This window comes from Papaver somniferum, unplaced genomic scaffold (assembly GCF_003573695.1).
Source record: "Papaver somniferum cultivar HN1 unplaced genomic scaffold, ASM357369v1 unplaced-scaffold_137, whole genome shotgun sequence".
In the NCBI taxonomy this organism is placed as follows: Eukaryota; Viridiplantae; Streptophyta; class Magnoliopsida; order Ranunculales; family Papaveraceae; genus Papaver; species Papaver somniferum.
The window spans coordinates 5,017,708-5,089,796 of record NW_020622934.1 but is presented as its reverse complement, the minus strand read 5'-3'; the positions used below and the strand labels follow the sequence as shown (position 1 = coordinate 5,089,796).

Here is a 72,089-nt window from a genome sequence, read left to right as displayed (position 1 = left end):
TGAACCCAGCACCGACACTAGGGTCAAAGAAAGGTTCATCTCTATCTTGTTGGCTTGAACTCCCTACATGCCTAGTTCTTCTTCTACTCATGATTGCAAAAATACAAAAACGAAATTGAAAACTTACTTGGTTTGCGAACTGGTGCTAATGGTGAATTACAAACACGGACTTAGAATAACAAACCGTTTTTGACCCAAGAAGCAGTGTCTTCTTCCGATTCCAATGGTACAATCTATTTAGCAAGAGGATTGGGAGAAGAAATCGACAGAGGAGGGAGAAGTATGCGAACTGTTGGTTCTTCTCTTTGAGTTCTCGAACTGAAGAAGAAGGTGAAGAGAACGAGAAGAAGAAAAACTTCTTTTAGATGTCAAACAAAAAATTTGACACGTTCGAGTACTAGACTTATTCATGAGACGGTTCCTGAATCCGTGTGTGAACCTCTCGTGTGTCAACTAAGGACATGTTTGGTACAAGGAGGACCATGAGTCTAACAATTTTTGCACATCATAACACCATGAGAGGGCTTCTTTCCAACAGCTCTTACATCTTGAAAAACTGAGATCATCCCAGAACATAATTGACATAAAACTATCAAAGAGCATTATCAGAATTAAGGAATTTTTGAAGATCTGATTTCTCTTTTTCTATCTTATCAGAAATTGTTCTTAAAAATAGTTTTATCTGAAACCATCTTGAAAATACATATCAGGAATTGCGCAAAGACAAAATTTATGTGTAACAAGGTATTCATGTGACTGAGATTTAGACTCCTCTTGAACCAAGACTTTCAAGTTAGAACATCCCAGATGAGAAGTACAACTCTCATTGATAATTGAATCAATGTCAGCATCTACAAAAATATTATTTGTCATAGCTTGGTTTATCCTCGCAAGAGATTCTTGCTCATTCTGGAAAAACATATCAACATCAGAAGATAGGCTTTCAAGTTTCTTTTCAATTTCAGAAAAGACTTCAAGGGATTTTAAACCTGGTGAAGGTCTGGACGGGATTTCTTATACGGATTTAATTATAGAAAAATACCTAGATATGGTGGTGCATTTATTGAGATAACACATATGTTCATAAAGTCAGATTGCTACAAACACAGACTTGTAAGGTCTTGAACGTGTTTGCCCGCTCTGATACCAATTGAAAAAGCGGGGGTCTAACAACACCACCCAATATTTCGCTTAGCAATCTGTATGGACAAACTCGAATATACTTTTAAGAGAATCAACAAGACTCAATCAATTAAAAGTATATCAACGAGTTTATATCTATGTTCTTGATTTGATTTACTAAAGCAAGAACTGCAAGTTCTAATCAAATACAAGGAATAAATTGGATGGTACCAAAGACCAATATCAAAGGATCAATCAATATCAATCAACAACCAAGGGTCGGATTTCCAATTGATTGATTCAAATGCACAACCTGTATTATTTCAATTATATAAACAAATAAAATGCGGAAATATAAATAACACAGACACCAGAAATTTTGTTAACGAGGAAACCGCAAATGCAGAAAAACCCCGAGACCTAGTCCAGATTGAACACACACTGTATTAAGCCGGCACAGACACTAGCCTACTCCAAGCTAACTTCGTACTGGACTGTAGTTGAACCCAAATCAGTCTCCCATTGATCCAAGGTACAATTGCACTCCCTACGCATCTGATCCTAGCAGGATACTGCGCACTTGATTCCCTTAGCTGATCTCACCCATAACTAAGAGTTGCTACGACCCAAAGTCGAAGACTTGATAATAACAAATCTGTCTCACACAGACAAATCTATCAAAGGATCAATCTGTCTCCCACAGATAAACCCTAAAAGGTTTTGTTCCGTCTTTTGATAATAATCAAGGTGAACAGGAACCAATTGATACTCCGGTCTTATATTCCTGAAGAACGGCCTAGAGTTATCAATCACCTCACAACAATCTTAATCGTATGGTAGCAAAACAAGATGTTGCGGAATCACAAACAATGAGAGGAAGATGTTTGTAATTACTTTTTATATCTTTCCTATCGGAGATATCAAGCTCAAGCTAATCAATATGATTGTACTCGTACGATAGAAGATGCAAGATCAGATCACACAACTATGGTAAAAGTAGTATCGGTCTGGATTCACAATCCCAATGGAGTCTTTAAGTCGTTAACCTGGTTTTAGAAGAAGAAAACCAAAGGTTAAAGGAGAACCGACTCTAGTATGAAAAATAGTATCACATGTGAGGTGTGGGGATTAGTTTTGCATAGATACTAGAGTTCCCCTTATATAGTCTTTCAAATCAGGGTATGCAATTAAGTTACCTTGGTAACAAAGCAATCAATATCCACCGTTAGATGAAAACCTGATTTAGATTCAAGCTGATATTTCTCAACCGTTAGATCAAAAACTTAGCTTGTTACACACACTTGAAAATGCACGCTTCTAAATTTGTTAACCGTACCCAAATGTATGCACTTGTTGGTTCAACAATAGTTAACCAAAAGGTTAGCCATATGAGCATTCCATATCATCCACGTTCTTCTTCACCATAACTAGTTCAAATGATTTTCAAATGAACTAGTTAGAGAGTTGTTCAATTGCAAGGAAATCTCATGTACTATACAAGACACAATTGAAGCAAAGATGATTTGATTCACTAGAATCGGTTCATGAACTTTTATAGCCACGGTTTGCAAACTGCATTCCTTAGTATTTTTAAGTTTAAGTTCAGAAATCGTCTTCAGATATATAACCTTCTCAATTTCGCAGACTAGGTTCGCGGACTTAAGTTACCGGGCAGAGTTTACAAACTCCAGCAGAAATTCTCGGGTATGAGAACTTCGCCGGTTCGCGGACTGGGTTCGCGGACTTAGTTTCAGGCAAGTAGTTTGTCAACTACAGCAGAAATTCTCGGGTTTGAGAACTTCGGCAGTTCGCGGACTTGGCTCACGCCATTCTTCCGGTTCTCTTGATCAACAAAGTTCGTAAACTTTGGTTCAAGGAATAGGACTTATACATAAATGTGTTTCCAAAACAATGCTTATGTCCACCATTGGTTATGTAATCTAAACTCTCATTTCAATCATTGAAACATTCTTAGAGGACGCTATATAGTTATTACACCATTTCTCGCCAAACAATTTTCAAGATGATTGAAACATATCATGACTTTCGTCACATGGTAAAGATAAACTTGATTAAAGCGAAACGATTACCAACTCATATTTCGAGATATAGATAGGCGAGGTATACTCGGCTCGAAATACCAAATATGTATAATCAAAGTCTATATATATATAGCATACAACTTCTTGTCTCAAAGAGTAGGAGATAGAGTAGATAGACTTTTGAGTGATAGATAAGTTCAATTCTTCACATACCGTTTTGTCGAGAAGTTCCACCGGTTCCTTGAGTAATTCTTCTACTTGTATCATGAATCTCCATGAAGTCCTTGAGCTCAACTACACTTTCTATCTTAGTCCGAGACTTAGCTATAGTAGACTAGAAATCAATACTTATAGTTTTGATCACTAACATTGACAAACATGCTTGAGATAGCAACGCATGCGAGTTCGACCGAGCTATGCTCTAACATATAATATACCACTTTTTGTTGGAAAAATAGCTTCCTCTATCGCCTCAGCAATGGGGTTTAGCTCCTCATATTAATCATGATCTCAAAATATGTGTTTATGGCTCAAAAATGATTAAAAGAATGAAAAGTAATAACACATCTGATTTGCAACAGTGTGAGTGTGTTACAGAATCTCTGTTACAAAGAAGAAACACAGTGGTTAAAGACCTAATGAAACCACAGTTGATAAACGGTATGTAGCTTCTGTTGTTGAATAACGATAGTATTCTGCGACAGGTACTTGTGCGTCTATGTTCTTCGTGTTCTTGGTATTGCACCATCAGAAATAAAACTTCAACTCGTGATTTCAGCTTTTTGTTCTCTTCTAAACTTCCCCAAAGTGTACGTAACTTTTCTCTAACTCGTAACCAACCTATATATAGCCAACAGGTCCTCCAATAACTCGAGAAAATCTTGGTTATTCCTTCCCAGAAAGTTACGATAATATCTCTCTTTCCTTTCCTCCGTATGCATCATTTGTATTGATCCAAACCCTCTACAATCCGCAACAACCAATCTTAATCGTCAATATACTCTCCCAAGACTCTCGGCTTCTCCCAAATCATTCAACTGAATCCCGAGTATCACTACTTCCCTATTTATCCAAAGCCGGTGATATCCTCCAATATTTTCGAATATGGGAGATGCAGTTATCCTATTTTGTCGAAACAGACACATCCCAAACCAAACCCTACAGAAAGTCTGTTCAAACCTCCTCCTAATACTGAATAAAGATGCTTGTGAAACTCCACACCTTTGTTTCCTTCTCCCGGCTTATCTAGCCCAACTCGTACGATACAATCAATGGTACCAACCCTGTTACGCTCTAGGAAGTCCAGCCCAACAAAATTCTGAGATTGAATCTCCTTAAATCCTTCCCAAAACTCGAACTCAAATTTACCTCTTGTCTGCAAAAGTTTTCCCGCAAAAATATCGTTTAAATGAGGAAGAAAGGAAGGCGCCACCTATCCAGAGTAGAGGTGCCGATAGCAGGTGCCTGTGGTGTGCCATGGTGGTGGCCCTTATCCAAACTGTGGTTGACAATATCATTTCCTCTGGGGCTTTAGACAACTTTTCGAGCCGATTTTTCCAAAAATGTTTATTGGCAAAAATACCTACACACAAATAAAACACCATAATAAGTACAAAAATGAGCCCTAACAATATATAGAATCGAGACAAATCGGACACAAAAATGTTTCCATCAAACTCCCGAAGAGCAGGTAGAAATATTAGTCACCTCACAATAACTTAACTGATTAACAGAAGAAGTTATTGCAAGATCACAAGAGTCTGACACGAAGAATTGTTGTGATTACTTTTTATATCTTACCTATCGGAGATGATTCTCGAGTAAATCTCAGAGAAGATAAAAATCAATACCATTGAACAAGTAAGATCAGAATATGCAACTACAGAGAAAATAATTGGATCTGGCTTCACGAATCCAAAATGAAGTCTTCAAGTCATTAACTTAATAATGGTTTTGGAAAACCTAGGTTAAAGGAGAATCGACTCTAGTTTGGAACTAGGACACGCGGAAGTGTCAGGATTAGGTTTCCCAGATGCTAAAGTTTTCCCTTATATAGTCTTTCAAATCAGGGTTGCTTACAATCAAAGCTAAGACAGCTTAGTAACAGAGCAATTGATATTCACCATTGTATGAACTTCTGATTTAAGATTCAAGCTAAGTCTGCTTAGAAACTAAGCAATCAATCTCCACCGTTAGATGGTATTAGCTTGATACACACAAATGAAATATACATATATTTATATATGGATGACCGTTCCCAAACGTGTATACCTTGTGTTTGTGGGTAAAAACTGTTTCTGCTGGTTTTGGTCAATTCGGGTGTGTGGATGAGAAACGAGCCTAAACCTTAAACAAATACACCGCACGGGAGTACTTTAGATTCGAGAGATCAATCTGTACAATCCTGGCCTAAACCAAGAAACGCCCATTCCAGGATTGCTTCGGTCACAAAGTGAAAGAGAAGGGTTGGTCTTAGGGAGGGAAGCGAAGAAGGTGTTGAGACCAGAATGGTTAATTCTGAAGGTGTGGCTATTTTATGACTTGTATCAGAATGTGGAACTGGCTTGCAGAATGTAAGTTATCGGTTCTTTGGTGTTTTCTGGATACTGTGTTGTTGTTAACCAAAAAATTGTCGCTTGGTCGAAAATAGGTGAAACCTATTTATACAAGTCATAACTGAACGCACCCTGGTCTCGTAAGAAGTGGGAGTCGTTGAGTGATGGAGAAGTGGGGTAATGTGTAAATGCCACAAGCCACGTTCCCGCTATGAAGCAAACGGGTTTGTTTACACCCACTACTTCTTGTCGCCACTAACTGCCATGTTTTCCTGACACTTTCTTATGATGGACGTGTTGTACGCCGCACGCTGTAAACTGCCAGACCAATACCCTGATGAGCATCCCCCAGTTTGTGACATGTTTGATGTCTCGAGTATGGAAAAATGTAGCATATTGCTGAGTGGGTCTTGTGTACAAGACTTGGCTACTCGGATTAATTGTACGCCAACTAAGTAGCAGATAGCCATGTGTGGCGAGTCAAAGTAAGGATACTTACCGCAAGAGAATAGCGTGTGATGCTATTAGGCTTGCTGGTCGCCTAAAACTTGCCATAGGCCTGTCAATTCTGTGGCGAATTTGGACGGCTGAGATTGTAATTCATGTGAGAGGGTGGCCATTGATTATGGCCGCATTACGTTGGCATCTTTTAATAGCATAGTAGAACCATTGGCACATGCCAAGGGCTTGGCGGCATGGCCAAAGCTAGGATTTGGCGCCATGGCAAAAATTAGGGCTTGGCGGCATGGCCAAGCTAGGATTTGGCGAAGTGGCCAAAATTAGGGCTCGGCGGCATGGCCAAGGATAGAATTTGGTATATTGGTGTTAGACCCAAATATGGCTTCGGCAACATTGGCTCCAGTTGCCATATCAAACGTAATGCCTTAGGGAGCATTACTTGGCTTGGTTGGCATGACAACCTTGGCTAAATTAAGGTTCGGCATACCGAAACCCTAATTAGCACATGTGGTATGTGGCCGTGGCACAGTGTTGTTTTTTGTGCAAACGGAGCCATGGAAACGCCAAAGGAATCATGGCAGAGCCATAACACGGGGATGGCCACAGGAGCAAGGGCGGCTATGATTGTCCATAGCATAGAGCCACTTTTAGGGTTTCCTGGGTTCCACATGGCTCGTGGCATGTTGTGGGGCCCAAAGCGACGTAATTTGGGCCACAACTGGAAATTAGGGTTTTGGTTAATGCGCCTAAAGCAAAGTCGTGCTTCTGACTAGAAAACCTTAATTTAAGCACGTCATGGCGTTGGCCACGAACATGAGGTAGGTTAGCACGTAAGCGCGCTATTTACGGCATGTTGGCCTGTTTGGCATGCTACCATAAAATGGCACGTCTGGCGTGGCGGAGTGGCATGTTGGCATGACGTTCAGCTCATTGGCGCAACATGGCACGTTTGGCATGTTGGCGCGGTTTTGGAAAGCCAATTGGCTTTGTGACCATCTGGCGCATTTTTCCTCTTTTAACACTCTGGAAAGTTTAGAGCAACCTGATTGGTTAATATAAAAGAGGCCGGCAAAGCATGGGTGTGGCCACACTTCTAGTGTGCGTATGTTGGATTTAAAGCGACCTGATTGGTCGATGGGAAATAAAAGGGTCGGTCAAGCAGCCAGGGGCGTGGCCATTGGCAAGTGGCGTCGGCTGGCTTATGGCGCGGCCACACCTCCCTTTGCTGCTGCTCTTTTTTTCCGCGGTTCCTCTTTTTTATTCCATGTTTTTTTATTTTGGGTAGGATTTTGAACCTACTAATCCATGGCGGATCAATTGCCTAGCTTGCCTAGGTTTAGTCTCGACCAGCAAGGCCTGATATACTGAGCGGGGCGCAAAACCCTAATTTTGCAAATTAATTGGGTTAGGTTATTTTCGTGAGTTATCACAAAATTGATTGAAATCTTCATAGAGTTCTTAAATTTATTGTCGGTGAGCAGTATGCTTTCCTATTGAGTTCTTTTATGCAAAGACCTTAACCTTGATACTTCGGGAAATTCATGCTACTCTGCTGCGAGTGAACATTAATTGTCATGTCATATCAGTATTAAGGATTCAGCGTGGGAACGTAGCACAGAAAAGTATTCAGTGAGTCTTATATTAATGAATAATATAAGTAGGGCGCCGAAATTTACAGAACATCTGGATTATTGCTACATGCACCATTCTGGGTAAATTTCATGTGAATATATTGAATTGCTCAATAAATGCGCCAGTGAAGAGGTTGAACACTCATCACTATTACATGACTCTGTCTCTTTGCAGAGTGACAACATATTAAATGCGGGAAATTTACAAATTTAGCCCTGAACTAAAAACCACCATCAACGTTAAGTCCCTTGCTTAGCACGTAACAGTGGTATTGTTGCGGGGTAAGCATGAGATGGTGACATACAAGGATAAAAAATCAAAAGGGCAAGATATGAGAAGATTACCAGGAAAATTCGATTGACCTTTGGCAAGAGGCATGAGCAGTCTGCAATCTTTGTGCTGGCGCGCTTCTGTCCAGGACACGGAGTACTGGTGTCATGTATTGTTGGTGCAGCGAGCCTTGAATACAAAGACGAGTATTGAGGTGGTGGAGTCGTCAGCACAATAATGTATTGAGGCAGTATGCATGACAACACAGTAGTAAGTGTTGAGGAATTTGTACGTCTCAACACTAAAAGGAGGATGTGTTGAGGTAGTATGCTTGAAAACAGAGTAGTGAGTGTTGAGGAATTTGCACGTCTCAACACTAAGAGGAAGGATGTGTTAAGGCAGTATGCCTTGCAACACAGTGGTGAGTGTTAAGGAATTTGAACGTCTCAACACCAAGAGGAAAAATATGTTGAGGAAGTTTGCCTGGAAACACAGTGGTGAGTGTTGAGGAATTTTCACGTCTCAACACTAAGAGGAAAAATGTGTTGAGGGAGTTTGCCTAGCAACACAGTGGTGAGTGTTGAGGAATTTGAACGTCTAAACACTAAGAGGAAAAATGTGTTGAGGCAGTTTGCCTGGCAACACAGTGGTGAGTGTTGAGGAATTTTCACTTCTCAACACTAAAAGGAAGTATGTGTTGAGGCAGATTGCCTGGAAACACAGTGGTGAGTGTTCAGGAATTTTCACGTCTCAACACTGAGAGGAAAAATGTGTTGAGGAAGTTTGCCTGGAAACACAGTGGTGAGTATTGAGGAATTTTCACGTCTCAACACTAAGAGGAAGTATGTGTTGAGGCAGTTTGCCTGGCAACACAGTGGTGAGTGTTGAGGAATTTTCACGTCTGAACACTAAGAGGAAAAATATGTTGAGGCAGTTTGCCTGGCAACACAGTAGTGAGTGTTGAGGAATTTGCACGTCTCAACACTAAGAGGAAAAATGTGTTGAGGCAGTTTGCCTGGCAAAACAGTGGTGAGTGTTGAGGAATTTCCACGTCTCAACACTAAGAGGAAGTATGTGTTGAGGCAGTTTTCCTGGCAACACAGTGGTGAGTGTTATGGAATTTTCACGTCTCAACACTAAGAGGAAAAATGTGTTGAGCCAGTTTGCCTTGCAACACAGTAGTGAGTGTTGAGGAATTTGCACGTCTCAACACTAAGAGGAAAAATGTGTTGAGGCAGTTTGCCTGACAACACAGTGGTGAGTGTTGAGGAATTTTCACGTCTCAACACTAATAGATTTAAAATTTATTTGATATGCCTAATAGATATAAAACATTTAGTTTAGGGATAGTTACTTAGCTATGTCTCTGCTAGGCATGTCCTTTGCACATGATTGGTCTTTGGGTGTATCAGGCTCTCCCATGAGTAAGCAGCGTGACAAAAGTCCCCATGTGTAATTATGCTGAGCTTATTTTCCCGTGGAAGATGTGCTTCCATTGCGTTCGCTGGTAAGGTGGTGAATGCGTTTAAACTTCTAAACCTGATGGAGGCTTCAGTCCCCAGGTGTAGCTTACTTTGGTTGTACCACTTTGAACATGCCTCTGTGATTGATACAAGCTTATTGTACTCTCTTGGATGGGATGCTTGGAACGTCACATGGACGAAATATTCTTTGTAGTGGTTGTTGTTATGGTGAAGCTCTGGCTGGTATCAACGAACGAGCAGCAACGGTTCTTGGCAGCAGCTGCAATCAGAAGAGACTTGGTTGGATGCGATCACAATCCTTGACAGGGAGGAGTGGCGGCTGTGGGAATGAACCTTAGCAGGAAGGAGTGGCGGCTTCTGGAGAGAACGTTGAAGCGGCTTCTGGAGAGAACGTTGAAGCGGCTTCTGGAGAGAAACGTTTAAGAGGAGAGGCTTCTGGAGGCGAAACGTTGAAGCGGCTCCTGGAGCGAAACGTTGAAGCAGAGCGGTTTCTGGAGAGAACGTTGAAGCGTCTCCTTGAGAGAAATGTTGAAGCGGAGCGGCTTCTAGAGCGAAACGTTGAAGCGGAGCGGCTTCTGGAGGAGAAACGTTGAAGCGGAGCGGCTTCTAGAGAGAAAAATTGAAGCGGAGAGGCTTCTGGAGAGAACGTTGAAGCAGCGGCTTCTGGAGAGAACGTTGAAGCGGCTCCTGGAGAAAAGGTCGAAGCACCAACGCAACACAGTTGAGGACTGAAAATATATATCGGCGCTGCACCTTGGAGAAATAGAAAATCTCACACATGCTCCATCATAGATTACATGGTTTTGTGAACAGAGTCCCCAGAAAGCATTAATGCACAACTCCACCAATTGATGTTCAATCACATTTGGTTTATGACAATCTAACACCCGAATTCTGAATCCCTTGACTAATCATTCGGATGTTCATTGTTTCGCTCCTTTTGATTTGTGGCCATGTCCGTCTGAGACTTAGCAAGAACTTTTTGTCTTTCCATCAAATCAGCAATGGTAATAGGAGGTTGGCTTCCTCTGGCCCCTCCGATCTCTCGTCCTGATAGTGGAGTGACAGCAGCTCTAGTGACAACTGGGAGCGTCACACTTGAAGAAACAATAGGGGTGGCGGCAGCGGCTCTGGCTCTGGTGATCGGAGGTGTAACGCCAGATAGAATGTTTCCTACGCCGCTGGTGTTGGTAGTAGAGTATGCAGCGCTGCGAGTGTTGATCATGCTGACAGGTGGTACATTGATGTCACTGGAAGGAATGTTGATATCAAGGGCGTTTTCAGTGCCGGTGGCATCAGCGTTTGTTGTTGACCCGTACCCGAGATCTACCCTCTTGAAATTTGGATTGAAAAATGAAAATGGAAATTGGTATTACAACCGAGAGATTAATCTCCCACTGTGGTCGCCAATTGTTTGTGGGTAAAAACTGTTTCTGCTGGTTTTGGTCAATTTGGGTGTGTGGATGAGAAACGAGCCTAAACCTTAAACAAATGCATTGCACGGGAGTACTTTAGATTCGAGAGATCAATCTGTACAATCCTGGCCTAAACCAATAAATGGCCGTTCCAGGCTTGCTTCAGTCACAAAGGGAAGGAGAAGGATTGGTCTTAGGGAGGGAAGCGAAGAAAGTGTTGAGACCAGAATGGTTAATTCTGAAGGTGTGGTTATTGTATGACTTGTATCAGAATGTGGAACTGGCTTGCGGAATGTAAGCTATCAGTTCTTTGGTGTTTTCTGGATACTATGTTGTTGTTAACCAAAAAATTGTCGCTTGGTCGAAAATAGATGAAACCTATTTATACAAGTCATAACTGAACGCACCCTGGTCTCGTAAGAAGTGAGAGTCGTTGAGTGATGGAGAAGTGGGGTAATGTGTAGATGCTAGAAGACACATTACCAGTATGAAGGAAACGGGTTTGCTTACACCCACTACTTCTTGCCGCCACTAACTGTCATGTTTTCCTGACACTTTCTTATGATGGACGTGTTGCACGCCGCACACTGTAAACCACCAGACCAATACCCTGATGAGCATCCCCCAGTTTGTGACATGTTTGATGTCTTGAGCATGGAAAAGTGTAGCAGATTGCTGAGTGGGTCTTGTGTACAAGACCTGGCTACTCTGATTAATTGTACGCCAACTAAGTAGCAGATAGCCATGTGTGGCGAGTCAAAGTCAGGGGACTTGCCGCAAGAGAATAGCGTGTGATGCTATTAGGCTTGCTGGTCGCCTAAAACTTTCCATAGGCCTGTCAATTCTGACAATATTTGGACGGCTGAGATTGTAATTCATGTGAGAGGGTGGCCATTGATCATGGCCGCATTCCGTTGGCATCTTTTAATAGCATAATAGAGCCATTGGCACATGCCAGTGACATGGTGGTATGGCCAAAGCTAGGATTTGACGCCGTTGCCAAAATTAGGGCTTGGTGGCATGGCCAAGGCTAGAATTTTGCATATTGGTGTTAGACCCAAATATGGCTTCGGCAACATTGCTCCAGTTGCCATATCAAACTTAATGCCTTAGGGAGCATTACTTGGCTTGGTTAGCTTGACAACCTTGGCTAAATTAGGGTTCGGCATATCGAAACCCTAATTAGTGTGTGTGGCCGTGGCACAATGTCGTTTTTTGTGCAAACGGAGCCATGGCCACGCCAAAGGAATCATGGTAGATCCATAACACGGGGATGGAAACAGGAGCAAGGGAGGCTATGAGTGACTATAGCATGGAGCCACTTTTAGGGTTTCCTGGGTTCCACATGGCTCGTGGCAAGTTGTGGGGCCCAAAGCGGCATAATTTGGGCTACAACTGGAAATTAGGATTTTGGTTAATGCGCCTAAAGAAAAGTCGTGCTTCTGACTAGAAAACCCTAATTTAAGCACGTCATGGCGTTGGCCATGAACAGGAGGTAGGTTAGCACGTAGGCGCGCTATTTACGGCACGTTGGCCTGTTTGGCATGCTGCCACAAAGTGGCACGTTTGGCGTGGCAGAGTGGCATGTTGGCATGCCGTTCAGCTCATTGGCGCAACATGTCACGTTTGGCATGTTAACGCGGTTTTGGAAATCCAATTGGCTTTGTGACCATCTGGCGTAATTTGCCTCTTTTAACACTGTGGTAAGTTTAGAGCAACCTGATTGGTTATTATAAAAGAGGTCGGAAAAGCATGGGCGTGGACGCACTTCTAATGTGCGTGTGGCGAATTTAAAGCGACCTGATTGGTCGATGGGAAAGAAGAGGGCTGGTCAAGCAGCATGGGGAGTGGCCATTGGCAAGTGGAGCCGACTGGCTTATGGAACGGCCACACCTCCCTTTGCTGCTGCTCCTTTTTTCCGCGGCTCCTCTTTTTTATTCCTTGTTTTCTGATTTTGGGTAGGATTTTGATCCTACTAATCCATGGCGGATCAATTGCCTAGCTTTCCCAGGTTTAGTCTCGACCAGCAAGGTCTGATATACTGTGCGGGGCGCAAAACCCTAATTTTGCAAATTAATTGGGTTAGGATATTTTCGTGAGTTATAAAATAATTGATTGAACTCTGCATAGAGTTCTTTAAATTTATTGTCGGAGAGCAGTATGCTTTCCTGTTGAGTTCTTTTATGCAAATACCTTAACCTTGATACTTCGTGAAATTAATGCTACTCTGCTGCGAGTGAACATTAATTGTCATGTCATATCAATATTAAGGGTTCAGCCGGGGAACATAGCACAGAAAAGTATTCAGTGAGTCTTATATTAAAGAATAATATAGGCAGGTCGCCGAAATTTACAGAACATCTGGGATTGTTGCTACATGCACCATTCTGGGTAAATTTCATGTGAATATATTGAATTGCTCAATAAATGCGCCAGTGAAGAGGTTAAACACTCATCACTATTATATGGCTCTGTCTCTTTGTAGAGTGACAACATATTAAATACGGGAAATTTACAACTTTAGCCCTGAACTAAAAACCACCATCAGCACCTTGTTGGCTCAATAATAGTTAATCGAAGTTAGCCATATTAACACTTATAACTTAGCCATATTCATCTAACACTTCTAGATCAAATATGATGATCAATCAATCATGATATATAGTCAAATGAATCTAAATGTGTTTCAAGAGAGTTGTTTAAATGTTCATCATCTCATAGAAATATATATATGAACCATTTGAAACAAAATTGGTTTGGTTTGTAATTGTACAAAGTACTTATACAAGAACCAATTCATGAACGTAATGCCATGGTTTGTAAAACTAGTTCACATACCTTATTACATTAAAATTCCAGGGACTTTAGTTCGCAAACGAACCTGAGTTCATGAATATTAAAATCCATTCTTGACGATTTTAGAACTTGACCAATGTGTTTGCAAACTGAGTACGCGAACAACGGTTCCGGACTTTGGCTTTGTCCAGCCGTTCGCAAACAGGATACGTGAACAACAGTTCTGAACTTGGCCTTGTATAGCCGTTCGCAAGCAGGGTACGCGAACATCAGCTCCAGACCTTTTCACGGGTAAACCGGTTTGTAAACAATAGTTCCGGACCTGAACTAGACTTACATATTTAGGATACACAGTATAAAACATGTATTATATCCATATATGGTAGTCATTCTAAAGCTCTCATTTAATCATTGAAACATTCTTAGAAAGTAACAATGGTAATCTTACACATACCACTAGCTTGAAGTAATTTTCAAGTGATTAATCGATCAATACGAAACTTCCCAAGTTGACATCAAATGATTGTCTCATACAAATCACATAAGATGTTCAAGGTAATTTTCACATGATCATCTTTGACTTAGTATTTAGTTTCCAACAAATAAATTGTCTCCAACTAAACTCGTCAAGTATACGATGAACTTAGCTAAAGCTAAAAGCTTCCAACACATATTTCGAGAAATAGATAAGCGAGATAAACTCGGCTCGAAATACTAAACGTGTATAATGTAAAAGTCTATATAGTTATACGACTTAGTCTCATCAGAAGATAGAATATAATAGGCTTCTGAGTGATAGATAAGTTTCAGTCTCCACATACCTTTTGTTGATGAAGTTTCTCCAAGCTCTTTAGTAGATCTTCTTCTACAATTGGTGAATGTTGTGAAGTGTAAAGCCCAACAACACACTTTTATCCTATTCCGAGATATAGCTACAAGTAGACTAGAAATCAAGTATATAGTTTTGATCAACTGAACTTGACAAACAAGCTTGAGATAGCAACGCTTGCGAGTTCGACCGAGCAGTGCTCTAACAATCTCCCCCTTTGTAAATTTTAGTGACAAAATTATCAATACATATGGATTACAAAATAAATAAATTTTGTAGCTTCTGATCCATCATGCTTGATTTCCTTGGCTCTTCAACTTCCTTGAATTATTCGTTACTTCAAGTTCTCCATCGATTCTGAATATGTTCAACTCAGTATCATTGTTGTTGAAGATCCGTAGCCATAACAATATGAAAATGAAAGTTTTCAAACATTGTTATTCAGTGTCATAGTATTATTATATAGAATCAAAGTCCAATTGCATCACAACTTGAAATAATACTATGGTGATATGTGTCACTCCCCCTTAATCAATACTTCCATCTTGTAGTGAAAACCACTCCCCCTTACATAATGATCCGTAAACCATATGTATATATTGCGAACTACCAAATAACTCTCTCCCTTTTTGTCAATATAAATTGGCAAAGGTACAAAAATCATGCGATCATAATGAATTCTCAAAAGATAATTCATGACTAAAAGAGAACATATCAACTTTGTTTAGATGATTTCACATAGTCGAGACTTAGTGTATTCACCAAGGGGTTTATTAAGATACAAGTTAACCCCTTCAAATTCGACAACCACTCTCCCCCACAAAGATATGGCAATTCAGCACAAGTTCATTTAAGAACTCTTCCCCATTTGATGTCATTCCCAAGAGAACAACATGAGCGACCTTACTTTTACGAGAAAATAAGGATTTCTTTGGAAATTGACAAATCATACAGATTTGTATCCAGTAAACTCGAATAAATTAATCACAAGAATATCTTATTGATTAATTTAACCAAGAATCACCCAACATAAGAAAACTTACGGAGTAAATACAGTACTTTCACATAATAGTGGATCCGGGAAAGATCAATATTGCGGAATTTTCTCAACAAGCTCATTCTATCTTTTATCAATATTTTCATAAAGACATAATAGACTTAACTTTTGAGCATATATGAGATAAGCACAGTTCACGAATGTAAACATATATATGTCCCATAAGACATTTGCGATATATAAATCCAATAAGATTAAATAATGCAAGATCATCTTCCAAATAACTTGGAATTTCAATAAATAAATCTAAAAACATTGCAAGATGAAAATTGTTGGAAATAGCTATGTGTAATCACAATAATTGCAATACCAAACCATAGTTATCCTTCTTAAACATAAGAATAAATTCTCATAAGAAGTTTTCTAGACAACGACATTGTTTCTTCAAACCTTATCATTTAAGAATCTTTTAGAAGAATCCAATCGTGAATCCTACGGCTCTACAATATGTGAGCCCCAATTCTTGTGCTTCCCCCACTATATACATAACATGGCATTTCTTGGTGAAGATGCACTTCCAACACAATCAAGTTGTGTTGAGGTGAAAAATGTCTTGCTCACCACAAGTGACTGAAACAGACTTTTCCGTAACTATGGATTTTTCACTATCTGTAGTTTTTGGCATATTCTGTTTCTTCTTCTACCAATTCTTGTGTTTCACTTTTGGATTATCATGAAAGAGATCGCTTTTAGAACCTTTCATATTTAAATCCATCTTTACAAAGAACATTTTAACTTCCAACATCATGGATACTGCCTTCTCCATAGTCATGAAATTTTATGGGAGATCATTCATTTTCACACTCAAGGCATCATTGAATTTATTTGGTACCCACTTATAAGTGCGTTTACGAACAACCGGAACCTTCTTCCAATTACTCTCTTCCAAATTTCTCGGAAGAGAATTGGATTGATTATTCTTTTGCAAGTTAGTCTTTCTCCGATTGGGAGTATCGGATCTTTTCTCTGTCTTTACAAAGTTATCCTTTTGATAATCATTACAATTGTGAAAAGACTTTGTATGACGTTTATAGGCAAATCTAGGTTTGTCACAACACTGATTCCTTTGCCTAAAGGTTGGACGTTCACAGCCCGTAATGTCAAGGGTGTTAGCCTTAACATATGATCTTGGTTAAATCACTTCTTTTGACACCTAAACAGGAATACCATAAATTTTTTCATTCCTTATACGAAACATCTCCTTTCCAAGTGACCTTTGTTTCCGTAATAATGACAAATATAAGGAATGTTCTTACCCGGATTCATGTGTGCTGGTTTTGGAGGTTGATATACTTTTCTCTTTTGAATATTAACTTCCGGTGAAGGTATTTCACTTTTTCCATCAGTAGAAACCTTTTGTTCAGAAGAATCACTATCCTTGACAAATTTTGCCTCTTTGCTAATACTTGGAGCATATATTCCCTTATATCCCAATCCTTGTGTATCACGATGATTTTTACTTGCTCCTAGCATTGTGGTTAATTTTCTTGAACTAGTATTGATATTTTTCAAGTCATCTTCCAACATCATGATTTTCTCAAGAGCGGCATTTAAATCAGCCTCAAGGCGTTTTTCTCGAACGAGATAAACGCTTTCTCTGTCATCAAAACTCTTTTGTTGGGAGTTAATCCTTGCTTCAGTTGCTGCAAGTTTTTCTTCCAACTTAAATAAATATCTACGAAGATTATCACATTCAAATGATCTTATATTTAGGTCATTCTCACGATCTTTGAGGATCAAATCGTTACTGGAATTCCATATAAAAAGACCTTGACAAATTCTTCTCAATTTCTTGTTTTTACGATAGAGATTAATCAGAAAAGGTGTGACATGAGAAGTTGTCATATTTTTATTTTCCAACAAATACAATACATTAACATACTCTGAAACTTCCTCATCAACATCTCTATCGATATCTGAGTCACCTTTGTCAGAAAGTTCATCCAACTGTTCTTCTAGGCGTGTTTCCCAGTTATCAATAGTTTCTACATCAAGAGAATGTTTAGATATTGACTTAGATGTGACAGTTCTCTAAGGTGAATCCAAGCTTTGAAAATCATCTGGTAATTTCTTAACTGGTATATTATTAGAGATAAACTCGTCCATAATAATTAGATTGCTACAAACACATACTTATGAGGTCTTAGCGTGTTTGCCTTCTCTAATACCAATTGAAAACGCAGGGGTATAACAACCACACCCAATATTTCTTTCGGCAATCTTTATGGACGAGACTCCAATATAATTCCGAGAGCACCAACTTAAAAGTGAGACTCAGTCAAGAAATATATCAAAGAGATTTATCTTTTTCTCAATACAATCAGCAAATCGAACAGATAGAAATCCGTGAGCCTGATTGATGTGAGAATAACTTGGACGGTAACGAAGACCAATGCCCAAGTGACAATCAAGTTCTATCCAACAAACAATTTTGGATTTATCAATTGTGATTGAACTACGCGTAACCTGTGATATTTCAATTATATAAACAAATATAATGCGGAAAAGAAATAACACAGACACCGAAAATTTTGTTAACGAGGAAACCGCAAATGCAGAAAAACCCCGGGACCTAGTCCAGATTTGAACACCACACTATATTAAGCCGATATAGACTCCAGCCTACTACAAGTTAACTTCAGACTGGAACGTAGTTGAGCCCTAACCAAGTCTCACACCGATTAAGGTACAGTCGTGTTCCTTACGCCTCTTAAACCGCAACAGGACTCTGTGCACGTGATTCCCTTAGCTGATATCACCCACAACTAAGAGTTTCTACGACTCAAAGTCGAAGACTTATAAACAAATCTGTCTCCCATAGATATGTCTGTTCTGGTTTTGTTTCCGTCTTTAGATAAATTAAGGTGAATAGGATATTTAACTAATAATCCGGTCTTATATTCCCGAAAAGCAGCGTAAAAATATTAGTCACCTCACAATAACCTAATTGATTAACAGAAGAAGTTATTGCGGAATCACAAGAGTCTGAGACGAAGAACTGTTGTGATTACATTTTATATCTTACCTATCGGAGATGATTCTCGAGTAAATCTTAGAGAAGATTGAAAAAGCGGGGGTCTAACAACCTCACCCAATAATTCGCTTAGCAATCTGTATGGACTAACTCCAATATACTTTTAAGAGAATCAACTAGACAGTCAGGCTCAATCTTAATAAAAAGTATAACAAAGAGTTATATCTCAGTTTCTCGATTCAATACTTACTCAAGCAAATAGAAATCCGAGTCTAATTGAATACATGAGAAATTAACTTCAACGGTACCTAAGACCAATGTTCAAGGATCAATCAATTTCAATCAATAACCAAAGGTCGGATTTCCCAATTGATTGATTCAAGGCACAACCTGTGATATTTCTATCTCCCTTATAAAGCATAGTTTTGACAACTTAGGCAAGATAAAGACCGGCCAGGATTCATTCCTGGCAAAGCTAAATCCATGGCTCTGGTTGTTCACATCATTATTGAATCATTAATTTCTTATAATAAATACTTTATTAATCTATTATCATAAATGTCTTATAATTATCTTTATAAAAATACTTTCATTTGATAAATAATAAATTTGTTAATAAAGAATCATAATAACTTTTAAAATTATTTTCAACTCGTTACATTTTTCTAAATATATTTTTATTAAATAATCTTATAATTATCTTAATAAATATATTTTCATTAGATAAATAATAAACTTATTAATAAAGAATCATAGTAACCTTTAAAATTCTTTTCAACCCATTACATTTTTCTAAATATATTTTTATTAAAATAAATGATAAATTTATTAATAATCATATACACAGAAATTAGGGATGACTCAGGTGGTGTTTGAGATTGGAGATGCGTGGAGCCGGTGACGATAGTGATGGTGGTGGAAAGGGTAGTGATGATTAGTGGTTTTGGTAGTGGGTTGCCATATGAAATGGCTCATATTTAGAAAATCGATGTTGTAGACTATCTGGGAGTCTTCAAGAATTGGAGATATATCTTTTCCGAGTCGAATGGGTTTCCATCTGAAATGTCTCAACGTTTTATGATATAGTGGCTTAGATATATGAATTAGTATTTATTTGTGTTATTCAAATATAAGAACATACGATGTAATATGTATTGTAGAGTCCATTCGGAGTTTTTTTTAATCTTTTTGGACCACTTTAGAATGGGACAAAATAAGCAAGGATTTCGAGCTTATGGGACACAATTATTTATAGGAAGAATGAGTTGAGTGATGTAATTCTGTTTTATTCTACATATTTCGATGTTTTGGTTTTGCGCGGTCACTTAAATAAGGGAGATGTATAAGGGAAATACCATTTTAAATGATAGATAATATGTTTTTGTCTTTGCAAACTATAAAACATATCAAATATCGTTGGTTTTGTTGTGAAAGAGGGAAAGAATAAACATTATTTGGGAGAATGTCAAAATATCAAACATTATAAAAGATTTGTGGACTAAAGAGTAAAAATATATATTGGTTTTGTCTTCATTTTTATAATGATAAGGAGAGTAAACTCGATAATTAACAAATATTAAATTTAATATCCAGATAAAAATTATGCCCATGCCTTTTAAGCACGGGTTAAGGGCCATGTAAGTAAAAATATATATTGGTTTTGTCTCATTTTTATAATGATAAGGAGAGTAAACTCGATAATTAAAAAATATTAAATTTAATATCCAGATAAAAATAATGCCCATGCCCTTTCAGCACGGGTTAAAGGAGAGTAAACTCGATAATTAACAAATATTAAATTTAATATCCAGATAAAAATTACGCTGAACTAAAGGCTATGTAAGTAGTGGACAAAATTTGTCTAGGAAGAAGATAAATCCACGGTCTTGGTTTGTTCAAACAAATTATTATAAATGTTTTATTAATTAGTATCCCGTTAGTTTCTCATAATAAATTATTAATTAATTTTCATCATAAATATCCCCTTAATTGATCTAATAAATACATATTTTATTAGAAAATAATAATTTTATTAAAAATTATATTAATAAATATTAATGGTGGTATTGGATGAAGTAGTGGGTGGTAGAGATATTAAAGACACAAAAATATTATGGTGGGTGTTGGTCTTTCTCTGGTGGTGGAAGAAATAGTGCTGATGGATGTTTTTAATGGTGGTGGGTGTTAGTGAATAATAGTGAACAATAATATTTTTTTTGTCTTTACAAACGCACAACATTATATTGTGAAAGATACAATTAGCTATTTTTCGCATGATTGGTATGAAAAAAAACCAAATATTCCGTGGCTGATACCAGATCTCATAATGCAATATCATCATATACCGCTGGATCACCCAAATAATACCCGATCAGACAAATCATGACTTTTAGTGTTGAATAAAATTGATTACAATATAAAAGAGAATTTAATAAAAACAACCCAATGAAATAAAAAATAGTGGAATAAATTAATTGACGACTTAAGTTTGTTCAATATTAACTTTTCTCATGACATATGTGATTAAAAATTAAAAACCACGTCCACTGGTTGGGGATGGAAGCAATGGTGATGCGGGGGAAGAAGTGGTATCAAGTGATATTTTGGATATGGTGGGTGTTGGTGAAAGTAATATATTTTGTTAATAATATTTCGCCACAAATTGGTTAACCGTATAATGAATATAAAATGTGGTTGATCGTCTTAATGATAACATAAACTCGGTAAAAATACATGACAATTAAAATAATAACTGCAAAATAACGATATGAATCAAAATCAGTACACAAAATATTAACTTATTACTAAGTTGCACGGTTATGACATGAGTTATATCATAGCTAGGTGATTTTTTTTTTCATGTTTCTTTGTTATGTATTATCAAACAGAGTTTAACTAAGTTAGTTAACATAAAAAGAGATCTTGATTTGCCCTCCTGATTGATAAATCCACGTCTGTGGTCGATCCCATGAATACACACTTTAATTGGAAAATAATGCAGTACATATTCTCTTTTTCTCATCCCAAAAATCAAAAGCAATATAGAGAAATTTGATAGACTAAAAATAACAAACCTACATTCCGATAAAACTAAAAAATTGATTCTCTCACTCACATACAGAAGGAGGAGTGGACTTAAAAACTTTAGTTCCCCACTTTTGAGCAAACCTAAATCAGAAATAAATTTGGGAATTAGAGATAGACTAAAGAGACAAAAGAAATTAAATCCAAGAACATGCTTTCGCTCAGCCTTATTTCCTTGATGATTTGGTATCATCCTCGAAATCTTTAGTGCCTTAATTTATCAATTGTTTTTAGCATCATCCTCAAGATTTGTTTAGGGAAAAGATAAATCAATGATTGTTTAAGTAAGTGTTTATAAGACACGTCTATGATTGAAAATTAGAAATTCATATCTAACGGTCTTAATCTGTGCACATCATTATTATCTCATTAATTTCTCATAATAAATATTTTATTAATCTCTCATGATAAATGTCTTATTAATTATCTAAATGAATATATGCTCTCATTCAATACATAACAATTATGTTAATAATTACATCAATAGATATTACGGGTAATCAGGGTGATGTTTGTGAGTGGCGGTGCATGGAGCCCGTGGCGGCAATGCTGCTGGTAAAAAAGGTAGTTGTAATGGGTGGTTCTGGTGGTGGTATCACAATTAGTCAATATAGTAGTGCACAATGTTTATTCGATGTCGTTATGACACAAATAACATTATATTTTACAAGTTGTGCTTGATTTTTTAGGTGTTAAAATGAGCTCGGTCAAATACAAAAGAAAAAATAATAATCAAAATGTATGAAGAACAATTGTCACTTTAAATAGTAACAACAAATGAATATCACCGGTCAAAATAATTTTTTTCACTTATTTTCGTGGCCGTGTCGTTACGGCACGGACCAAGTTCTAGTTATATAACAAAATATAATGCGGAAAAGAAAAACACAGACACCAGAAGTTTTGTTAACGAGGACACCGCAAATGTAGAAAAACCCCGGGACCTAGTCCAGATTGAAGATACATTATATTAAGCCGCTACAGTCACTAGCCTACTACAAACTAACTTCGGTCTGGACTGTAGTTGAACCCCAATCAATATCACACTGATCCAAGGTACAGTTGCGCTCCTTACGTCTCTGATCCCAGCAGGATACCACACACTTGATTCCCTTAGTTGATCTCACTCATAACTAAGAGTTGCTACGACCCAAAGTCGAAGACTTTAATAAACAAATTTGTATCACACGGAAAAGTCTACGATAATAGATAAATCTGTCTCCCACAGAAAAACCTACGAGTTTTGTTCTGTCTCTTGATAAATCAAGGTGAACAGGAACCAAACGATAACCCGGACTTATATTCCCGAAGAACATCCTAGAATTATCAATCACCTTACAATAATTTTAATCGACTAGCGAAACAAGATATTGTGGAATCACAAACGCTGAGACAAAGATGTTTGTGACATATTTTCTATCTTGCATATCGGAGATATCAATCTCAAGCCAATCTTACGATTGTACTCGTACGATAGATACAACAAGATCAGATCACACAACTACAAGAAAAGTAGTCCGATCTGGCTTCACAATCCCAATGAAGTCTTTTAGTCGTTAACCTACAGGGTCTCGAGAAGAAACCTAAGGTTAAAGGAGAATCAACTCTAGCTAACATAACTAGTATCATACAGGAGGTGTGGGGATTAGGTTTCCCAGTTGCTAGAGTTCTCCTTTATATAGTTTTCAAATCAGGGTTTGCAATCAATATTAGCTTAGTAACAAAGTATTCAATATCCACCGTTAGATGAAAACCTGATTATATCCAAGATAATATCTTTCAACCGTTAGATCGAATCTTAGCTTGTTATAAACGTGTACACTTAGTTGGTTCACAACATTTAACCACATGGTTACCCATATAAGCACTTTCATATCAACCATATTCTTTTTTACCACAACTAGTTCAAATTACTTAAATGAACTAGTTAAAGAGTTGTTCAATTGCTTAGATCTTTTGGAAGACACAACTGAAACAAAATCGGTTTGATTCACCTGAATCGACTCATGAACATTATAGCCACGGTTTGCAAAGATTGCATTCCTTATAATTTAAATGTTTAAGTTCATGAACTGACCGATTTAATAAAGTAACCAACTTAAGTATGCGTACGGGTATGCGTACCTAATCAACCGTATTTGAGCTGGTTTTGGTTTCCAAACTCAGCAGAAATTCTCGAATAGACTTTCGTCAGTATGCATACGGGTACGCACACTTAAGGTGACTGGTTAAGAGTTTGTTAATTCCCAAACTCAGCAGATATTCCAGACGTGAACTTCCGCCAGTATGCGTACGGGTACGCATACTTAACCTGTCTCCTTCACCAATTTCGTACACACACATATGCATACACTTGGTTCCCGGTTAATGGATTTATACACTAATGTGCGAACACACTATATATGTTTATATCCAAAGATGGTTACATAATCTCAACTCTACACTTCAATCATTGAAACATTCTTACAGGATGTTATATAGTTGTTATTCACAAACTATTTTTCATCAAAGCGATTTTCAAGATATTAAAATGTCAACATGACTTTCCTCACGAGTAAAGATGAACTTGGCTAAAGCAAAAGCTTACCAACACATATTTCGAGAAATAGATAGCCGAGTTAAACTCGGCTCGAAATAGCAAATGTGTATAACTGAAATCTATATACTTATACGACTTTTGTCTCAAGAGTAGGATATGGAGTAGATAGACTTTTGAGTGATAGATAAGTTCAAGTATCCACATACCTTTTAGTCGATGAAGTTCCACTGGTTCCTTGAGTAGTTCTTCGTCTTCGTATGATGATCGCGGTGGAGTCTAGAGCTCAATTACACTTAACTATCCTAGTTCGAGACTTTATCTATAAGTAGAATAGAAATCAAGACATATAGTTTTGACAACTAAATTTGACAAACAAGCTTGAGATAACAACGCTTGCGAGTTTGACCGATCAATGCTCTAAAAATCTCCCCCTTTGTCAATTTTAGTGACAAAACTATCAGTACATATGGATTAATAAATAAGTAAAACTTTGTAGCTTCTCGTCCACATGCATGATCTCCTTGGTTCTTCAACATTACTCGAAATCTTCGTCACTTCCAAGTACTCCAATGATTCCAAAGTTTGTAAGTTCAACATCATCTTTGTTGAAAATCCGTAGCCATAACAATGAGAAAACACAAGCTTTCAATCATTGTTACACAGTGTCATAGTATTATTACACAACATCAAAGTTCAATTGTATCACAACTTCGAAAACAATATTATGGTGATATGTATCATTACCCCTTAGTCAATATTTTCATCTCAACATGAAAACAACCCCCCCTTACATAATGATCCGAAAACCATATGTATTTGTAGCATGAACTACACATTAATTCTCCCCCTTTTTGTCAATAAAATTGGCAAAGGTACGAAAACTAGTGGGATCCTAATGAAATTTCCATGGAGATGCTTCAAGACCAAAGAAAAACACATATCAACTTGTTTAGATGCAATCATAAAGCCGAAGCTAAATGCACTCATCAAGGAGTTTATAAAGATACAAGATAACCCCTACAATATTCCACAATCGCACTCCCCACAAAGATATGGAAATTAAGCACAAGTTCAAAAAGAACTCTCCCCATAAAATGTCATTCCCGAAAGAACAACAAGAGCGACCTTACTTTTTACAAGAAAAGAAGGATTTCTTTGGACACCAAAAATCACAAAGGAAATGATTTTGTATCCAAAAATCTCAACTAAACTAACCACAAGAAAGCCCATGATTAATTTAATCAGAATACTCAACTAAATTAACCACAAAATAATTCATGATTAATCTAGTTGGAAATGCTCACATAAGAGAACTTACGGAGCCACACAATATTTACATAAATTATGGATCAGGGAAGATCAATACTGCGGAATAAACAAAGATTCGTTCTATTTTATCACTATTTGCATAACGACATATAATAGACATAATCTTTGTAAACAAAAATTCATCCTATCTTCCATCAATTATTTGCATATTGACACAATAGGTTCAATTTTTGTTTGTCAAAAGTTCATCGATCTTTTATCAATACATGCATATCGACATATGAAAGAGATAACTTTTGATAAAGTATGGGACAATCAAACTTCACGGATGCAAACACATATCCCATAGCAAATTGCAATATATAAAATCATAAAGATTAATACTGCAAAAATCATCTTTCAAACAAACTTTATAATTTAAACATATAAATCTAAAAACATTGAAGATGAAAAACGTTCGACATAGCTATGTGTAATCACAATAATGTCTATTCCAAACTCTAGTTATTCTTCCTAAAAAAACAAGATAAAATTCTCATAAGAAGATTTCCTAGACAAATATGAAGAACTATTAGCCAAGTTGTGCGATTAGAGGTTGAACACAGACAAGTTCCTCATTTGCTTCCTTCAATTTGATCTTCAGAAACTCAAGATTCTTTACAGCGATTGCAAATTGATCACACATAATCCTAAAATCTTGAAGAATATTTCCAACCAGCTATTGTGACATCTGAACTGGTTGATTGTTTTCATGATCAATTGCATGATAGCAATCTATGAGAACAGGGTTCTCATAAGACTCAGCAATGTTGATTTCTTCATTATTTACTTCCTCTTTGCATCCATCCATAGTATGCACCATTATCTCTCAAAGACTATTGACGTTACCGAACGAGTATATATCAACAAAAAGTTCATGATATATATATATGTATGAGATACACATAAGGAAACCCTAGGGTTACTCGTTTACGATTGGTCATGGGCCAGGTGTACAAGCGCTTAGGGTTATGAACCAAGTTCAAAAAACCAACAAAGCAATGGAGCCTTAAAAATAAGGAAGCTTTAATGGAATCAGTCTTGACAAAAAGAATCACAATTCAAAAGAACATAAGATTATTGTTGAAGGACAAAAATTTAATTGTCAAGAGAAAAAATGGAGATTGACACTTCAGCTACACAACAGAGCATGTTTTCTTACGAGTTTTTTAGAGATCAAACATATTTCCTCAAGAGGAGATAATGGGAGGAAGATTCAATTAAGAATTAAAAAAATACTACAATAACCAATTTGTCAAGAAGAACCGCTTCTTGAGACCTATGTGCATCCTCATGGTTTCGAAGAGAATGCACAAAGAAGGATGGTCAAGTTGTAGTCTGAGCATATAGCTCATTAACATTTTCATTCTTCCTCTTATAAGAATCATCATAAGGGCTAACGGGATTAGTCACAAGATAAATATCACACGGAGGATAAAACGTACCTGAAGATGATGCCTTCCTTAGTTTTTTGATTTTTCGCTTGAGTCCATTTATACTGGTTCTTAAGTCTGAAGCCTGATTGTTGATGTGAATATAATCAGGAGCAGACATCCTGGATCTAGTGTTTTCTTTGCCAATAGGGAAGGAGTTTGAAACATTCTTATTTCTTTGATGCCCTTTTCTCTTTATTGGGACATCAAAAGAATTAGTCTTCCATATGACATTCTTCCTTTTACGATTGTAGACAGAATTTGTGTCATACATACAACCAGGAGAGAACTTATCATAGTATTCTTTCCGGTTTGAGACTAGAATGTTTTCAGCATGGAGAAAAACAGTTTTGATTATTTCTTTAGACATCCATACAAGAATGTTTTGAAGTTGTTCATTTATCATCCGAAAAAGACATTTCCTTTCAACGTGACCTTTGTTTCCACAATAGTAACAATTGAAGGAGGGGTTTTTGACTGCTCTCCTATGACCTATTTTTGAAGATTGACATTCTTTCTTCATAGAGATATCAGCTGCAGTAGGTGATTTTTCACATAGAGAATTGTCTTTAGCACAAACAAACTTGATCTTACTAGTGCTGAGAGAGTCCATTCCTTTATAGCCTGGACCACGTGTATCACGATGTTTTTTACATGCTCCTAGCATAGAAGATAATTTTGTAGAGCTAACATCGAATCTTTTCAAATTCTCTTCCAGTGATTTTACCTTGTTTACATCTGTGGCTAGATCATCTTCCAATTGTTTTTCTTTAGCAGGAAAAATACATTCTCTATCATTAAAGCATTTATGTTGAGAGTCATACCTTGCCTCAGATTCTGCAAGTTTTTCCATCAATACACATAAATTCTTTTGAAGGTTTTCACATTCAGTATCTTTTGAATGTAATTCTTCATTACGATCTTTAAGGATGGATCGTAAAAGTTTATAGCCACAATCATATCCTTTAAAGGGGTTCTTCAGTTTCATGTTTTCATGACAGAGAGGAGTTAGATATTCAGCCAAACAAGTTGTTGACCCTTTGTTCTTTATGACATCGTCAAAGAGTATGATATACTGTGAGACTTCCTCATCAACACTTGGTCCCTCATCTGAATCACTTTCATCCGAAAGATCATCCAGTTGTTCATCTAGGAGTTTTTCCCAGTTTACATTTATTTCTGACAGAGGGAAAGGTGTGACAGATTTCTTGGAAGTCTCAATACTTTGACCCGAATCAGAACATTTCTGAACTGGTTTTGCATTATCAGAGACATCAATATCATCCATAGGGTCAGATAGCTACAAACACAGCCTTTTAAGGTCTTTAACGTGTTTTCCTGCTCTGGTACCAATTGAAAAAGTGGGGGCTAACAACTTCACCCAATGTTTCGCTTAACAATTTGTATGGACTAACTCCAATATACTTTTTAGAGAATCAACTAGACAGTCAGACCCAATCTCAATAAAAAGTATATCAAAGAGTTATATCTCAGTTTCTCGATTATATACTTAAGCAAATAGAAATCTGCGAGTCTAATTGATACAAGAGAAATTAACTTGGACGGTACCAAAGACCAATGTTCAAGGATCAATCATCAACAATCAAATGTCGGATTTCCCAATTGATCGATTCAATGCACAACCTGTGATATTTCTATTATATAACAATATAATGCGGAAAAGAAATAACACAGACATCAGAAATTTTGTTAACGAGAAAACTGCAAATGCAGAAAAACTCCGGGACCTAGTCCAGATTGAACACACAATGTATTAAGCCGCTACAGACACTGGACGACTACAAACTAACTTCGGTTTGTACTGTAATTGAACCCCAATCAACCTCACACTGATCCAAGGTACAGTTGCGCTCCTTACGTCTATGATCCCAGCAGGATACCACGCACTTGATTCCATTAGCTGATCTCACCCACAACTAAGAGTTGCTACGACCCAAATCTGTATCACACAGAAAAGTCTATGATAATAGATAAATCTGTCTCCCACATAAATACCTACGAGTTTTGTTCTGTCTTTTGATAAATCAAGGTGAACATGAACCAATCAATAACCCGGACATATATTCCCGAAGAACAGCCTAGAATTATCGATCACCTCACAATAATCTTAATCGACTAGCGAAACAAGATATTTTGGAATCACAAACGATGAGACGAAGATGTTTGCGACTTCTTTTCTATCTTACCTATCGAAGATACCAATCTCAAGCCAATCTTACGATTATACTCGTACGATAGATACAACAAGATAAGATCACACAACTACAAGAAAAGTAGTCCGGTCTGGATTCACAATCCCAATGAAGTCTTTCAGTCGTTAACCTACATGCTCTCGAGAAGAATAAGGTTAAAGGAGAATCGACTCTAGCTAACACAACTAGTATCACACAGGAGGTGTGGGGATTGGGTTTCCCAGTTGCTAGAGTTCTCCTTTATATAGTTATCAAATCAGGGTTTGCAATCAATATTAGCTTAGTAACAAAGCATTCAATATCCACCGTTAGATGAAAACTTGATTAGATTCAAGCTAATATCTTTCAACTGTTAGATCGAATCTTAGCTTGTTATACACAAATGAAATGTATTTCATCTAGGTTTGAGTAACCGTACCTAAACGTGTACACTTAGTTGGTTCACAACAGTTAACCACATGGTTACCCATATGAGCACTTTCATATCAACCATATTCTCTTTACCACAACTAGTTCAAATGACTCAAATGAACAGTTAAAGAGTTGTTCAATTGCTTAGATCTTTTGGAAGACACAATTGAAACAAAATCGGTTTGATTCACTTGAATCGATTCATGAACATTCTATCCACGGTTTGCAAAGATTGCATTCCTTATAATTTAAATTTTTAAGTTCGTGAACTGATCGATTTGATAAAGTAACCAGCTTAAGTATGCGTAGGGGTATGCATACCTAAGCAACCAGATTTGAGTTGGTTTTGGTTTCCAACCTCAGCAGAAATTCTCGGGTAGAAAACTTCCGTCGATATGCGTACGGGAACGCATACTTAAGGTGACTGGTTAAGAGTTCGTCAATTCCCAAACTCAATAGATATTCACGGACGTGAACTTCCGACAGTATGCTACGCATACTTAACCTGTCTCATTCACCAATTTCGTACACACACATATGCATACACTTGGTTCACGGTTCATGGATTTATACACTAATGTGCGAACACACTATATATGCTTATATCCATAAATGTTTACATAATCTCAACTCTACACTTCAATCATTGAAACATTCTTAGAGGATGTTATATAGTTGCTATTCACAAACTATTTTTCATCAAAGCGATTTTTAAGCGATTGAAATGTCAACATGACTTTCTTCACGAGTAAAGATGAGATTAGCTAAAGCGAAAGCATACCAACACATATTTCGATAAATAGATAGGCGAGTTAAACTCGGCTCGAAATAGCAAATGTCCCTACACCATTCTGCCTATTTTGTAACGTTTGGTGTTTCGGATCTGCATCCTATATAAACGTTGCTGACATCCGTTGCTTATTAATGGTAATACGTTGCACAAAATCTGATAATTGAATAGAAAGATGAAAACTAGGACACGATTGGCCTTATTATAATAGTTAAGTGGGTATATTAATTATATGTCCTTCCTTTTCAAACCCAACAAATATATCCTTATTCAACAATAAATATGTCCCTACTTTTTTATAACCTTATCCATTTAATATTACATTACCTTAATACCCTCACCCATGTAATATTTTTCTTTATTTCAAAATGGAACAAATTTCTTCCTCTACCACTTCACCACCACCAACATTCAACTATCATTCCACCACCACCTACCAACCGCCACCACCACCACCATTACACCACCAACAGTCCTCCGTCGTCGCCGCCGCCACCGCTGGTTCAGATATTTTTGTATCAACAACAGTAGTTGATCCATTTCAGTTGGATCAACAATGGGTGTTTATCCATTTCAGTTGGATCAATAGTAAGTGGCATAAAACTGAAACTGATACATTTCACAGTAGAAGTTTATCCATTGCAGTTGGATCAACAGTATAAGTTTATCCATTTTAGTTGGATCAACAGTGGATGTTTATCCATGCTGATGGAAAAATGCTACCATTTCATCAGCTGCAGTTTCAGATCCACCAACAAAATCATCAACCACCATTAATATTCCATAGCAGCAACCACCGCCACCGTCTCCACTGCCACCATCGGGTTCAGATAATTTTGTATCAACAACAACAGTTTATCCATTTCAGTTGGATTAACAATGGATGTTTATCCATTTCAGTTGGATCAACAATGGATGTTTATCCATGATGATGGATCAACATTAAGTGGCATAAAACTGAAATTGATACATTTCAGTTGGATCAACAATAGAAGTTTATCCATTGCAGTTGGATCAACAGTACAAGTTTATCCATTTTAGTTGGATCAACAATGGATGTTTATCCATGCTGATGGAAAAATGCTACCATTTCACCAGCTGCAGTTTCAGATCCACCAACAAAACCATCAACCACCATTTATAATCCATAGCAGCAACCGTCATTGTTTTCTATGAAGCTTCAACACCAATTCGAACCACCACCACCATCGCCACCAGAACCACCACCGCCGCTACCATTATCATCCTTACTGCTCTCTTCATAATTCTATATTCCCTGTAATTCATACACATTCATCTATTCATTTTAATCACAATTAATCCATTAGAAGCATCAACAACTTCAGATTCGAACACACCCATTCTTCTCAGCAACAACAAGTTCATTATCTCCAACATATCCTATTGATTCACACACCATAACCATTTCGAAATCAATTTTATCGCAGCAGCTCTCAGATCCCCTTTTCTTAATCGAATCGAACCACCAAATCGTTCGCAAACGTTGCTCAAAACTTGATTTCAAAACCTAAAAAATCAGATCTCGTTTTATTTGGGTATGATTTTAAAAATCGATTATAGAAGAAGAAGAAGAAGAAGAAGAAGAAGGTTTCATATGTTGCTGATACATCTCGATTGTCGGCGGCAAAGGTAGGAGAATTTGCAGAGGTGGCGACGATGGAGATGCTGGTGGGCTTTAGCAACTTGCTCTCGCTGTTGCAATCAGGGTCGCAACTGCACACAGCTGTTGTGACAGGGGTGACTCGAACTTTCGCAACGGAAATTTAGCTATTGCGAATTTAGATTCGCAATCATTGCGCAACGTTTATATCTGTTGGGAAGTTTCTTTAGCAACAGCCTGGAGTCAACGAAGATCGCCCCAAATAAGTTGCGGTAAAAAAATTTAGCAACAGATTTCAGCTGTTGCTAAATTTATGCAACAAACAGAAAAAGTCAGTCTTCATTGACCTAGTCATGATATTTTCAAGTTTATCCAGCAACTATTACATACACCCTGTAATTTTTCTGATTCAATCAATTCAATCCTTCACCAATAATATTGATATGTTCAATGATACATGTTTAAACATCAAGTACATTTCCAAAAGAACGGAAGGAAACTAAATAACAGAACTGCATTTATCGCTCTAAAGACTACATTTTCTCGAACACTCATACAAAGCTATCTTTCTTAAGACTACATTTTCTCAAACACTCATACAAAGCTATCGCATAGTAGAGCACACCAAGATTTATTCTCACGCGCCTTAAATATATATAAACTGCAGCTAAAATAGTAGATAAGACAATATACAAGACTTACATGTAGATTCAAGAACTGCTTACGACTGGGGTGAACTCAGCCTGTTCAACACAAACACCAAACATAAAAATAAGTTAATACTATGCATCAAGGAGATGACATTACCAGGACCACACATTTTCTTTAGGAGCTACCAACTAAGGTGTTAAGGACCAGATCTAGACACGTTGCAATAGCAGGTCATGCCGTTACTGAATGAATTTAACAACCCATAAAATTACAGTTACACTTACACGCATATGATGAAAAGATGCAAACTAATACCCAAAATAACTAATTTACAGCTAATGCAAAAGAATCCTCTTGTCAAAAGAGGAAAGCTAGAATCTAAATTTTTACTGGTTCATACACACTTACATTTTGAAGTGCTGAAGGTGAACAAGAAACTGCCATTTCTCCTTAAGATCTGCATAGGCTCTCTGAGGAATAGGCCTAAACACACGATCCTCAGCACAAAGTCCAAACCCAAAACATGTGGTCGCAGTCCTACGATCTCTAACAGCTGCAAACAAAAGCATGTCATGTTAGAAGGATGCCATAGCAAACTACAGTAGGTATCGTGTATGCAATACGTGATTGTGTTCAATGAATATTTAGGACATTCTAGACAATGAACTGGATATGTGTTCAAGAAAACCCCATACTTTCAAGTTGCAATCAGAAATGACACTTCATAGATAGAGGTTTTCTCCAACGGACCAACGGTGGGTTGTAATATAAACTCTCTACACTACTTTTACCTTGTTGTTGGTTCGCTCTTTTCGTTTCTAAAACTTATAAAAGAACATAATATCATCCCTAACCATCTGCTTTGAGTGATATGATTGAGTGTGTGGTCATGCTGAGCGTATGTGGCTGATATATAAGTAAAATGAATCAAAGAAAGTAATATAATCTTTCTTCACTTTTATAAATGGCATAGCAACTCTTTCCACTAATTCTAGTGATCATGCAGAGTATAATTTGAGGAAATAATAGCAAACAAATACAACAGTAGCATATATCATGTTTTTGTGCTTCATTGATGCATACCTTACAATACCTCTTGAACACCGGAAGTACAATATCATCATTAACGATAACCTTCGCGTGTTTCCGAATGCAATCCACTGTAATGAGAAAATCAATTCAACATCAAGCTTAGGAAGGAGCACTTTATAACATATCATAGTTGGATGGGTTGCAGATGCATCTTTATATAATGCACTTTATAACATATCATAGTTGGATGTGTTCCAGATGCACTTTATAATAATTTAGTTGACATTTAATAACAAGAAAACAGTTAGAAGAGAAGAAATTACCTGGGGTGCTTTTCGCCACTTGCCCTTTGGTATATCAGGAGACATCTTTGGATTGTAGCACCCTTCCTTTGCATCAAGAAAGCTAGAAGACAGAAACAACTACAAGTTGACACAGATAAATATAAAACTCAGCTTAAGTACTCATGTCATACACACAAAAAATATGAGGACGATGCTAAGTTACTAAGAAATAATTAATCCATATGTTGGGTTGATACTGCATGATCTAGAGAAGTACCCGATAGTGCTGATCTCATGGATCATGGTTCTATATTTACCTGTCAACAAAGCTTTTCGAAGATGACATCATATAATCGTATATGTGGCTGAAGTTATATAAAGGGACGCAACTGCAGAATTTGTACATCATATAATCGTATATGTGGCTGAAGTTATACAAAGGGACGCAACTGCAGAATCTGTACACTTGTCAGAAAATAAAACCACACATCATTTCACTGTTATCAAAGACTGAAATTAGAAACAAAATAAATGAACATATGAAATATAAAAACAATAAAATGACAACTTAATTCTATACATATCAATTACAGAATATGCTAATCAGAATTGAGATTGATATTAGTAGCAGTACTTGTACTTGAAGAGAGAAGTGGGACACCGAAAGAACTACAAGAAAGACTAGGACATCTAGAAATAGAGTCAAAGAATAAGGTGGCCGACCTATAAATAGTCATGTTGAATGAGAGTTAAGCCATAAACTTAAATAAACTAACAATCCCTAAAATGTGTATACAAATCTGTGCCAAACTAAACAATTACCCTACTTGTCGTGACTGCATCATATGATAAAAGGTTACAGACCAAAACCAGCCTATCAGATAAAAGAACAAATCTCTGGTTTGCTGGATCTTAAAGTGCTTCATCTAGAAGCAATCTTTCCGCTTCAATCATACTTGATTCTTCCCAAAGAACCCGCAAAACCAAAAGTATCACACATTAAAACCAAAACATAATTCTATAAAATCAAAATTGGAATCATCTGACCCCAATTCAGTCAAAATCGAACAGAATTCGCAATATACCATGAAATCAAACTAGTGGTACTAACATTCAGGGGCGGAGCCAGAAATTTAGGAGAGGAGGTGCAAGCAAAACCACGGCAAACTAAAATAGCAAAAAGGTGAAAAAATCCACAGCACATCAAAAGTTGCATTACAGACACCTCGTAATAGAGGTTGATAGCAATTAAATTACTACACACGAAGTGCAAGCTTCAAATGTCAGAGACTTGGTGCGAGTATAACTAATGTCGGTCGATAACTAACTTCTAGTGATAAGATTCATACTCGATTTATAATAATTTTACCGTGACAAACTTCAAAGTTATTTCCCAAGTGGCTGATTCTAAGTTGTCTCGTGTGTTTTGCATTTTAACATTCATATCGACAGCAAAGGTCTACCTCAAATCACATATAGAAGATCAATATACACAGGCTAAATAACATTATTCTTATTAAAGAAGTAAAAACAAATCAAAAACATGAAGATGAGTTAGTCTTATAGAAAACCAGGTACCATTTGGGACTCCATTAGGGTAAAGAATGACCTGTAATTCTTGGAGAACAGAACCACAAGTAGTGGTCTGTAAAATTGAAAAATAGATGTTCTCGTTAGCAGGAACCAGAATTCTTTTTCTTCAGAGAAAAACAACAAAACTCGAAACCCATTCTCACAGCCATCCAAACCGAAACAACATCTACAGAAAACCCCTAAAACCCAAATTGAAAAAAAAAAATCTAAACAGAATATAAATAAAACCCATTAGTAAATCTCTCCATTACAGCAAACTAACCTCGTGAAACATAAGGAACACCAACAATTGATAATAAACATTTGCAAGCATCAAAACCCTTAAGCATCAGTGAGATCTAAACGGGATAAAATGTTGAAAAATTAAAGAACAAGTTCTGAAGAACTTGATAATAGTAAAGAATAATGGGAAGTTAAAGGTTATAAAATCATTACCTTCTACTTCTACAGAGAAAAAACAAAACGAAACTAGGGTTTCACAAGGTAAGAAAAATATTAGGGTTTGTTATATGGGTAAGTCTGAATAATTAGGGATTTGGAGGATAATGAAACGAGTAAAATTGATTGTATTTGAGTGAAATCAGAAACATATGGAAACAGATTCAAGGGGAGGATAAGAAGAGGAAGAAGAAAGAGAGAGGTGCAGTTAGAGAGAAGAGGGGGGAGAAGAGAACGAACGGTTGTACCGAGAGATATTTTTGCAAGGATAAAACGTGTATGCACACGCGAAATTCGCGTGCTCGAAAAAAAGTGTTTGCAGGTGTTGGCTGCCACACGCGTAACTGGCATGCGTGAAGTGCGAATAATTAGCAACAGAAATTTGCAACTGAAATTTCGCAACAGCTATATTTCTGTTGCGAATCTGAGTTGCTAAAACCCATATTTGGTGTAGTGAAAGTATTTAAATGAGCAGACGGAAGATATTTCGTCTAATTAGGGTACTCTCCTCTCCGGAATAGTATTACAAGTAATATTATTAGTCGGCTCCACCAAAAACAACAAAAAAGATGAAGTTTTCCTGGCTAAGGATGGGTTGTAAGAAAAACAAACTTCATTATTTATAGATCAAGGATATTTGAACAATAAGGAAATTCCAAAACGAAAATATTCTCAAGATATGCAATGAAGTACCTAATTTTGGTTTTCATATTTTCAAATAATATCCAACCTGTAATTCCGGAATCTCTCTTAGAAAATTTCTAATTAGTTTAGCACTTAACTGATATAGCTTTTCTAGAGATATGTTTGATTGCTGGAAAATCAAAAACATATAATTCGAAAATCTTATTTAAAAGATTCTCTAATATTTCGGTTTGGGATCACCTTGAGTATCAAGGAATATCTTTGAACAATCAACAATAAGAATTATGCATATGTTCAAATTATGTCGACGTCTACAACTTTCCTATCTAGAAAACCCTTAATTCCATACTCACACAAACCCTAAAGTATATGTGAATATTGGAAATCGGGTTTTCTCTTGGGACCGGTTCTACCATGACTCCTAACATAGGATAGGATCGGTTCTACCGTGACTCCCAGTATAGGTAGGGATAGGTTCTACCATGACTCCCCAAAAAAGATAGGATCGGTTCTACCATGACTCCCAATATAGGTAAGGATCGGTTCTACTAAGACTCCCAACAAAAGCTAGGATCGGTTCTACTATGTATTTCGAGATAGGTAAGGATAAATTCTACCTTGACTCTTAACATAAGTTAATATCGGTTCTACCTTAATTCCCTCCTTAGGTACAAATTGATCATCCAATAGATCTTCAAAAAAACCCGAATAAAACACCTATTGATTTGTTTTTCGATGACGAAACAAGTTCGTACATTTTCTTCCTTAAACCAATGTAATAAAACATAGTTTATTAGAATGAAACAAACATATATCCAATACATAATCAAGTAACGAGTTACATAGATTATGTCGATGTCGCATTTACGAAGTTCAAAATATAAGTGTTATACTTCATAAGTCAATATACTTCCTTGACACTTTAATCATACTAATATAACCAAGTCTAATACTAGAGTATCATATATATAACCTCGCATGTTATGCTTTCAATCTAAATGACTTGAATGAAACAAGTCAAGTCCGTAGTTACTAACCTCAAGATGAAGGATAATGTCTTCGTTGTCTTCAATCCATCTTCAGATCTTCGTGAGTAACTGAAGTACAATATTTTCATTTTTTCCAGTCTAACCTAAAAAAGTTGACTCTAGTTCACTTATTAAGCGACTCGAGTTTTGGAACTAAATATGACAACCAAACTTGACATACCAACGCTTGGTGGTTTTAACCGAGTAGTGATCTAACACAATGATTCTAATCTAAGGGGTGAGATTGTAACAACCAATATTCGATAACGATCAACCGAGTGGAAGCTGCATAACGATATCCCTAAACTAACACTAATGACATTTTTTCACAATCGTCCTCAGATTTTATAGAATATTTCCAATTAAGCGTGCTCGGGCAGGAATAATTCAGGGAAAATGTGATCTCTTGGGAAGCTGTTGTTGGATAACCGCAGCATCGCCCGTTAAAAAATCTCGTATTACTGGATGACTACAGTAGTTAAGCGAGGACGATATCAACTAAGGGTCGGGCCATTATATAGTAGGGCAATTCAGTTAATTTCAACTTATTATATTCTAAAGATATCATTTTTCGATGACTTTCCCGGTAGGTTAAGGCAAAAATGTAGTGGCTGCAAAAGAACGCTTTCAGTTGCTGAAACAACCTGTAAGGTTGTAACGAATTGACGAAAGGATACCGTTCATGTTTCGTGATGCAATAATGATTTGAATGCAGTAATTTGGTAGGATACACGAGCATGCCTCCAAAGTTTATACCAAAGGTATTGTATAAGCAAGTTTCCCGCTTATTCGCATCATGAACACAAGATACATTGGGTCCTATAAACTTTTAATGATCTCACGACTAAATTTTAGGTAAAATTTCCTAATATCTTCCGCAATAAAATTATTAAAATAAACATAAGTTGAAATTCATCAAATAAACGGCTTAACGGACACAGGGTTTGATGGTTTACATAACAACTCGGGTATTGACCGTTGGAACTGGGACCCGAATTCGAGCGCTACAATCTTATTATGAAATTTAAGCAAGGCTATTTTAAAGAAAGTGAAAAAAAGAAAAGAAAAATGAGATATTAAAGGTGGTAAAATGGGAGGATACCCCACAAATTAGGGAATACTTATTTTTCAGTCGGCAATAATCGACGTTGAAAACTATGCCGACTGAAAAATAAAATACACCACAATTTATGGTGGTATCCCCAAATGTGGGTTCATATTGAATCTGAATTTGTTTTTAAATTATTTGTTTTTAAATTATTTACTTTATATATTACCTATAAATTTCTGTTGTGGGTATTTTTATACCTGATTAACTGCATTTTTCTGATGAATTTATTGGATATTCAAATATGATATGTCTTTGAATAATATTTAAAATACAATTTTAAACTGATTTTAGATTTTTTTGGTTGTATTAATACTCACTCCTTTTTCCTTCTTTTTAATCAATCTTTAGGCCTCTTTAATATGAGTTTGGACCCATAACTACTGCACCACGTATAATTTCATTTTTATTTAATTTTTCTTTTGGTAATTTATTTTCTTTGTGTTTTGAGTCCGATTTGCTTCTTTTACAATTTTTTATGGCTAACAAAAGTGTTTTTTATTTATTTTTATTATTTTTTTATTTCTTGATTTTTGTTCAAAATCGCAATTCTTTCGTTTCTATGACCGCCAAAAATCATACACAGGCCGTTTGGAAAATCTCATCCAAACCCGCATTTTAAATATGTTTTTTTAATGTTCCATGATAGTTAGTTTGGGGTCCACCGGTTCCTGAAAATTTTTACCATTTTATTTTTAAAAAGTTATTGTCAAAATAAAATAATTTCGAGGAAATTTTTCGTCGGTTTGTTTAGAACCGCTTTTTTATCAAATAGTGGATTTCAACAAAATGTTGATAATGAATACAAATTGGTTTTAGATTCAAAATTTAATATTTAAAAAGTAAAACCTTGTTGCGAGTCATGTTACAAATCACAATTTTAAGCCTTGTACTGCAGGCCGGACATTTCCTCGAAAAATGGGCCTTCTATGCAGAGGAAGTTATGGGTGAGCAAAACACCGAAATCCATGGATTTTACTTAATCCAATCCACACTTTAGCAGGTGGATACCCGATCAACCTATCGGCGGATTAGATATGGGTGAATTTTGAAGACCTGTAATTTCATGGGTTGGACGGGTGGAACATCATCCATCCATTAGACACCTAGCCCTGAAAATGATTTCAATATTATACATTTGACGGTTATTATAGGAAATTAGTACATTCAATTTTGATATCAAAATATTTAATGGTTATATGTGTTATCTACTAATTTTTCCTATATATTTTATTTTCTATTGAAATTCAACGAAGGTCCTCAAAAATATACAAAAAGTATCAATTTTGATTAATATTTTAATTTTTATTGTTGGATAGATATTACATTACTCTTGTTATATTGCAATTATTTAGACTAGTATGTAACCCATGCTACGCATTGGGAATGATAGGATTAGCTAATTTAGTATGGCCGGGCTTTGCCCCGTGCGCCTGGTCAAATGCATTAGATTTTTTTAAACCGTTTTTGTTTTGTTTGATTTTTTGAAGGAACGAAGAACTCTAATACCCTTTGTATGTATCTAATGATTTGATGATTTAAGTTGGATATTCATGTATTAATTTTATGGGAAGATATTAAAATAGTAAAAATGAAGTTGGCTTCGTAAATTTTGGATTCAAAATAATCATATTTTATATGCCTATAATTATTTGCAATTGAACATGATTACACGTTTTATTTTTTTTGTCCAACTTTTTGTTTTTAGTAAATTATCCTACCTGGCGACTTTATTTGTAAGACTTGTGGAATATATATATCACATGCAAATTTGTGAAATGCAGTTTTCAAAGTAAAATAAAAAGAAATGTGAAATGCAAGAAGTGTGCATGCAGTGTTATTTTAGGGGTAACTTTATTTATGTTGAGATTTAGAAGTAAGAGTACTATGTTCAATCTAGTTTTGCGTAGCACCTTGTCAGCATTACATGTTTGTCGGTGGTGTTTGAACTACTACTTAAGCGTAGTTCCATAATACAACATATACATATAGGTCTTATCCAAGATGGGTATTGGTCTCCAAGAAAGAACACCACGATAGAACTGTTAATTATAAGATTCGCATCCATTTAGTTTAAAATTGCCGGAATTGGGTTTTCGGTTTAAAAAAATTTAAACAATATACTGTGGGAGAATAATAATATGTTTCAAAAGTTGCGTGTCTAAAAATAAATACTTATGCTATCATAATCTCTATTAATAAGTAAACATTTCATTGTCTTCTTCATCTATCTCGACTAATGGTGGCATGTCAGGATCCCGCTCCGTAATCTCGTCCATTTCATCATCATGTTCCATTTCATCATCATGTTCCAGTTCGATTAACGTTGGAATGTAATCGTCGTTTTTTATAGTTACATACTTCTTTTGTATACCAGGTCTTTCTTACTAGCTGTTTGAGCTTTTTTCATGGGTATTATCTATAGTATCATACTTCTTTTGTATACCGGGTCTTTCTTAGTATTTTTCTGAGCATTTTTCATGGGTATTATTGATTTGGTGTGGCACGGTTTTGCCCCACACTCACTATTCAAATATATTGGACATCGTTGAGGATTTTCTTTCTTGATTAGTATACCAGACATGACTTTTCAATGAGATCTTTCTTTATCATCAGCACATGCTCATTGAGGCAAGTCTTTGTCCCACAACCATTCAAGGGTTTTAATTAGCAATAGCAATGTACAATTCTGGTTTGACAATAATCTCTAAGGATTTTCAGCCCCAACATAATCTTTACCTTGGTCCATTTAAGTACCATTTTAATCTAGCTCGGGCAACTGTGATATGTCATCGTTGCTTTCCATACTCTCATACTTTTTCCTGTTTATCGGGCTATCTTTTGTAGATGGTGGTATGAAATATATAGTTGAGCCAAATCATTTATGAAAATAGTGTTTATGGTGTACCACAGCGCCAACAACACCGAATATATGTGTAAGGACTATACTAGTAAATGCAATCTACAAAGCTAGAAATAAGTAAAATCAGTGGAGGAGAAAAATCCAAGCAAAAGAAGTACACGATTTGTTGATTTTAATACCATTCTCCAAGATTCACTTCAAAAATAACAAAGATTATACCTCGGAATAACTTACAGGGGTTATTCTATCACTAGGTAGCTATCAAATGATCAACACCTAGATTTCATAACATTTATTTATTAAGGGTGTTAGAGCACTGCTCGGTCGAGCTCGCAAGTGTTGCTATCTCAAGCTTGTTTGTCAAGTTTAGTTGATCAAAACTATAGTCTTGATTTATAGTCTATTGATAGCTATGTCTCGGATTAGGATAAAATGTGTAGTTGAGCTTTAGGCTTCACGGTATTCATCGATTGAAGACGAAGATCTACTAAGGAGAACTTGGAGGAACTTCATCAACAAAAGGTAACGTGGAGACTAAAACTTATCTATCACACAGAAGCCTATTCTATTTTATCTTCTAATGAGACTAAGTCGTATAGATATATAGACTTTTATATTATACACATTTGGTATTTCGAGTTGAATTTATCTCGGTTATCTATTTCTCGAAATATGTGTTGGAAGCTTTTTGCTTTAACTATGTTCATCATTATTCTTGACGAGTTTAGTTGGAAACAACTTATTTGTTGGAAACTAAATATTAAGTCAACAGATGATCATGTGTAAATTTCCTTGAAACATCTTATATGATTTGTGTGAGACAATCATTTGATGTCGACTTGGAAAGTTTCATATTGATCATTCGATCACTTGAAAATTACTTGAAGCTAATAGTTTGTGTGAGACATCTATTTTCGTCTTTTAAGGATGTTTCAATGATTGAAATGGGAGTTTAGACAATTATCCATGTCTGGATACAACACGGTATGCATACCTAGTATGCGAACTGTATTGTTATGATCAGGTCCGGGAACCTTGTTTGTGTACCTAATATGCGAAAGGTTTTACCTGTAAAGGTCCGGGAACCTTGTTTGCATACCTAGTATGCGAACGGTTCTACCTGAGTTGGGTCTGGGACAGTTGTTTGCATACCTGGTTTGCGAACCGCTGGACAAGGCCAAGGTCCGGAGTTGTTATTTGCATATCTGTTTTGCGAACACATTGGTTTAAGTTCTAAAATCGTCAAGTATGATTTTCATACTCATGAACTAAACATTTATGAATTAAGGAATGCAATCTTTGTAAACCGTGGCTTAATGTTCATGAATTGATTTGTATAAGTACTTTGTACACTTACGAATCAATCCAATTTTGTTTCAGTTTTGTTCATATATATTTCTATGAGATAGTGAACAATTGAACAACTCTATTTGAAACACAATTAAATTCATTTGATTGTCTTTCATGATTGATTGATCATCATATTCGATCTAGAAGTGTTTAATGAATATGATTAAGACAAAAGTGTTAATATGGCTAACTTCGGTTAACTGTTATTGAGGAAACTCAATATACACGTTTAGGTACGGTTACCCATATCTAGATGAAGGTATATTTCATTTGTGTGTAACAAGTTAAGACCATCTAATGGTGGAGATTGATTATTTTATTTTAAAACAGACTTAGCTTGAATTTTAAATCAGGAGTTCATCTGACGGTGGATATTGAATGCTTTGTTACTAAGCTATCTTAGCTTTGACTATAAGCAAACCCTGATTTTAAAGACTATATAAGGAAGAACTCTAGCAACTGGAAAACCTAATCCCGGCACTTTCATGTGTCCTAGTTGTAAACTATAGTCGATTCTCCTTTAACCTAGGTTTTTCCAAAACCTTATTAGGTTAACGACTTGAAGACTTCACTTGGGATTCTTGGCCAGATCCAACTATTTTCTCTGTAGTTGCGTATTCTGATCTTACTTGTTCTATCGTGTTGGGTACTATCTTCTCTAAGATTTGCTCGATATTTATCTCCGATAGGTAAGATATAAAAAGTAATCACAAAGTTCTTCGTCTCAGACTTTGTGATTCCACGGTAACTTCTTTTACCACCATATAGTTAAATTATTGTGAGGTAATTGATATATTCTAGGCTGGTCTTCGGAAGTATGATACCGGATTATCAGTTGGTTCATGTTCACCTTTATTTATCATAAGACGAAACAAAACTTCATAGGTACTTCTGTAGAAGACAGATTTATCTATCACAATAGACATATCTGTGTGAGACAGGTTTGCTTATAATTCTTCGACTTTGGGTCATAGAAAATCTTAGTTGTGGGTGAGATCAGCTAAAGGAATCAAGTGTGCAGAATCCGGCGTGGTTATAGAGGCGTAAGTAATGCGACTGTACCTTAATCGGTGTGAGACTTGGTTAGGGCTCAACTACATTCCAGTCCGAAGTTAACTTGTAGTAGGATAGTGTATGTAGCTGCTTAATACAGTGTGGTGTTTAATCTGGACTAGGTCCCGGGGTTTTTCTGCATATATATGCGGTTTCTTCGTTAACAAAATTTCTGGTGTCTGTCTGTGTTAGTTCTTTTCCGGATTATATTTGTTTATATAATTGAAATATCACAGGTTGTGCGTAGTTCAATCAATTGATGAATCCGACCTTGGTTGTTATATAGGAATTTATTGTCACTTGGGCATTGGTATTTGGTACCGTCAAAGTTATTTCTCATATCAATCAGGCTCACAAATTTATATTTGTTCGATTGAAGATTGTATTGAGAAATTGATATTAATTAAGCTCTTTCATATATCTCTTGATTGAGCTCGCTTTTAAGTTGGTTCTCTCGGAATTATATTGGAGTTTGTCCATACAGATTGCTGAACGAATTATTGAGTGTGGTTGTTATACCCCCGCTTTTTTAATTGGTATCAGAGTACACAAACACACTAATACCTCATAAGTCTGTGTTTGTAGCAATCTGATTTTTGTGGATAAAAGTTTATCTATCTTTTATGTACTTAGAAATGTCATCCAAATTTTTTGACTATGCCAAATGTCTTGGGATTACCTCAAAGGATAATTCCTTAGATGATTCTTCTGAATCCCGAGGTAGAAAACTTTTGCTATCAGATTCTGATAACATTCCCTCTAATGTGACAGTTGGCACTATGTAAGAATCTGAGATGGAGTTCAGCAGAACTTTAAAAAAAATCTGTTGAGATTATTGATATTCAAGTCTCTAAAATTAGATCTCTTGAAGAAAAGTATGATCAGCTCACTGATGAACTTGAGAAGTCTCTTGATAGAGAACGTGAACTATATAGTATAGTTGAGTTTTTTTCTAACAATATCGAAAATCTTGTTCAAGAAACTACTCGACAGCGTGAAAAGATTAGTATGCTTGAAGATACTGTTAAAGAAGACTCAATTAGATAAGAACATTTAATCAAGACTCATTCATCAGAATTGAACAATTGTCATGTTGAAAAGACAAACTTGTTGCATCTCTTGTACTAGCCCAGGAACAGTGTGAATCCTTGAAAAACGAAAACTCTGTTTTAGTGAGTAAGTCATCTTCAGTGTCTAGCATGGAGAAAAATATTCTTAAGGAATTGTCTGCTAAGAAACGTGTGCCTGACTTGCGGATTTCTGAAAAGACTATGAATCTAAAACAGGATTCATCCAATGTTTCTTATCCACAAACCTGTTCATTCTACGGGAAAAAGAATCATAATGTTCCACATTGTTTTGCTAGAAAGAAACAAATTTTTGATCTTCAAAATCTGTTTTTTTTTTTATAGTCGACAGAGTAAATAGTCGGGCGACATCTAAAATGGATAACATTCCTGCAGAGAATCATAAGTCTCATTAAAGGGGTTTTCAAGGTTGCTCATCTAAATATCCTTACCGGAATCGTGTTTGTCATAATGGTGCAACTCCTTACACCACTTATGGACACGCTCCTAGTGTTTATGAGAATAATTCTGGTTGGTGTAAGTCTAAGAGATGGGATTCTCGTAATCTTTATTCTCTGGAGCGGATCACAAGAGGTCATGGACTTTATTCTCAGAGAAAACCTTATGATGGAAGTTCAAAAAGGTCAATGTGTAAATCTTCTGATTTTAATAGAAGGAAGGTAAGTAATATACGATTCAAATAATCAGATGATATTTACAACTCATTATTAGAGCACTGCTCGGTCAAACTCGCAAGCGTTGCTATCTTAAGCTTGTTTATCAATGTTAGTGATCAAAACTATAAGTCTTGATTTCTAATCTACTTATAATGATGTCTTGGACTAGGATACATTGTGTAGTTGAGCATTAGACTTCATCGACGTTCATGATTTGAAGACGAATAACTACTAAGGAGAGCTTGCGGAACTTCATCAACAAAAGGTATGTGGAGACTAAAACTCATATATCACTTGGAAATTCTATTTCGAGTCTATCTCCTATATTGAGACAAAAGTCGTATTACTATATCGTATTCGATTATACACATTTGAGATTTCGAGCTGAGATTAACTCGCTTATATATTTATCGAAATATGTGTTAGTAAGCTTTCGCTTCAACCAAGTTCATCTTATATTCTTGACGAAAGTCAAAATATGATCATGTCAAAATCGCCGAGTAACATCTTACATGGTTTGTGTGATACAATCATTTGGTGTAGACTTGGAGTGTTTCGTAATGATTATTTCAATAACTTGAAATTTGCTTTGATGTTAATAGTTCGTGAAAACAGCTATTGTCATCCTTTAAGAATATTTCAATGATTGAAATAGAGTTTAGAACACTTAATCATCATTGGATTATGAACATAGTATGCATGCTTAAATATATGTGATCCATGACCGGAACTATTGTATGTGTACCTGTTAGTTGTGAAATTCCGGGAGCCTAAGTACACTTACCCGTACGCGTACTGCCAAAGGGTTTGGGTCCAGTAATTTCTGCTGTGTTTGGAAGTATGCGTTCCCGTTTGCATACTGGCGAACCCAAACTCTGTCCGGCTACTTTAAGTATGCGTACCCGTTTGCATACTTGAGTGATTAAAGTTCTAAAATCGGTTTGTTCATGAACTAATACATTTAAATAATAAGGAATGCATTTTATACAAACCGTGGCTATAATGTTCATGAATTGATTCGAGTGAATCAAACCGACTTTGCTTCAATCGTGTTCTTGTATACTTCTATGAGAATATAGCAATTAAACAACTCTATAACTAGTTTCATTTGAGTCATTTGAACTAGTTGTGGTTAAGATGAATAAGGTTGATATGTGAGTGTTCATATAGCTAACTTTGGTTAACTACTGTTGATCCAACCTAGTGTACACGTTTAGGTACGGTTACTCAAACCTAAATGAAGGTACATTTCATTTGTGTATAACAAGCTAAGTTCGATCTAACGGTTGAAAGATATTAGATTGAATCTAATCAGGTTTTCATCTAACGATGAATATTGAATACTCTTGTTACCAAGGTAACATTGATTGCAAACCCTAATTTGAAAACTATATAAGGGAGAACTCTAGCAACTGGGAAACCTAATCCCCACATCTCATGTGTGATACTAGTTGCGACTAGAGTTGATTCTCCTTTAACCTTGGGTCTTTTTAACGAAACCTTGTAGGTTAACGACTTGAAGACTTCATTGGGATTGTGAAGCCAGACCCAACTATTTTCTTTGTAGTTGCGTGTTATGATCTTACTTCTACTATCGTGATTGAGTATTATCTTTGCTAAGATTTTCTTAAGATTTATCTCCGATATGAAAGATTAAAAGTAGTCACAAACATCTTCGTCTCATCGTTTGTGATTCTACAATATCTTGTTTCGCTTCCATACGATTAAGATTATTGTGAGGTGATTGATAATATACTAGGCTGTTTTTCGAGAATGTAAGTCCGGTTTATCAGTTGGTTCATGTGCACCTTGATTTATCAAAAGACGGAACAAAACTCATAGGTATTTCTGTGGGAGACAGATTTATCTATTCCAATAGACTTTTCTGTGTGAGACAAATTTGTTTATCAAGTCTTCGACTTTGGGTCGTAGCAACTCTTGGTTATGGGTGAGATCAGCTAAGGGAATCAAGTGTATAGAATCCTGCTGGGTTCAGAGACGTAAGGAGTGCAACTGTAGCTTGATCAGTGTGATACTGATTAGGTATGAACTACATTCCAGTACGAAGTTCATTGGTAGTAGGCTAGTGTATGTAGCGGCTTAATACAGTGTGGTGTTCAAAGCTGAACTAGGTCTCGAAGTTTTTCTGCATTTTCGGTTTCCTCATTAACAAAATTTCTGGTGTTTGTTTTATTTCTTTTCCGCATTATATTTTGTTATATAATAGAAACATCACAGGTTGTGCGTTAAGTTCACTTAGTTCTTGAATCCGACCTTTTGGGTTTTTGATTGAATTTATTGACACTTGAATATTGGTTTGTGATACCGTCCAAGTTATTTCTCTTATTCAATTGGGCTCGAAATTTCCTATTTGTTTGATTGCAAATTGAATTGAGAAATTGAAATATAACTCTTTGATATACTTTTCTATAGATTGATTCTGACTGTCTAGTTGATTCTCTTAAAAGTATATTGGAGTTTGTCTATTCATATTGCCGAACGAAATATTAGGTGTGGTTGTTAGACCCCCGTATTTTCACTCTTCCCCTCAATATACTGATAGGTGGAGAATACGCCCTATTTATTATCTAATGTTTATGCTTTCTTTGCTATTTTTCTGGTGAATTATGTATTTTACGCGTGTTTTTGAGTTATTAGGTACTCTGGAGTCGCACGGAGGAAAAGTAGAAAAAATCACCCAATTTAAGCCAGAAGGGTAAAAGGTCATTCATATGCGAACACTATTGGGATCCCAACAAAGGTTAAGGGATAGCCAGTCCTAATTGTGCTAAAGACACCCAAGAAATCAGTTATTAAGAATTTAGAAAGTGGCACCCCAGATGGTGGCCCTTATCCATGGCATGGGTGCCACCTTATCTGTCAGAATACCTAAGCCCTAATTGGGGATTCGACTGTCTCAAACTCTCATACATATTAAATTCTTCTACATCTGAAATTGAAAATGGAGGCGCAGCCATAAGCATCCGAGAGAAGAAACTGAGAGTTTGTGATGAGAGATCGAGCAGAATTGATGAAGGTTAACAATCCCAGATGAAGATGAAATGGATCTGCTACCATCAATTTGCAGTGGTGAAGGGAAGAATTAGAGGTTTTCTTTGAAATGAAGAACATTCAGAGAAGAAGAAATTGGAGATGAGACATGGGTATTTGTTAATTGAGGTCGTAGGGTTCTTGTCGCTGTTTAGTCAGAGAAGAAATGATGGTATTTGGGTTAGGGTTTGATTCAACAGATGAGACAAGAATCAGAGAAGAATGATGCTGATATTCATGGGTTTTGATAACATCCAATGAATGAACGTTTACATGTTTACTGAATAAGATTTGAATCAAATATGATTAAAATAAAGATTAATCAACTACAGGACAGAGGTGAGTTTATATATTCGACTGAATTCTTCTCTCAACTCTCAACACTCTTAACCTCACCCGCGCATAGCACACGACTCTCACATGACTTGTAGACAGAGAGTACACACACTCACAGGACTATGCTATTAGGTTTGAGTATGATTCGAAGAAGGGTTTGTGGCTCTGCGATCTGATTTTGAGCGTTGCAGTAGCAGGAATTACACAGAAAAGAAGAAGACGGTTGCAGATGAAGATTATCATGGGATATGAGTAGTTGTTGGTTCTTGAAATGATTGAATGGGTTAGCTGAAGTTTGGGTCAAACTCGATTCGGGTTTTGATTGATTGAAGAAGATGATAATCCTGCCGATGTTGTTAATCTGAGAATGGGTGAAGTTCCGTTGAATGTGTATGAAATTGAAATAGATGTATGTTAGGAATGATGCGGGTATGGAGCTGAAAAAGAGGACGGAATTTGGCCTGGGAATGTCAGAAAACAAACGAACTCGGCCGGTTTTCCATTAAGGTGAGTCAACTCGGTACCTGCTGTTAGAGCATCGCTTTTCACCGACGATGATCCGAATCAGGTGAGCCGATGACCAATCCAAACCAGCGATTCAGACCAGTCAGTCGATTAAGAGAGCTAACTCAAGCTAACTGGGTGTGACTGACTCAGGCTTTGACCCAGTTGACTAACAGAAGACTGTCAGTTTGATAGTTATATCTGACGTAGTATTCCTTCAGCGGGAAGAATCCCAGGTGGCCGGCAGTGACATTTTAGGGAGCTTTACGGCCGGATTCCGGTGTTACATTAATATTCCGGAGAACCAATTTGTGGAGAATTTTGTGTATACTTTTCTCATGGGTGTAAAGACTTGGATTTGGAATTGGATGTGGAATTTGACTTGAAATTGAATTTGGAAGAGAAGTAGAGGAATTTTACAAAGACAAGGACTTGGTGCTGTAAAGGGAAAGGAATTCTATTCCTAAGAGGATTGCAAGCAAATTGAAGCCTATAAGGCTAAGTCCTATGGTCTTCTAATCTAGCAGCTAGATTAGCATTGTCAGCTAGGAAAACCTCATAAGTCCTATGGGAGTGCTAATCTAGCAGCTAGATTAGCCGTCCACGTCAGCTGGGACCACTATCCAATGCTGTTTGGTTCAGCGCTTTAAATTTTAGCCGTCAGATCGAATTTTGTGATTTTTGTGATCCATGTGATTTATGAATTTTTGTGAGCGTTGAACTGTTCAGCTTTAAGGTCTTTCGGCGTTGTTTGGTTCAACGCTTTAAATTTCAGCCGTCATATCGAATTTTGTGATTTTTGTGATCCGTGTGATTTTTGTGAGCGCTGAACCGTTCAGCGCTGAATCATTCAACGTTTCAATCTCGCTGCTAGTTGAACTGCGAGCACTTGCTAGGAGAGAGAAGTAGTGTTAACTTTTTTCCAACACTTTTTTTTTATTTTCAACACATTTTGGCCAATCTAGCAGCTCAATCTAGCCCATAGGGGTTAGCCTAAATAGAGAAGTTCTCTACTTTTTACTATACATATATCTCCACACCTCTACACACACAACACTTTTGTTTTTGCTTGCTTTTCACATCATTTCTTCTTTTAATTATTTGTGTGAACTTCAAAATTCTTCTTTTAATTATTGGTGTTGATTTCAAAAACATGAGTAGCTAATTTTCTTATTGATTAAGGATGAATTCCTAGTTCTTAACATGATTTGAGTTTTTTGTTTTAAATCTATTTCTAAGTTTTTCACATGATTTTCGTTTGTTTTTACTAATATTAATATTTATGCTTGATTGATAGATTGTTTAGGTGGCCAACTAAATTGATTTGTTGATTGATCTAAAGCTAGTGGTGATTAGGATATACGTAATTGTTGTATAATTCACTACACAAGTACAATACACAAGACCTTGCGGAGGGATTCCGTGGAGCAATTGTGTGTAAAAACAACGCTAGAAAGTGGACCGAGCGAATCGAGTTTAACTACTAGTATCAAACCTAAATTCATAAATCTTAATTCGTTCATTGAATTACATCTTGTAAGCGAACCTCAAGGTGATTCTTTAGAATAAAATCTGATAACTAAGCGGACATGTTACTCAATGAAAGAGGAATTTTTGGGTTAGCTAAGCGAACCTGCTATCCTACGGTTGGTGATAAACTGTGACTAATAAAAAGTGGAAAAGAACATAACTTGAATCATTGTTTTGCAACGAAGAACGATTCCTTGATCTGACTTCTCTTATTGATTTCAACTTAAACTTTCGATTGCTTTGTTTACTTTCTTTTTGCAAACTTTAAAACAAGAAAACCCCCCTTTTTGTGACAATTAAACAACTAAAAACTATTGCTCCTCGTGAGAACGAACTTGACTACACTTTATTACTTAGTAATTAGGTGGAAAAATATTCACTAATTTGTTGTGGTTACGACACACATCAAACTTTGACGGCGCCGCCGGGGAGCAGCAGCGCAACTTTAGTTATTTTTCTTTTCGTTTTACTTTTTAGATTTTATGTTAGTATTCTAATTATTATTTTTTAGAATTTTTATTTCAGGTACCATCTTTCCATGTATGGTGGACAAGAGCAAGCATATTACAACAATCAATACAGTTTTCAACCTCAACATTATGGCAACTTCCAACCATCCTTAGGACACAATCAAAACCAATATTTTGGATATGACCAATTTCCTACAGAACCTTATGGATATTCTCATTCATATCAACAACCTTCTTATGATATATGTACTAAGATAAAGGAGTTGACACAACAAGTTGAACAACACACACAAAACATGGAGAAATACCTTAATCCATCATCCTCTAGTCATGAGCGGACAGTTGGGAATTCTACACCAACCAAGGATTGTGATAGTGTATCTAAACCTAGATCTCCTTGGTGTAAGGAAACCTAGTTTGAGGGAACTTGAGAGAAGGTTCTATCAATTGATCGATAAAGGCCTAGCATCAAATGAAGAAATTATTTAAGCTAAAAGATCTTTAAGAAAGGAGCGTGATAAACGTTATTCTATGGATTATGATGATGATTTTGAACCTTTTTAAAATCCTTGTAACAAGGATGAAATTATTCCAACTCCAGATCATAATAATGATCGTTCGCCTATTCAAAAGGTGGAGTCTTGGTATAACAAAAACATCATCCTAGATAGTGTAACGTACGAGGGTGTTGAAGAAGTATTGATCGAGGATGAAACCGAATTGAGTAATATTGTGGAAGACCTAATTGAACCTACAAGAGATTGTAATGATGATGTTGATGACGAGGCTTTAGTTGAGGCAAAGACTGATGAAGAATTTTTGCAAGGTTTGATAGAGGACCACGATATACAAGAGGTAAGTAATTCACTTGATTGCTTTAAGGATGAAGAGGATTCCGTAATACAAGAGATTGTGCAAGGTTTTTCCAACCCTTTGCATATTTATTTTTCTCCTTTACCTCTTATTGGTTTGAATGTATCTGCTTCCAAAGTATTTTTGGATGATTTTGTTTCTATATTTCCACCATTGGAAACACTTGATGCTAACACCATGCAGGTTTGCCAAGAGGAATCCATGGAAGTTCCTTTAGATGGTGGATTTTCAACAAAGGTCAAAACCGTAAAATCATGATACATGTTTCTGACACGGCTTTCAAGCATATGACGATTCATATTTTACGAAGCCATGATGATTATGCATTTCGGAAGGCCTCCACTAGTTGAGCGTTCGATACCTCGCATTTCATCATGCCCTGTATGTAAAATAACATAATTGGGAGGTTCTCCATAATATTGAGAGCAATAACTCCTTCAAGACGTCAGTGAGACTCGCTGTTCTCTGACTCCATGAGAGAGACCCCCCCTCTACATAGAAGAACGATTGGGCGGTTCTCCGTAAGATTAAGAGCAATAACGCCTTCAGGACGTCGGTGACACTCACTGTTCCCTGACTATGTAGAGAGACCGTGTATAGACCCAGGTGGTTCTCCGTAATATTGAGAGCAATAATGTCTTCAGGACTTCGGCAAACATCCGTTGTTTCCTGACTATGCACCTCAGAATGGGTATGACGCTTTAACTGGCTAATATCCCTTCTGCAATAGATTAATTCTACCGTGACATCCACCACTGGATTCCTAGAAAATAATCTATCTTATCTTATTACTCTTATTCCATGGTCAACCTCACGACTGGTTCTATGGAATGGTAATAGATAAATATATTTCTCCGATTTCATGATCGAATCCACGGCTTGATCTCATGAAATGGTGATATATATTACTCCTATTTCATGGTCGAATCCATGGCTAATCTCATGAAATGGTAATATCACCACCAATCTTATTACTCCGATTTTGTGGTCGAATCCACGATCCCATGGAATGGTAATACCTATTTTATTTTTATTCCGAATTCATGGTCGAATCCACGACTAATCCTATGAATTGATAATAATAAACTACTCACTTTTATTGCTCAATTTCATGAATCATTCTCCACTGAATTTCATAAATTAGTAATAAATACTCAGCAATCGGGCATCTGGGCTATTCCTGAGTGAGTTCCATAAAATGGTGCAAGTGTACTCAACCATTATGCACGAACGAGCACCCAAATGCGCGAACGAGCATCCAAAATATGGAAAAATGAGGAATCCCGCACAAAACGGGAAAGAGAAAATAACAACATTAAAATAATGGAGAAGCGCCCATGGGCCATCCCATGCTTCCTCCATTATTCTCCTTATTTTTGTTGTTTTCATGAACCCATGAAGACTCCTCAATTCTAACAACTTTCCTTTAATCAAAACTCATGGTTTCTCCATATTTTCGTGGTTTCATGAAAAATAATAATATAAAAATAGGGAAAGGAGTCACGGGACTGGGCAACTTAGTCGTCCGGCCATGCCCTAGACGTGGCCGGTCCCACACCTTGCAATCCCTAATCTTTCATAAATTATTATTTCCCTCATCTTGTGAAACTTCCCTGTTTCAGCAAAAATCATGGTTTCTCCATATTTTCTCAAATATTGCTCAAACCATGAAAAAGCCAAAAGTCAACATGGTCCCATGACCGACTAGGCTACTCACGAAAATAATATTAAACTATTTCTATTTTTATATTTATAAAATATTGATCAATTGAGCATACATGCTCATTCCTGCAAAAATCAAGAATTTCAGTCAAGATGAAACTCTTCTGAAAATTCACAATGTTGCTCGAACGCACATCAGAAAATGCTGAAACTCTCAGTACGGAAACACGGATACCATGGAAATACGTGCATTCACTCTTGACCGACCAGGGTCGTCCCTAGGGCTTGCACAAAGCCGGTCCCACACGTTTTCCTAATTTTGACTTAATTTGCGGAATTACTCATATTGGGTCCAAGCTCTTTCCAAACAACTTGGGATTTGCTCAATCGACCATCATCCGGTCCCACACCCTCAAGGGCCGGTTCCATGCCTTCTTGTCTGGTCCCTCACTTTTTCATAATTAGGTTTTATCACCTAATGCTCAATCGAGCACTATTTTAATAAATGATGAAACCAACATTTAATCGTCATTCCTTCACCAATCGGTCCACTCGGGACCCTGGTGTACTCTCACCCGAGCAATTGGGCATCACATGGACGTCAATAGTCCCGTATGGTCGGCCCCTCCTTGTCTCATGACCTATTTTCATCAATCCGTCAGTTAATGAGCAATCGATCAAAATTTACGGTTTCGAACAAACGCTCAACAAATTATCATTCCGAGCATGTTCACACACTGAATAAATTTATATTGATCCAGCAAACAACACGCGGATTAATTATATAATATTTGGTAATCTACCAATATTTTTAATTAATAATTTTACTGGGTCACGGCATCCCTAAATAATTTGATGAATTGAGCAATACTTGCTCAATCCATCAAAATTCAGTAAATTATCAGTAATTTGCTAAAATGAGCAATACTTGCCAGTTGCTCGAATATTGATCCAATTATCAATATTCAGTAATTTTTCAGTAATCCGTCGAATTGAGCAATTGCTCAATTGCTCGAATATTGATCCAACTGTCAATATTCAGTAATTCGTCGAATTGAGCAATACTTGCTCAATTGCCGAACTATCAATATTCAGTAATTCACAATACTTGCTCAATTGCTCGAATATTGGTGAAACCATCAATATCCAGTAATTCGTCGAGTAACACTTGCTCAGTTACTCGAATGTTCCACTGAGCAATTCGTCATTCATGCTCAATTCAAAAAAACCTAGACTGTCTAAATCAGTCAACGTGACTAATTAAACACACATCTGTCATGCAGACTCCACGATTCGTGAGACATCAATCACGTCACAAATGGGGGATATCACTTAGAGTTTTGGTCTGGCAGCCTACGGCACGTGGATACATCCACAATGAGATAATGTGAGTAAGTCGTGCAACGATTGAAGGAGTTAGCAAAGTAGTGGTCGAATGATCAACCAAGTCTCCACACGACCTGGAATTGGTTTCACCATGATCTTCCACTTTCCCACTCTTTCACTCAAGAAACCGTCACACTTACAGGGATCAGGGTGTTCATCATTCTTGCAATATAAATAAGTCTAAATCGAGGACAACCCAAGAGGAATCATTATCCGTCAAACAACTCGATTAAAAACTTATTCACATAACTCAACTTTAGGGGTTCAGCAATTTGCAGAAACCTTCAACACATCCACAATCCTTGATCATCATTGACCCCACACAATTCTCAGCTTCCCTCCTACAGATCAACCCATCTCCCTTTTTGCGACCGAATTGACTCTGGAACGGCCATTGACTTGGTTTAAGCCGGAGTTCTACAGATTGATCTCTCGAATCTAAGCACTCCCTTTGCGGTGCATCTGTGTGAAGTTCAGCAGTTTTCTCGGTCTAGAAGTCTCGACAACACGCTCGTCTCTTCAATTCCCTGAAAAACCAGCAAACCGTTTTTCCCCATCCACAGATTGGAGACCACAGTGGGAGATCTCTCAGTTGCAATCTCAACTTTCACAAAATGGTTGGTCTTAGGTATAACTCAACTACTTAGAATTCCAGTCAGAATCTTTCGAATGAAAATGTTCCTCCTTCCAACACTCTTTCCAATGGAACAGCAGACGCGGAAATCCCGACCTTGATCGAACTGGCACGAGTACATGAGATTCATACAAGGAACATGGACCTGATTAAAGAGACGACGAACAACATATTGAATTTACTCGTCAAACTGATATCAGACTTGAGTGGCGCTCCTGCTCAAGAAACTCCGACGCTGATGGCTAATCCCTCGACCGATGATCATCCTCGAGCCAACAACTTCACCACATATGAAAAGCCGGTGGAACAAGAGGTCACACATTTGATCGAGAATCTATGTGAACTGCTGTATTTCTTCAGAGATCAGCGCACGGACACGTTTTCCGCACTCAACAAAATATCATCTGACGTGCGAATAGTTCCATCATCTCCGGTGGTTGAACAAGTGTCCATGGTATCTGAACTTTCGATCAACAACATTACCTTCACTGAGTAAGACCGAATGGCGGAGGAAGGCCATAACCGAGCCATGTTCGTAACTGCTTCCATTAAGGACTCCGAACTCAGGAGAGTTCTCATCGACACAGGTGCCTCCACGAATCTTATCACAATGAAGACTCTCAAGGAGGCCAAAGTTCCACAAAGCAAGATCGTTCATCATCCCATATTGATGGCGGGTTTTGAAGGAAGCCAAAGTCACACATACGGGTATGTTTATGTGGATCTGAAAAGGGTCCAATTCGATCCACTGTCAAGTTTCATGTGATCGAGAAAGACCCTGACTATCACATGATACTCGAAAGACCATGGCTTCACGACAATAAGGTTGTTCCTTCAATGTACCACCAGTGTATGAAGGTTTTGTTCAACAACAAAATTATCCGCATCCCAGCTTCGGTGTCTCCTTATGATCCAGTTTATGATGTTGAGTTCCTGGAACCTCCAAAAAGCATCATCGAACCTCCAAGCAAGATCCGCAGTACTCCACTCCCAAGTTGGAAGTCTATTGAGAAAGCTGACAAACCATCATCAACAGATGCTAAATCCGTCAAGTCGTCTACCACACCACTCAAGCGTCGTCAGGGTCAAGGTACGACTCATAAGAAGTCCAACTTTATTACTGATTATGATGCATAAGGTAGAGTCATTTATCTTCATCGTAAGGATTAGCAATTAACATGGGAGGTCGATGAAAAGTCTCCCTGCCCTGTAGAATCATGCCAGAGTGAGCAATCACCCGATGAGGAAATTCGAGATGCACCACGACAGCTGCAAGATGGCACAGATTCCACAACTGACGATCTTGAAACTATCAACATCGGAACAGACGAGAACCCATTGCCAATTTTAATCAGTTCTGCTCTCTCACCTGAGGAACGAGAAGGATTGATAGGTCTACTGAAAGAGTACCAAGATATCTTCACCTGGACTTACGAAGAGATGCCCGGCCTGGACGACAAATTAGTCACTCATCATCTGCATATCACTCCCGGTTCCAAACCTGTCAAACAACCGCCCAGGCAGTTCAGACACGAGGTTGAGGAACAAATCAAAATAGAAATCCAGAAACTACTAACAGCAGGATTCATAAAATCCATTCAACATCCAACATGGCTGGCGAACATTGTCCCAGTCAAGAAAAAAAATGGCCAGATCCGATGCTGTGTGGATTTCAGGAACCTGAACAAAGTGTTGCCCGAAGGATGACTTTCCATTGCCAAACATTGATATGCTCGTCGACGCAACCAGCGGTCACGACATGTTCTCGTTCATGGACGGTTACAGTGGATACAACCAAATCAAGATGTACGAGCATGACGCCAACAAGACTGCATTTCGGACTCCCATTGGAAACTTCCACTACACAGTGATGCCTTTCGGCTTGAAAAACGCATAAGCCACTTATCAGCGAGCCATGGCCGCAATATTCCATGACATGATGCACAAACAAGTAGAGGACTATGTTGATGATGTAGTGGTGAAATCGAAGACTCAGACATCCCACCTGGACATCCTAATACAAGTCTTCGAAATATGGAGGGAATACAAACTAAAGATGAATCCTCTAAAATGCGCTTTTGGTGTTTCTTCCGGAAAGTTTCTTGGATTCCTGGTTACTGCAGAAGGAATCAAGGTTGATCCAGACAAGACAAAAGCTATTACTACCATGCCTCCTCCACGAACTGTGAAAGAGCTCCAGAGTTTCATGGGCAAAGTCAATTATATCCGGCGTTTCATTCCTGGACTCTCTCAACTCATTGCTTCATTCACTCCTCTGTTGAATAAAGGAGCAAATTTTGCATGGACAGTTGTTCAACAAGAAGCATTTCAGAAAATACAGCAAATATTACTATCACCTGCTGTCATGAAATCTCCAGTGCAAGGACGACCGCTGATACTTTACACAGCCTCCAGCGATGTCGCCATTGGAGCACTCCTAGCTCAAGAGGATGAAGAAAGTATCGAACGTCCAATCTATTACTTCAGTCGCACAATGAGGGATGCCCAACTCCGATACCCAAAGGCTGAAAGGGCGTGTCTAGCATTGGTTCATACAATTCAGAGATTCAGACATTATCTACTATCAAACAGGGTCGTGTTGGTGGTCAAAGCTGATCCCATAAAATTCTTACTGTCAAAACCTGCATTGATCGGGAGACCAGCAAAATGGTTACTTCAAATGTCAGAATTTGACATAGCGTGTGTCCCTCCAAAAGCAATCAAAGGACAAGCAGTCGGAGACTTACTTGCTGCTTTCCCTGGAGAAGACGTCACAATGTTGCATGAAGAAGTGCGCGGTGAGTTTCTATAAATTTCAGTCATTCAAGAAGAAACATGGATACTATATTTTGATGGATCTGCCACTCCGAGCAGTGATACTGGTGGAGCGGGCATTGTGCTAGTATCTCCACCCGGTGAAGTCTTCTCACATTCGTTCAAGCTGGATTTTCACTGCACCAACAATTCAGCAGAATATGAAGCTTTTCTCCTAGGGTTATATTTAGCCAAGAAAGCCGGAGCAAAGCACTTAGAAATCAGAGGAGACACAAAGTTGTTGGTCAATCAAATGAATGGCGTATACTCTCTCAAAGAAATAACACTTGCTCCATTCAGGACCGAGGCGCAACGACTATTAACTCATTTTTCTGATGCAAAAATTGTCCATACCGGCCGTACCAACAATAAACATGCTGGTTGTCTAGAAACTCTAGCATCCAAACTCCAATTTGAAGGATCTGATAAATCCATCACTGTACAAAGGCGCTCTGTATCATCTACCTGGCTTACTCAAGTCGAAGATGCTCAATCGAACGACTGGCGGGCGCCCATCATTCATGAATTAAGCAATTCTCTTACGGAGGGGAAAATTAGTCTCAAGGAGTTGAAAAACTTTTTCTTGCTACACAGAGCGTTATATTATCGCAATCCTGATGGATCCCTGTCACGATGCCTCAGAGATGAAGAAGCCAGCGAACAACTCAAACGGATACATGAGGAAATATGTGGGCGAACCCTAGTGGTCACACTCTACATAATACTTCAAAGGCTTGGTCACTATTGGCCCTCCATGGAAGCTCATTCAAGGATGCTGCAAGGATCCTGTCCCGATTGCCAGACACCGCCTCATCATTTGGAGATTCTAACAATCCATCACACTGGAAACTGGAGAGAACCTTACATAAAGTATCTTCCCGACAACGATCTTCCATCGAAGAAGAAGGGAGCAATCAAACTCATTCAGAGAGCCAAGCGTTTTGTCTACCTGGAAGGGATCTTGTATCGCAAAAGCTTTGGTAGGAATCTCCTGAGATGCTTGGATGAACATGAAATTCCTACAATCTTGAAAGAGATGCACGAAGGTGAACACCAAGGAAATAAGAAGTTATTTTTCCAAATTCATGAGAAATATTATTGGCCAACCATAGAAGATGATGCAGCCGCCTATGCTCGGAGATGTCATCAATGCCAAGGTCATGGTAACCTCATTCACACTCCTTGTCTTCCATTAAATTCTGTGAGCAGTCCATGGCCCTTCTACAGCTGGGGACTGGATATTATCGGAAAAATCAATCCAGCATCTTCAAAGTAACATGAATACATCATTGCATCAACTGAGTATTTCACCAAGTGGGTTGAAGGTATTCCTCTTCGAAGCACCACTGGAGTCACAATTGCAGATTTCATCAAAGAATATATCATTTGCAGATTCGGCATTCCTATACACGTTATCACAGATAATGGAATTCCCTTTGCCAACAAACATGTTGCAGAATTGCTCGAGGAATATGGGATCAAACAGATTTTCTCCACACCATACTATCCCCAAGGAAACGGACAAGCGGAGAGTACCAACAAAACCTTGATCCGGATTCTCAGTCGAACAGTTCATGATAATCCATGAACGTGGTATGAGGAATTACCCATGGATTTATGGGCCTACCATACCGCACCAAGGAGTTCAATTGGGACTTCACCGTATTCTCTTGTCTATGGCGCTGATGCTATCTTCCCAGCTGAGATCAAGATTCCCTCTGCAAGAATCACGACGGCCAGTGGAGTGCAATGGGATGAAGCCGAAGTATCTAACTCGAGGATTGCTGAGTTAGACATGCTTGAATCGAGAAGGGCCAGGGTAGAAAAATATGTTGAAACCTACAAACGGATAATTTCCAAGGCATACAACAAAATGGTAAGACCTCGAACATTTCAAGTAGGAGATTTGGTTTTGAAAACAACAAAACATATACAGCAAGACATGTCCTCCCCCAAGTTCTCTCCTAAATGGGAAGGGCCTTATGTAGTTATCAAGGCAGTATCTAGTGGATATTACAAAATCTTAGTTGTTAATGGAGGAGTCGAAGGAAACATCGTCAATGGCAAGTGGCTCAAGGCGTATTATGCTTGAACAATACTCAAAGTATTAAATTTCTAAATGTAATTTCCATTTTCTCCAAAAGAGTGTGTAGTATGCTCATTCATTCAAAATTCCAAGTATTTTGTGAACCTCACAAGAATTTTTCAATCATCTACTTTATTCAAAACAAAATTTCAGACCTACATAAAAAAAAAATCTCTCTCAAACGCTCACTCAGAGCAAACCATCCAACAAAGGATAATCTCTATAGAAAACCCTGTCAAGTTTTTTCCGGAAATTTTTGGTTTTCATTTTCAAGTCTTGAACCGCCTTCTCAACTCTTGTTGACTCCAAGGAAAGTGTCTTTTCCTCCTCCAATATGGCAGTGGTCGCAGAAATCGCATCAGCAGCAGCAGCCGCTTTGTGAATTTTGATCATCTCGAGCCTATGACGAAGCCAGCCTATGTTGAACTGCAGTGTTTCACAGTTTGAAATCATCTCGTCCCATTTATGGAGTTCATGATTCTTGACATCTTGCAGATGCATCCGGTTCATCTCTTCAATGATCGGTAACAACCCTGCAATTGTAATTAGGAAGGTTGGTAGAAAGCCCTTCCATACTTCGGTCGTAGAAATATGCTCGTACCTTCTCCAAATTTTGGTGTACAAGGGCGCGTGACACTTTGGAATGACGAATCCACCGACCACTTCATTATTCGGGCAATTGTTGATCATGGGAGCTTCAAATGGGAGTCCAGCTATTGGGTATTCGTGAGCGTGAAATCTATCCCCAGCCTCCACGGAATCAGTAGGATCTTCGTCGACACGGTTGCTGCTATCGTCGACCACGACCACGGATTTCCCATTCTTCCTCTTGCTAGCATCGACAACAACACGAATACCAACCTGCGATGAAGTGAAGGAATATTTAGTTTTATCGAACATCGAGCATGGTAAAACTCCAGTTGAGAAGTTATGGAATTACTTACAGATGCTTCAGCTTCAGCATGAGTCGACCTGTATCGGGCAGGAGCTTTAACAGTCTGTTTGGGTCTCAAACTACAAGAAGCTGATTCTTCTGATTATCATGTGACAAATTATTTTCTTTTGATCAATCACCCTGATTGAACGGAGATAAGAGAAAATGTGTAACTCACCGAAACGGATACTGCCACAACACGTTCTGCGCGATATTCACTTCTTGAAGCAAAACTGCTTCCAGACATGGTGATGAGAGGTATGATCGTGATCAAAATTTCTTCTGATAGTATACAAAGGCAAGAGATGATGGACTGTTTGTGTAAGAAACCCTAGGAATTGCAAGTCGAAACGTGGATATTTATCCCATAACGGGTAAACAAGTTGTTGCGGTTTCTACTGAAACCCTAAATATCGAATCAGAGGCATGACGAATGGGAGAAGTGTAACAATATTGGGGACTGATCGTTCTGGTGTAGTCAACATTACGACTATAGATTGATTATCCGACAGACCGCATATTTCTCTAGAAAGTTCATATAGTTGCACTTCGTGGATGATTATTGTCCACGTGGACATTGGTCCATCAGCCGGAGATATGAAGAATATTTGGAAAACGATACGACGAGGATTTTGATTCAAAAAATAATCTATAAAGAAACGTATTTATAGTAAAACTGCTCAAATAACCTGAGAATATCTACTTCCACAAAAACAAATAATCTCAGAGAGGTTCATTAACAAGACTATATCATCAGATTCATCGGGGCCATCAGATCTGTCAGAATTATCAGATTCATCATCATCGTCTTTCGCGGAATCCTCTTCGATCTCTTCGGCGGAATCAATATCAGGGTCATTGACGAAGTCTGGATGAATATCAGGATCGTTGTATAATGAGTCCTCGTACTCTTCTTCTTTACGCTCAGCTTCAAGGTCAGCTTTGACCAGTCTCTCGATCTCCCTGGTACGCCAGTCTGGCTTAATCTTGCGATCATGCGGCACCCACACAGGTTCATCTTCCGAAGCATCAGAGTCATCGGGTACACTATCGGCTCGAGATTGAAGTTTCTCCTCGGCTGCTAGCACTCTGCGCCGGACTCGGTCCCTTCTTCGTTGATGACCATCCAACCTATCATCCTCGGTTTTTATCTTCATGAGCTCATCATAAGTGACTCTCCGGTCATTAAGAGGCATGTTAGGCTTCGTTCCCTTAGCATAATTCGTCTTAGATCGCGATTTGACTGCAGAAGCTTTGGAGTCTTCTTCAGAGGAGCTGGAAGAATAATAACAATCATAATCACTGCTACTGCTGGAAGTCACCATCGTCTGGAACCAAATCAGAAGCACATGATTACAGCTATCCTAATATTGATTTCATAACGAAAATGGTAATCCTCAACTCTTACCTTTTTACGATTTCACGAACTTAGTGATAACAACGTAAAACTCTGAAAACTTGCTTGCTTCTAGCAAAATTTAAAGTCAAACACCTGACTTTTCATGAAACCATGAATGATCCATATAACCTTCCATATGAACATTCGCTGATTTTTACGTAAACACACACTATAAAATCACCAAACTCATGCACACACTACGAGTTAACGAATTCACCAAATACTGTTTGTTTTCAGAAACACACACTAGCTGAGCGTTCGATACCTCGCATTTCATCGTGCCCTATATGTATAATAACATAATTGAGCGGTTCTCCGTAATATTGAGAGCAATAACGCCTTCAGGACGTCGGTGACACTCGTTGTTCCCTGACTACATGAGAGAGACCCCCCTCTACATAGAAGAACAATTGGGCGGTTCTCCGTAAGATTGAGAGCAATAACGCCTTCAGGACGTCGGTGACACTCACTGTTCCCTGACAATGTAGAGAGACCGTGTATAGACCCAGGCGGTTCTCCGTAAGATTGAGAGCAATAACGTCTTCAGGACTTCGGCAAACATCCGTTGTTTCCTGACTATGCACCTCAGAATGGGTATGACGCTTTAACTGGATAATATCCCTTCTGCAATAGATTAATTCTACCGTGACATCCACCACTAGATTCCTAGAAAATAATCTATCTAATCTTATTACTCCTATTCCATGGTCAAACTCACGACTGGTTCTATCGAATGGTAATAGATAAATGTATTGCTCCGATTTCATGATCGAATCTACGGCTTGATCTCATGAAATGGTAATAGATATTACTCCTATTTCATGGTCGAATCCATGGTTGATCTCATGAAATGGTAATATCACCACCAATCTTATTACTCCGATTATGTGGTCGAATCCACGATCCCATGGAATGGTAATACCTATTTTATTGTTATTCCGAATTCATGGTCGAATCCATGACTGATCCTATGAATTGATAATAATAAACTACTCCCTTTATTCTCAATTTCATGAATCATTCTATAGTGAATTTCATAAATCAGTAATAAATACTCAGCAATTGGGCATCTGGGCTATTCCTGAGTGAGTTTCATAAAATGGTGCAAGTCTACTCAACCATGATGCACGAATGAGCACGCAAATGCGCGAACGAGCATCTAAAATATGGACAAATGAGGAATCCCGCACAAAACATGAGAGAGAAAATAACAACATTAAAATAATGGAGAAGCGCCCATGGGCCGGGCCCACCGGCCGGTCGGCCATGCCTTAGCCGTGGCCGGTCCCATGCTTCCTCCATTATTCTCCTTATTTTTGTTGTTTTCATGAACCCATGAAGACTCCTCCATTCTAACATCTTTCCTTGTTTGAGCAAAACTCATGGTTTCTCCATATTTTCGTGGTTTCATGAAAAATAATAATATAAAAATAGGTAAAGGAGTCACGGGACTGGGCAACTTAGCCGGCCGGCCATGCCCTACCGTATCCGGTCCCACACCTTGCAATCCCTAATCTTTCATAAATTATTATTTCCCTCATCTTGTGAAACTTCCCTGTTTCAGCAAAAATCATGGTTTCTCCATATTTTCTCAAATATTGCTCAAACCATGAAAAAGCCAAAAGTCGACATGGACCCATGACCGACTAGGCTACTCACGAAAAGGATATTAAACTATTTCTATTTTGATATTTATAAAATACTGACCAGTTGATCATACATGCTCATTCCTGCAAAAATCAAGAATTTCAGTCAAGATGAAACTCTTCTGAAAATTCACAATGTTGCTCGATCGCACATCAGAAAATGTTGAAACTCTCAGTACGGAAACACATACACCATGGTAACACGTGCATGCCCTCTTGACCGACCAGGGTCGTCCCTAGGGCTTGCACAAAGCCGGTCCCACACGTTTTACTAATTTTGACCTAATTTGTGCAATTACTCATATTGGGTCCAAGCTCTTTCCAAACAACTTGGGATTTTCTCAATCGACCATCAGCCGGTCACACACCCTCAAGGGACGGTTCCATGCCTTCTTGGCCGGTCCCTCACTTTTTCATAATTAGGTTTTATCACCTAATGCTCAATCGAGCACTATTTCAATAAATGATGAAACCAACATTTAATCATCATTCCTTCACCAACCGCCCCACTCGGGACCCCGGTGTACTCTCACTCGAGCAATTGGGCATCACATGGACGTCCATAGTCCCGTGTGGTCGGTCCCTCCTTGGCTCATGACCTATTTTCATCAATCCGTCAATTAATGAGCAATCGATCAAAATTTAGGGTTTCGAACAAACGCTCAACAAATTATCATTCCGAGCATATTCACACACTGAATAAATTTATGTTGATCCAGCAAACAACACGTGGATTAATTATATAATATTTGATAATCTACCAATATTTTTAATTAATATTTTTACTGGGTCACGACATCCCTAAATAATTTGCTGAATTGAGCAATACTTGCTCAATTCATCAAAATTCAGTAAATTATCATTAATTTGCTAAAATGAGCAATACTTGCTGGTTGCTCGAATATTGATCGAATTATCAATATTTTGTTATAGGACACATGGCCCATAAATGTGCGGTCCATTAGTATACACTAGGGTTTAATCCTTTACTCTTATATAAATAGAATACTCACTTATATAATGGGGTTCCTTCCCTTCCCCGGTTAACGAAAAGTCTTTCTTTTTTTCTATTATCTCTACAATACGTCATCAGCGCGATTCTCTTTTTTCACTGAGATTTTTTTTTTGGTTAACAATAACATCCAATCACTCGACGAGCTCTTCCGTGCGAACAAACCTACGGTATCACTACACTAGACTTCTCTTTCTTTTTATTTTTTTCTTTCCCAATTGATTTCTGACATGATTGGATGAGTGAGAAGTTATCTGCTATGTGTACTGATTTAGTTATCACATGATTATTATTTTTTTTCCTCGTAAATCGATGTTGTTGTGCTATTATAATATGATATATGATGAAGATGTAATATCTAATGTTGATTGCATGATAAGATCTTATTTATTTATTTTTATTTTTTTCTTTCGTGTATCTAATAGATCTGCTCCATTGATTAATCGATACCCCATTGATCTAACTATGTATGCATATATGAAATTGATCTGCCATTTCTTTTTTGTGTTTCTTCTTTTCTTTGCACACCGATGGATCTATGATTTGAAAAACTATCTCTCATCTGTTTGGGTATGGTTTCTTTATGTTTGTTTATGTTCGGGAATGCCTTATAAGATCTGTCCCTTTATTTATTTTTTATCTTGATATTAATATAATATATAACTTTATTTATTTATTTATTTTTTATCTTGATATTAATATAATATATATATATATATATATATATATAATAATGCATTGTCAAGCTATGTATCTATATATGAATATGATCAGGGGTTAGTCCTCGAGTGCTTTCGGGGGAGTTGAGTGTATTTTAAATCTCAGGAATTTTGAGAGAGTGTATGGAATTTGAGAGAATTTTGTGTTTTTGAGTTCAGGGAGTTTGAGGAAGTGTACGGAGTTTGAGAGAGTTTATTAGAGGGAGTTTGGGGGAGTTTGAGAGAGTTCACTCCTAACTCATTCTCTTTTAAGAAACAATAAACCCTTATTTGCAAATAACATTGATCTTTAATCAAAAGAAAAAAATAAATGAAAATGATCATATCTCTATATCAATAGTATGTTATTTTGTGCAACGAGATAATTTTTTTTCCCTTCAATTTAACGGTCTCCATACAATTCTAACTCCCTTTGTTCACGAACATTTTCGCACATATCATCCGCTATACTCTTTCTCCATGCATTAGCTTCTTGACGTTGTTGTATCTCCTCTTCCACTATTGTCTTAGTTCTCAAAAGATTTGTCACAACCACATGCTTGGTTAAGTTTTGGAAGTATCTCCTCTTCCACTATTCTCTTAGTAAAACATCCACTAGTGTCTTTCTTCTTCTCAAGTGTAGCTTCTACCAACAGTTTCAATAATTTCTCAGTCTCTTGAGTTGTCCATTGTTTGTAATTCGTAGTCACTTCCGTTTCCGGTTCCATATTCTTATTCTTCCTAACATTCTTTTTCTTCTTGTTGTTTTCAGCAGGTTGGCTGGATTTTTCCATTCTATGGTGTGACATGTTAGCTACATTAGTACTTAGACTAATACTAGAACTTAACAAAGCAAGGATAGTAATAACACCAAACAGTCTAATGTAAACATGATAAAAAAATTGTGATACCAGATTACACAGTACTAACACGCAGAGCTACTTAGCCAAATTGTTAATCAAAGAAAATCCCTTAGCAACTCCTTGCAACAAAAGCACCGTACGAATTGGCTAAAACATGCCAATACGGAATGAAGTACGCCACTGTATTGAACTTTGGCATATAGAATAGAAGAGAAGTATGTGTCTAAATAAGAGGACTTAACAAGTGATAGTGATTCTCAATGACACCCATGCAAAGTAGCAATCCAATTAATGCATGATGACATAACAAATTATGAAGATAGCTGTAAAGGAATTCTGTTTCACCGAAACACAGTTTCAGATTGTCCAATCTTTGCAGTACTAATACTTACCTGATCCTCTTGAAATTTTTACGGTACACTTACAACTCAATATTCCACAACACACTCAAAAATCATAGCATTCCAACGGTTCATTAAAAAGATACATTACTCAGAACCCTACTACTTTCAATACGTGCATACAGAATTCAGTTCCGGATTTCTCGCACTTTGGTGTACCTAAAGTGATCATAACTTCATGAAATTTATACAGTAGGAAACCTTCATATATACAAACATCATACTAAAATTTAATCTTTGTCCGATAAGCGGAGAATGAGATAAATAGGAATCAGTCCCCTATTCGGGATTTAAACTCAGCAGACCATAGTCATTTATTGTGCAAGCTTTGCAGTAGCAAACGTGACCTGATCCGTGTGAAAATTTTACTGTACTTCTATAACAAGGTAAACTACTACATACTAAAATTTCATCATATTCCAACGGTTGAATTTAAAGATATCATTATAACAAAAGCACCGTATGAATTGGATAAAACACACCAATACGGAATGAAGTACGCCACTGTATTGAACTTTGGCATATAGAATAGAAGAGAAGTATGTGTCTAAATAAGATGACTTAATAAGTGACAATGATTCTCAATGACACCCATGCAAAGTAGCAAGCCAATTAATGCATGATGACATAACAAATTATGAAGATAGCTGTAACGGTCCGCGAGTTATAACCCCAAAGGTGTCACTATCCATATACAAAAACTCCAACAAAACAAAATGTTCACAAAAGCCCCATTTAATATAAACTGTCTATATTACCCTTCTAGTTTAAATCACCCAAACAAAAACAAAAATCAACCACACTTTAATTCTTATTATATTGTCACCCCCAACAAGAAATAAACAACCACCAATAAGCACCGCCGCCACCGATAACCACCGCCACCACTTCCGACCACCGCCGCCACCGCCACCACCTCCGACCACCGCCAACGCCACCTTCCGCCACCGACCACCGCCACCGACCACCGACGCCACCTCCGACCACCACCTCCGCCGCCGTCACTGACCACCACCGCCGCCGCCACCACCGATCACCACCGCCGCCACCACCGATCACCTGCAAGAATTTTTTTAAGAGGTATTATACATCTTCATGGATAGAAATACATTGTTGAAATACGATGAAACCGATTTTGGTTTAATCATAAATAAGATGAAACCATAATTGGTTTCTGCGCTTCAACAACAATACTACCAGTTATGTCTCAAGACCCATTACTCAGCTTCACCTGGTATATCTTTCCATCTAGGTTTACAGGCAATTCCTCATTGTATTGCAGCACTTCATTGCACCTGCAACTACAGATTCACTTCAATCTCATCCTTGGATTCACTGCAAACACACAAGTTCCACTCATTACAGCTTCAGTTAACTCAACTGACTGAAACCATTACTCCATAGTTGTAGCTTCTGCAACAGTCACAAACTCCAGTTCCATTGCAACTGCAGCCAGGTCTTGTAGTTCAATTCTTTCAACTTTACATCTCCTGCCACAAACAAAACCACCTGCGATGCTTCCATTAAACTCTCCACCAGAAACTGCAATTGAACTTCAGGCCTGCACTTCTTTCTATCTCGCAATCCCTTCTAAACAACAGCAACATGACAGACTATCCCGGCCTCCAAATTCTGCACATACTAACTTCCATTACATCCATTATGCAACCACACTTCTTTAATTCAGTTCAACTGGTCGTCTAATAGCTGTACCTGCAACTTCACAACTGCCCCACCTCAGTCACAGATTCAACACCACCATATTAATTCAACCAGAGCAACACCAGTTCCTCCATGGATTCTGATTATCACCAGCCGCAGTTCATAATCACCACCAACATAGGCATCTCAGTTCTTCTCTACACTCTCAACCTGCAACTGTACTTAAAAACCATTCTCAAGCATCAGCTCAAACCATTTTTGGTTCCATCATAAATAAGATGTATGTATAGATCGGAAGGGAGGCTTCGATTGTGTCATATTGATGGCAAATGCACAAGATGGTTATGTGTTCAATGGTTATCAACCAATTAATTAGGTTCAGAAGATATTAGTGTAGTACGTACAAACGTTTTCTGAAATCTTTACCATGTGATGACAAGATATTCAGTTGAACCAATGTAAGGCATACTTGTCGTAGACTGCTCGTTAGTTAGATTCATTAGACAAAATGATGATAAAATGGTGGACCAACAAAGTGAAATCGAAATTATGAAAGGCATGATTCAATTATACATACCTGTCGTAGACTGCTCGTTGGTTTCATCGACAAAAGTTCAAAAAAAAAAATATAACAAAATTATATGAAACCAAAATCGGTTTCACCAAATTTAGATGAAACCAAAATTGGTTTCATCATAAATTTACTCTTGAGTGTTTCAAAATTAGGTAAAATTCAATGTAATCAGTTGATAAACACTGGCATTTCATAATGAGATTGCAATTTAACACCCATATAAGCTAAGGCAGAATGAAATCTGGAACCTAATTAGACCAACAACCATTACATGAACCATCTTACAAACACTTAAAAACACCACTGCCATTGCGCTAACCACAGATCGTGACACAAAAAAATGAGTCAAAGAGAGTAAATATACCTTGACATAGCTCAACAAATATTATACGCTCCTTACTCTTGAGATTTCATTCTACTCTTCCCGATTTCTATACAAAACAGTCTGGGGAGATTAGTTCACATAATAATACAACACCAACAAATCTCACCCCCTAAATTATACACCGATGTCATGTGATAAAGAACTGTGATAGATATAATCGAGTTGATTCACATATATTTTTGAAGAGATTTCTGTTTCAGTTTATAGTTGAACAAAAGTGTCTCCTTAATAATCATTGGATATTCTCTCCGGATGATCCATGGGAAATACAGTTTATTTCCTCGAAAATTTGTCGCAAGCATTTATCTCAAACATCATCTCATGTAAATGCTTGATCCAAAATTATCATTAAACACAATAAATCAATCAAACTGAAACAATCATGACTTCAAATTCAGATCCAAAATTTGTTGGAATATAAATCAATTCAACCCAAAAAGCCAAAATCGGGTCCAAACCATCGTAAAAATATAAACCCAATGACAGATTCAACATAAGTGAAAATTTTATCTCAATTTGAAAATAAATAATCAAATAGATTCAACAGAAACTCATATACAATTATAATTCAACAACAACTCGTACGAAATCAAGTAGAAAATTAGTACCTAAATCTCGGTTTGTGGTTGTACAACCACTATTGAAGAAGTGAATCAATGGATGAAGAGATGAGCACCAAAATTCCCAATTCGCCAAACAATAATTAAAAAATTTGTTGATTTGTTGTTATTTTACTGACATCCAATTCCTCCTTTTCTTCTTTTATTTCAAGTGATTTGAAACCCTAAGTTCTACAGTGAGATGGTGTTGACGGAGGAACAAATAAACCCTAAGTTCTCACTGTAAATTTACAACTTAAAAGAAGATAAGGATGAGGTGATGGTGGTCTTGGTTGGGGGAGGAGATGGTGTTGACGGAGGACCAGGAAATGGTCGTCGATTTGGTGGTGGTGTGGAACGAATAAGAGGAGGTTCTCCTAATGGTAGTGGCCGGACAAGACGAGGCGGTGGAGAAAAGAAATGAAATAAGAGGAGGGCGCGACGATAAAAAAGAAGAGGAGATAAATCTCGTATACAAAGAAGCAACAAAATGTGAGGGTAGGTTAGGTATATCTTAAAAATAAAATGGATCTAATTTACCTATTTTAAAATATTTGGGGTTTTTATATCACTTTTGGTGGAAATGGAGTTCTTATAAATCTCAACATATGGTTGGAGTTTTTGTCTATAATACATGGTCACCTTGGGTTTTTGTATCATGTTTTGATTATAATATTATGATATATGGTTTGTGTGATATGTTGTTTGTCTGATGGTTTAAAAATCATGTCGGCGTGTTGTTTCTGT

General features: G+C 37.3%; 1 pseudogene; it reads right to left on the bottom strand.

Annotated features, from left to right (window-relative positions):
* Nucleotides 1-32,534: 32,534 nt before the first annotated feature.
* On the bottom strand, nucleotides 32,535-56,818 carry LOC113334534 (annotated as a pseudogene).
* Nucleotides 56,819-72,089: the final 15,271 nt, after the last annotated feature.